General features: G+C 43.3%; 2 protein-coding genes across 6 annotated transcripts in view; both read left to right on the top strand.

Moving 5' to 3' along the window:
- The first annotated feature begins 21,390 nt into the window (after positions 1 to 21,390).
- LOC115116458 (metalloproteinase inhibitor 2-like) lies at positions 21,391 to 53,755 on the top strand. Its single transcript, XM_065010681.1, has 5 exons — positions 21,391 to 21,780; positions 49,600 to 49,700; positions 49,805 to 49,913; positions 51,165 to 51,289; positions 51,470 to 53,755. Exons 1-5 carry the CDS (start codon positions 21,651 to 21,653, stop codon positions 51,665 to 51,667), a joined length of 663 nt encoding a protein of 220 aa, XP_064866753.1. The 5' UTR covers positions 21,391 to 21,650; the 3' UTR covers positions 51,668 to 53,755.
- A 2,836-nt stretch (positions 53,756 to 56,591) lies between these two features.
- usp36 (ubiquitin specific peptidase 36) overlaps positions 56,592 to 72,089 on the top strand; it is a 36,573-nt gene continuing 21,075 nt past the window's right edge. For all 5 annotated transcript variants that reach the window (XM_065010675.1, XM_065010674.1, XM_065010673.1 and 2 more), the window contains exons 1-4: positions 56,592 to 56,716; positions 67,045 to 67,325; positions 67,624 to 67,845; positions 68,779 to 68,889. In XM_065010675.1, the coding sequence (XP_064866747.1) occupies positions 67,058 to 67,325; positions 67,624 to 67,845; positions 68,779 to 68,889 (601 nt within the window). In that variant the 5' untranslated portion in view covers positions 56,592 to 56,716; positions 67,045 to 67,057. The remainder of the gene's footprint in view (positions 56,717 to 67,044; positions 67,326 to 67,623; positions 67,846 to 68,778; positions 68,890 to 72,089) is intronic.

Below are 72,089 nucleotides of genomic sequence, written 5' to 3'. Positions count from 1 at the left end.
AAGGAGGTTGCAGGGGTCGTTTGTGAGAGAGGTCCGATACTACTCTTCACTGTGGGTGGTTCTCCTAAAGTATTTTCCTTGATTCCTTGTCTCCTCTTTCCCATCTCCTCAAAACTCTCCCTGTCTCATTCCCAAAACTTCTGAGGGAAAAGGAGAGCGTTGGTGGAGAAGACCTGAGGTGCCCTCTCCTTTAATGCTCTCCTTGATGTTTTGAGAAGGAGGCAAAGTGAGAGAACTCAAGGAATCGTGGAAAAAACCTTTGAGCCCTGTGTGACCAAGGCATCTGTCTATCAGTCTGGATTCCCTGTCTGACCAAGGCATCTTTCTACCAGTCTGGATTCCCTGTCTGACCAAGGCATCTTTCTACCAGTCTGGATTCCCTGTCTGACCAAGGCATCTTTCTACCAGTCTGGATTCCCTGTCTGACCAAGGCAACTTTCTACCAGTCTGGATTCCCTGTCTGACCAAGGCATCTTTCTACCAGTCTGGATTCCCTGTCTGACCAAGGCATCTTTCTACCAGTCTGGATTCCCTGTCTGACCAAGGCATCTTTCTACCAGTCTGGATTCCCTGTCTGACCAAGGCAACTTTCTACCAGTCTGGATTCCCTGTCTGACCAAGGCATCTTTCTACCAGTCTGGATTCCCTGTCTGACCAAGGCATCTTTCTACCAGTCTGGATTCCCTGTCTGATCAAGGCAACTTTCTACCAGTCTGGGTTCCTTGTCTGACCAAGGCATCTTTCTACCAGTCTGGATTCCCTGTCTGATCAAGGCCTCTTTCTGGCCTTATTATTTTATGTAATCTTTTTTTAACTAGCCAAGTCAGTTAAGAACAAATTCTTATTTTCAATGACGACCTAGGAACAGTGGGTTAACTGCCTTGTTCAGCGGCAGAACGACAGATTTTTACCTTGTCAGCTCAGTCAACCATTTGGTTACTGGCCCAACGCTCACTTGTCTACCTGCCGCCCCTATTCCAGTTTTCTCTAAGTCCAACACCACTGGCTGAAGTTCCTTTTTAGCTATGGTATCTAATCTTTTGTTTTTTAATAAGAGTTTTAAATTATGGTACAGTAGTTTTGGAAAATGTTGAAACATTTGCATATATATCTTAATTTCATCAAATAATATCAAAATGTATAACTGTTCTTTAGAATTATGAACATAACAATATCAACTATAATGTATGCTTGCACTTGAAGAAAGGCGTTTCAACATACAGTGATTATTATTTTTCCTTGATGACGGCTGGTGTTTCTCTGTATAGTACTTACCCTCCTCTAAAAGCCCTCATGAACCATGTCTATCTAGGTCTACTGTGTTTCTCTGTATAGTACTTACCCTCCTCTAAAAGCCCTCATGAACCATGTCTATCTAGGTCTACTGTGTTTCTCTGTATAGTACTTACCCTCCTCTAAAAGCCCTCATGAACCATGTCTATCTAGGTCTACTGTGTTTCTCTGTGTAGTACTTACCCTCCTCTAAAAGCCCTCATGAACCATGTCTATCTAGGTCTACTGTGTTTCTCTGTATAGTACTTACCCTCCTCTAAAAGCCCTCATGAACCATGTCTATCTAGGTCTACTGTGTTTCTCTGTATAGTACTTACCCTCCTCTTAAAGCCCTCATGAACCATGTCTATCTAGGTCTACTGTGTTTCTCTGTATAGTACTTACCCTCCTCTAAAAGCCCTCATGAACCATGTCTATCTAGGTCTACTGTGTTTCTCTGTATAGTACTTACCCTCCTCTTAAAGCCCTCATGAACCATGTCTATCTAGGTCTACTGTGTTTCTCTGTTTCTCTGTGTAGTACTTACCCTCCTCTAAAAGCCCTCATGAACCATGTCTATCTAGGTCTACTGTGTTTCTCTGTGTAGTACTTACCCTCCTCTAAAAGCCCTCATGAACCATGTCTATCTAGGTCTACTGTGTTTCTCTGTGTAGTACTTACCCTCCTCTAAAAGCCCTCATGAACCATGTCTATCTAGGTCTACTGTGTTTCTCTGTATAGTACTTACCCTCCTCTAAAAGCCCTCATGAACCATGTCTATCTAGGTCTACTGTGTTTCTCTGTATAGTACTTACCCTCCTCTAAAAGCCCTCATGAACCATGTCTATCTAGGTCTACTGTGTTTCTCTGTATAGTACTTACCCTCCTCTAAAAGCCCTCATGAACCATGTCTATCTAGGTCTACTGTGTTTCTCTGTATAGTACTTACCCTCCTCTAAAAGCCCTCATGAACCATGTCTATCTAGGTCTACTGTGTTTCTCTGTATAGTACTTACCCTCCTCTAAAAGCCCTCATGAACCATGTCTATCTAGGTCTACTGTGTTTCTCTGTGTAGTACTTACCCTCCTCTAAAAGCCCTCATGAACCATGTCTATCTAGGTCTACTGTGTTTCTGAACCATGTCTATCTAGGTCTACTGTGTTTCTCTGTACCCTCCTCTAAAAGCCCTCATGAACCATGTCTATCTAGTTCTACTGTGTTTCTCTGTGTAGTACTTACCCTCCTCTAAAAGCCCTCATGAACCATGTCTATCTAGGTCTACTGTGTTTCTCTGTATAGTACTTACCCTCCTCTAAAAGCCCTCATGAAATGTCTATCTAGGTCTACTGTGTTTCTCTGTATAGTACTTACCCTCCTCTTAAACCATGTCTATCTAGGTCTACTGTGTTTCTCTGTATAGTACTTACCCTCCTCTTAAAGCCCTCATGAACCATGTCTATCTAGGTCTACTGTGTTTCTCTGTATAGTACTTACCCTCCTCTAAAAGCCCTCATGAACCATGTCTATCTAGGTCTACTGTGTTTCTCTGTATAGTACTTACCCTCCTCTTAAAGCCCTCATGAACCATGTCTATCTAGGTCTACTGTGTTTCTCTGTATAGTACTTACCCTCCTCTAAAAGCCCTCATGAACCATGTCTATCTAGTTCTACTGTGGTTCTCTGTGTAGTACTTACCCTCCTCTAAAAGCCCTCATGAACCATGTCTATCTAGGTCTACTGTGTTTCTCTGTATAGTACTTACCCTCCTCTAAAAGCCCTCATGAACCATGTCTATCTAGGTCTACTGTGTTTCTCTGTGTAATACTTACCCTCCTCTAAAAGCCCTCATGAACCATGTCTATCTAGGTCTACTGTGTTTCTCTGTATAGTACTTACCCTCCTCTTAAAGCCCACATGAACCATGTCTATCTAGGTCTACTGTGTTTCTCTGTGTAGTACTTACCCTCCTCTAAAAGCCCTCATGAACCATGTCTATTATTCCTCCACTAGATGGGGTCATTCCTTCAATCATATTCAGTTGTAAATACTCCTTGTGGAGGCTGAAAAAGGAATTGGGTTAAAAAGTATGAGTTCCTCTTTGACCAAACTAGTCTCTGACACTATATGAGACCTTCAGTTTCTAGGAGCACATAATTATCACAGTACTGGATGCCTGGATACTCTAAAGGATTGGAACCATAGGAATATAACCACTAGAACAGACCTGTCAAATTTCCGTGGCCTGAGGGGCTTTTTCCATTCTAGTAATTATATTTCTATTATTGTAACCTTATCTACTCCAGCAGCTGTGATTCGTCCAGACTGACTGTGATCGCTGCAGGTCAAGCAAACATCTGTCAATATGACGTCAGTCATAGATGCTGTTCAGTGCTCCAGCAGGGTTGGTTAGCTCAGCATCACAGAGCAACTCTGATGTATATTTAACTGTCGTGGGAACAAAGTAGTACATCTGTTTATTACAGCACCAATGAATAAGGGTGGAGGCTTGACCACTTCACAGCATGTCTGTGAAGAGAGAGACAGACACACACAGAGAGAGAGAGAGAGAATAGCTCTGCTTTAACAGTATTGTTATAATGGGAAAAAAGTTGTTGTTTTTGTAGACATTCATGAAAACACTTATATTCAGAGGTTGGCAGTTTGAAAACGGGGTCATCATCTAGTTAGTATCTCTCTGTATTTCTATCAGTCACTGTCTTCTAGGTAGTATCTCTATTTCTATCAGTCACTGTCTTCTAGTTAGTATCTCTCTCTATTTCTATCAGTCACTGTCTTCTAGTTAGTATCTCTATTTCTATCAGTCACTGTCTTCTAGTTAGTATCTCTATTTCTATCAGTCACTGTCTCTTCTAGTTAGTATATCTCTCTATTTCTATCAGTCACTGTCTTCTAGTTAGTATCTCTCTATTTCTATCAGTCACTGTCCTCTAGTTAGTATCTCTCTCTCTATTTCTATCAGTCACTGTCTTCTAGTTAGTATATCTCTCTATTTCTATCAGTCACTGTCCTCTAGTTAGTATATCTCTCTATTTATATCAGTCACTGTCCTCTAGGTAGTATCTCTCTCTATTTCTATCAGTCACTGTCTTCTAGTTAGTATCTCTCTCTATTTCTATCAGTCACTGTCTTCTAGGTAGTATCTCTCTATTTCTATCAGTCACTGTCCTCTAGTTAGTATCTCTCTCTATTTCTCAGTCACTGTCCTCTAGTTAGTATCTCTCTGTATTTCTATCAGTCACTGTCCTCTAGTTAGTATATCTCTCTATTTCTATCAGTCACTGTCCTCTAGTTAGTATCTCTCTCTATTTCTATCAGTCACTGTCTTCTAGTTAGTATCTCTCTCTATTTCTATCAGTCACTGTCCTCAGGTTAGTATCTCTCTGTATTTCTATCAGTCACTGTCCTCTAGTTAGTATCTCTCTCTATTTCTATCAGTCACTGTCCTCAGGTTAGTATCTCTCTGTATTTCTATCAGTCACTGTCTTCTAGGTAGTATCTCTATTTCTATCAGTCACTGTCTTCTAGTTAGTTTCTCTCTCTATTTCTATCAGTCACTGTCTTCTAGTTAGTATCTCTATTTCTATCAGTCACTGTCTTCTAGTTAGTATCTCTCTCTATTTCTATCAGTCACTGTCTTCTAGTTAGTATCTCTATTTCTATCAGTCACTGTCTTCTAGTTAGTATCTCTATTTCTATCAGTCACTGTCTTCTAGTTAGTATCTCTCTATTTCTATCAGTCACTGTCTTCTAGTTAGTATCTCTCTCTATTTATATCAGTCACTGTCCTCTAGGTAGTATCTCTCTCTATTTCTATCAGTCACTGTCTTCTAGTTAGTATCTCTCTCTATTTCTATCAGTCACTGTCTTCTAGGTAGTATCTCTCTATTTCTATCAGTCACTGTCCTCTAGTTAGTATCTCTCTCTATTTCTCAGTCACTGTCCTCTAGTTAGTATCTCTCTCTATTTCTATCAGTCACTGTCCTCTAGTTAGTATCTCTCTGTATTTCTATCAGTCACTGTCCTCTAGTTAGTATATCTCTCTATTTCTGTCAGTCACTGTCCTCTAGTTAGTATATCTCTCTATTTATATCAGTCACTGTCCTCTAGTTAGTATCTCTCTCTATTTCTATCAGTCACTGTCCTCTAGTTAGTATCTCTCTGTATTTCTATCAGTCACTGTCCTCTAGTTAGTATATCTCTCAATTTATATCAGTCACTGTCCTCTAGTTAGTATATCTCTCTATTTCTATCAGTCACTGTCATCTCTCTATTTCTATCAGTCTGTATCTCTATTTCTCTAGTTAGTATATCTCTCTATTTCTGTCAGTCACTGTCCTCTAGTTAGTATCTCTCTCTATTTCTGTCAGTCACTGTCCTCTAGTTAGTATCTCTCTCTATTTCTGTCAGTCACTGTCTTCTAGTTAGTATATCTCTCTATTTCTGTCAGTCACTGTCTTCTAGGTAGTATCTCTATTTCTATCAGTCACTGTCTTCTAGTTAGTATCTCTCTCTATTTCTATCAGTCACTGTCTTCTAGTTAGTATCTCTATTTCTATCAGTCACTGTCTTCTAGTTAGTATCTCTATTTCTATCAGTCACTGTCTCTTCTAGTTAGTATATCTCTCTATTTCTATCAGTCACTGTCTTCTAGTTAGTATATCTCTCTATTTCTATCAGTCACTGTCTTCTAGGTAGTATCTCTATTTCTATCAGTCACTGTCTTCTAGTTAGTATCTCTCTCTATTTCTATCAGTCACTGTCTTCTAGTTAGTATCTCTATTTCTATCAGTCACTGTCTTCTAGTTAGTATCTCTATTTCTATCAGTCACTGTCTCTTCTAGTTAGTATATCTCTCTATTTCTATCAGTCACTGTCTTCTAGTTAGTATCTCTATTTCTATCAGTCACTGTCTTCTAGTTAGTATCTCTATTTCTATCAGTCACTGTCTCTTCTAGTTAGTATATCTCTCTATTTCTATCAGTCACTGTCTTCTAGTTAGTATCTCTCTATTTCTATCAGTCACTGTCCTCTAGTTAGTATCTCTCTCTATTTCTATCAGTCACTGTCTTCTAGTTAGTTATATCTCTCTATTTCTATCAGTCACTGTCCTCTAGTTAGTATATCTCTCTATTTATATCAGTCACTGTCCTCTAGGTAGTATCTCTCTCTATTTCTATCAGTCACTGTCTTCTAGTTAGTATCTCTCTATTTCTATCAGTCACTGTCTTCTATTTCTATCAGTCACTGTCTTCTAGGTTAGTATCTCTCTATTTCTATCAGTCACTGTCCTCTAGTTAGTATCTCTCTCTATTTCTATCAGTCACTGTCCTCTAGTTAGTATCTCTCTATTTCTATCAGTCACTGTCCTCTAGTTAGTATATCTCTCTATTTCTATCAGTCACTGTCCTCTAGTTAGTATCTCTCTCTATTTCTATCAGTCACTGTCTTCTAGTTAGTATCTCTCTATTTCTATCAGTCACTGTCCTCTAGGTTAGTATCTCTCTAGTTAGTATTTCTATCAGTCACTGTCCTCTAGTTAGTATCTCTCTCTATTTCTATCAGTCACTGTCCTCAGGTTAGTATCTGTCTCTGTATTTCTATCAGTCACTGTCTTCTAGGTAGTATCTCTATTTCTATCAGTCACTGTCTTCTAGTTAGTTTCTCTCTCTATTTCTATCAGTCACTGTCTTCTAGTTAGTATCTCTCTATTTCTATCAGTCACTGTCTTCTAGTCACTGTCTTCTAGTTAGTATATCTCTCTATTTCTATCAGTCACTGTCTTCTAGTTAGTATCTCTCTCTATTTCTATCAGTCACTGTCTTCTAGTTAGTATCTCTATTTCTATCAGTCACTGTCTTCTAGTTAGTATCTCTATTTCTATCAGTCACTGTCTTCTAGTTAGTATCTCTCTATTTCTATCAGTCACTGTCTTCTAGTTAGTATCTCTCTCTATTTATATCAGTCACTGTCCTCTAGGTAGTATCTCTCTCTATTTCTATCAGTCACTGTCTTCTAGTTAGTATCTCTCTCTATTTCTATCAGTCACTGTCTTCTAGGTAGTATCTCTCTATTTCTATCAGTCACTGTCCTCTAGTTAGTATCTCTCTCTATTTCTCAGTCACTGTCCTCTAGTTAGTATCTCTCTCTATTTCTATCAGTCACTGTCCTCTAGTTAGTATCTCTCTGTATTTCTATCAGTCACTGTCCTCTAGTTAGTATATCTCTCTATTTCTGTCAGTCACTGTCCTCTAGTTAGTATATCTCTCTATTTATATCAGTCACTGTCCTCTAGTTAGTATCTCTCTCTATTTCTATCAGTCACTGTCCTCTAGTTAGTATCTCTCTGTATTTCTATCAGTCACTGTCCTCTAGTTAGTATATCTCTCAATTTATATCAGTCACTGTCCTCTAGTTAGTATATCTCTCTATTTATATCAGTCACTGTCCTCTAGTTAGTATATCTCTCTATTTCTATCAGTCACTGTTCTCTAGTTAGTATATCTCTCTATTTCTGTCAGTCACTGTCCTCTAGTTAGTATCTCTCTCTATTTCTGTCAGTCACTGTCCTCTAGTTAGTATCTCTCTCTATTTCTGTCAGTCACTGTCTTCTAGTTAGTATATCTCTCTATTTCTGTCAGTCACTGTCTTCTAGTTAGTATATCTCTCTATTTCTATCAGTCACTGTCCTCTAGTTAGTATATCTCTCTATTTCTGTCAGTCACTGTCCTCTAGTTAGTATATCTCTCTATTTCTGTCAGTCACTGTCCTCTAGTTAGTATCTGTCTCTATTTCTGTCAGTCACTGTCCTCTAGTTAGTATCTCTCTCTATTTCTATCAGTCAGTATATCTCTCTATTTCTGTCAGTCACTGTCCTCTAGTTAGTATCTGTCTCTATTTCTGTCAGTCACTGTCCTCTAGTTAGTATCTCTCTGTATTTCTATCAGTCAGAAGTGTTCAATGACGTTACTTGACAACATGCAAGCCCCGACAGTCCCGGGCAGGCTGGCTCACCTCTTACAACACGTGTACTTACATCACTGACATGTAATTACATTTTACATTACACCCACTTTAATACATCTTATATTACACCCACTTTAATACATCTTATATTACACCCACTTTAATACATCTTATATTACACCCACTTTAATACATCTTATATTACACCCACTTTAATACATCTTATATTACAATACATCTTATATTACACCCACGTTATTACATCTTATATTACACCCGCGTTATCGAGAGTGAGTCACATAGAAACCTGAGGGGTGGGATTGTCTGGTAGAGGAATGGGCCGTGTGTCACGACTTCCGCCGAAGTTGGTTCCTCTCCTTGTTCGGACGGCGCTCGGCGTCGCCGGTCTTCCAGCCATCATCGATCCACTTTTCATTTTCCTTTTGTTTTGTCTCGTCTTCCCACACACCTGGTCTCATTTCCCTCATTACATGTTGTGTATTTAACCCTCTGTTCCCCCCATGTCTTTGTGTGGAATTGTTTATTGTAAGTGCATGTACACGTTTTCTCTGATGTGCGACGGGTTTTGTACCCATTTGTTTGTTGTTCTGGTTACCGGTGGTTTTATGAATCAAACTGCTCCGTTGATTACCCAGTTTGCTCTCCTGCGCCTGACTTCCTGCCGCCAGTTACGCACTCCCTTACACCATGTTCAGTTGACAAACGTTGTTGAATGCTGCACATAGAAATTCCATGAATAGAGCCTACTCTATTCCTTGTTCTACATGTCGGAGAGGCATGTTTGTTCTACATAACATATTTCTACCTAAAAGTTCCAAAACTTGTCCTGCTGAAAAAGGCCAATTTTTAAATATCATGCCCATTTCAAATCACCTAATATAAAAAAGGTAATCTTACTAAACTATCCCTTTAAGAGATCCTGTGTGTAATAATGAATTCCTCTAATCCATAATCCAGAAAGTAGACATGATGGTTTAGTCTGGGTAAGGCCGTGGAGTGCGTGAGCTGATAAGAACTATTATTATTACAGCTCATGTGTACAAACATCTGTCACATACTGTGCAGTGCATCTCTGTTGAAACATGCCGACTCTTTGAAGAAGAGGCGTTGTAAGACTGTTTTGATAGAAGTAATCCCATGTATTTTGTCTCTGGAGGAGGGAAATGCATTGCTGTGTCACAGCCCAGTGGCGTCTGGTTGAAAAGGCCAGACAGGTTTGAAATTCTGTGTTAGTATCACTGATGACATAATTCCACCTCACTCTCACAGTATTGCATAATACTGGTCATTTACTCGAACACTTACAATGCCTACACACACGTACAATCATAAATGACCCATACAGAGGGGTGGAATTGTCAGGGGGTGGATCGTATACAGAAAGAAGATTTAGGAGATAGTTCTTCACAGGTTAACTCTGCCCCCTGTATTCTACTGTATGAAATGTCAAGTCATTTTTCTCCCGGGAACACTTTCCCGGACGTGTCTGTGTCATATCCGGGGTCTGCCTGAGGAAATGAGTGTGTGCTTATAAAATCTCACAGTAAACTTCAATTTCGGAAAAGTTCCACCGTGAGTAAGTAGCTATGATTGTTACCTCACACACCTACGACAATTCCAAAACAACTCTCTTCTGTCTCCACAGTCTCTGTTTACTGTAGACGCACTGTTGAAATTCATGTGAATCATTGTGATTCATTGTGTGAACACGCAGTCACACCGTAGGCAGAGTGGTCCACTGTGGTGCATTGTGGTCCACTTGACCAGAATCCCTGATGTGAATCATATGCATTCAGACATTATGTCCAGGCCACAAGAGGACATTCTCAAGACATTTAAAGGGATATTCATATCTAACCACAGTTGTTCAGTTAAGCCTCATCATCGCCCCAAAGGAGGAGACACAACACAGATCCTACAGTGTTTCAGGGTGTCTTCAATACTAAGATATTAATAGATCTGCTGATGAATGGAAGACCATGGGAATTGTCCAGTGGGATCAAATGAAAGAGAGGAGGAACTGGGATTAAATGAAAGACAGCATGAATGGAAAGAGTTGGAGGAGTAAGAGGCCTGGGGGAAGGGGGTGAGGGGGCAGGGTCGTGGTCAGGTCACCATTGAGCCAAGTGTGTGTGCGCACACTTGTCTGTGTGTGTTGTGTGTGTTTTTTGTGAATGTATGTGTGCACACCTGTCGTTGTGTATGTGTCGTGTGCATGTGTGTGTGTGTGTGTGTGTCGGTATGTATGTGTATGTGCGCGGTGTGTATGTGAGCACGCGCGTGTGTGTGGTGGGGGGTGAGCAGAGGATGTGGGTCACTGACATGACTCCCACTAGTTCCCACAATGAGACCCTCTTTTTCGGTCTCACTGGGCAATTCCTTTGAGAGGGAGTATTTCTGTCCCTGCAAGTGTATAATTTGGGCTAGCGAGGTTGGACCATTCTCCCCAGCCTCACTGGGTATTTACAGTGTGCTGCATACGTTCAGAGGGGGGCTGCTTGCTTACATTGCACTTTGACAAATCCCACCTCATTGTGCAAATGAAAACCTTATGTCTGTCTATTTTCTAATGCAGACCAATCCACAGTCGTGGACAACAAACGCCTGTTGAAGTCAGTGAGACCTGCACTAGTTCTGTTTTAACAGCTTGTGTTAATCTCAGTCACCCCAGTGTTAATCTGCAAAATTGTATTATTCGCCTACCTCCTCATGCCTTTTGCACACATTGTATATAGACTGCCCATTTTTTTTTTTCTACTGTGTTATTGACTTGTTAATTGTTTACTCCATGTGTAACTCTGTTGTCTGTTCACACTGCTATGCTTTATCTTGGCCAGGTCGCAGTTGCAAATGAGAACTTGTTCTCAACTAGCCTACCTGGTTAAATAAAGGTGAAATAAAAAATAAAAATAAAATTGTCTCATTGAGGTCAAAGAAGAAGGGATACCTGCACTGTCTGCAGAGCAATGCAGTTGTATTAAATAAAGTAAAGGGACATAACACTCCAAAATCTAAGTTAGTCCGATGTTTTAGACCTTAAAAGTGGTCTTCTGATGTGATAGGCCTAATGTCCCAGAGAAGTACACACCATGCAGACAATATTACAGAACTATTGGTTTACAACTCAATTCAAGTCCATATTGATTTGAGTTATAAACAATTAGCAACTAAACTTCCATAGTGTCTTTGAATCACAATGACCACTTTCAGGACACCATAACTGACTTATTGGGAATCATATCTTGTCATATCAATGTTGTCACATTAATGTTCCCAGGAAATGATAGAAACGTTTACAATAATGTGTGCCAATAATCTTAACAGACTATTTGCACCCATTGTACAAACACATATGGCTAACACAGTACAATCTACAAGAGCAAACTCTCCCTCACTGAATCAAAGGTTATTCAAATAAAAAAGGTTTAGCCTCACTGTCCAAATACAAATGGAGAGCCCTTTATATTTGCAAAAAGTGCTCATCAGGATTTCTTCTTTGGTTAGCTAGCATCTGCCTCTTCATTTTATGCTGCTGTAGACCAATCATCAGTTACCTCTCCCACCAAACCCCCCCAACATCCTTGGCACGTTCTGACCCAGCTGCATCTTCTTGATGCAAGGTCATCACTGCCTAAAGGTCAGGTTCACTGTCCACCTCCAAGGAAAGCTGTCCCAATCCCCATTCTTTGATTGTGAAATGAAAGGCCTACACTGTCAGGGATTTCCTCCTCTTCTTCCGAAGAGGAGCGGCGAGAAGGATCGGAGGACCAATATGCGGCGTGGTAAGTGTCCATGGTTCTTTTAATACGTAAATGTACACATGAACACTACAAAACAATAAACATCGAAAACCTAAACAGTCCTATCTGGTGCAAAGACAGAGACAGGAACAAGGACAATCACCCACAAACACACAGTGAAACCCAGGCTACCTAAGTATGATTCTCAATCAGAGACAACTAATGACACCTGCCTCTGATTGAGAACCATACTAGGCCGAAACATAGAAATACCCCAAAACATAGAAAAACAAACATAGACTGCCCACCCAACTCACGCCCTGACCATACTAAATAATGACAAAACAAAGGAAATAAAGGTCAGAACGTGACATACACCCAGCTACCAAGCAGCTTGTGACCAGTAAAAGAGGAAATGGTCATTTGAACGTCTAACTCACCCTTACCATAACAGGATGATAAAGACGTCAATAGGCAGATGTAACGCATTAAGAGAAAGCTGGTTATGACATCCCAGTGCTTGATGGGAAGTGAACAGGGTGGAGCTGTGTTGTCTTAATGAGAAATGTCCTTTTGAAACAAAGATCTTAATGAAATGTGATATGATTCAGTTCTTAGTAGGTGGGGACTGACGTTTTTGGTTACAAAACATTTCTGTGAAAGGTAACCAAGGAGAGCAAACAATTTCCAATAGATTAGAACAGAAGGGAAAAGCTTCCATTCCCACTGAAAGGTGACCTGCAAACTTTACAAGATGTTCCAAAAATCTGCTATTTCAGTGTGTTTAAGGCAAACACTTATAGCCCACACAATCCAATATGTTATCATCTGTTTTTCAGACTGTAATTGTAATCTGATTACACATTTTTCGAAAGTAAACTAGGTTGATTACAGTTACTTCATTTGTTGTATCTGATTACGTAATCCCTGTTACATGTAATCCATTACTACCCAACCCTGGTGCTAATACACAATAGTCATTATAATTTAAAGATACACTATGGACGTTTAGTTGTTCATTGTTTATGTCATATTAATGATATATTTACCTTAAACATAAAGCGTTTATACCACTATCTGAAATGAATGGAAGAGATAAGCACCATTTCATTCCCCGATTTGCTGTGTTTATATTTTCCATTCATTTGGGGTTGGTACATGTCTGTATACAACCGATGGCATGGGAGGTGGACTCGTCTTTACCTTAGACTACTTTTGAGGTCTTATGTCCTTATAAAGTGCACTTGGCCTTTTCAACACAGTCAAGCTTCTTCACCAATGCCGTCCTGTTAGTAAATTGCAGAAAACTCATTGCTAATTTAGAAATTAGCATAAATGGGAGCTGGATGGTTTGTTTTGTTTGTTTCTTTGTTTGTTGTTGACATACATACAGTGGGGCAAAAAAAGTATTTAGTCAGCCACCAATTGTGCAAGTTCTCCCACTTAAAAAGATGAGAGAGGCCTGTAATTTTCATCATAGGTACACTTCAACTATGACAGACAAAATGAGAAAAAAAATCCAGAAAATCACATTATAGGATTTTTAATGAATTTATTTGCAAATTATGGTGGAAAATAAGTATTTGGACAATAACAAAAGTTTATCTCAATACTTTGTTATATACCCTTTGTTGGCAATGATAGAGGTCAAACGTTTTCTGTAAGTCTTCACAAGGTTTTCACACACTGTTGCTGGTATTTTGGCCCATTCCTCCATGCAGATCTCCTCTAGAGCAGTGATGTTTTGGGGCTGTTGCTGGGAAACATGGACTTTCAACTCCCTCCAAAGATTTTCTATGGGGTTGAGATCTGGAGACTGGCTAGGCCACTCCAGGACCTTGAAATGCTTCTTACGAAGCCACTCCTTTGTTGCCCGGGCGGTGGGTTTGGGATCATTGTCATGCTGAAAGACCCAGCCACGTTTCATCTTCAATGCCCTTGCTCATGGTAGGCTTTGTTACTTTGGTCCCAGCTCTCTGCAGGTCATTCACTAGGTCCCCCCATGTGGTTCTGGGATTTTTGCTCACTGTGCTTGTGATCATTTTGAACCCACGGGGTGAGATCTTGCGTGGAGCCCCATATCGAGGGAAATTATCAGTGGTCTTGTATGTCTCCCATTTCCTAATAATTGCACCCACAGTTGATTTCTTCAAACCAAGCTGCTTACCTATTGCAGATTCAGTCTTCCCAGCCTGGTGCAGGCCTACAATTTTGTTTCTGGTGTCCTTTGACAGCTCTTTGGTCTTGGCCATAGTGGAGTTTGGAGTGTGACTGTTTGAGGTTGTGGACAGGTGTCTTTTATACTGATAACAAGTTCAAACAGGTGCCATTAATACAGGTAACGAGTGGAGGACAGAGGAGCCTCTTAAAGAAGAAGTTACAGGTCTGTGAGAGCCAGAAATCTTGCTTGTTTGTAGGTGACCAAATACTTATTTTCCACCATAATTTGCAAATAAATTCATTAAATATCCAACAATGTGATTTTCTGGATTTTTTTTCTTCTCATTTTGTCTGTCATAGTTGAAGTTTACCTATGATGAAAATTACAGGCCTCTCTCATCTTTTTAAGTGGGAGAACTTGCACAATTGGTGGCTGACTAAATACTTTTTTGCCCCACTGTATGACTTCCTCGAACCAATGATACCAATCTTTAAAAGAATTCCTGGAATTCTTTCCCAGAAGAGGTGAGGAAATACTGCTGGAATATTCGGCAAACACAAACTCCCCACTCCTACACACGTACTGTATCACAGTAAGTGTCTAGACTATAGGATCAAGGCCCATATTCATAAATCATCTCAGAGAAGAAGTGCTGATCTAGTATCAGTTTTGTCTTTTTAGATGGTAGCGAAATAGCTTACAGAGACTGGGGGGGATCTGATCCTAGATCAGCATTCCTATGCTGAGACGTTGAATGAATGCTGGCCAAGGGCTGTACTGGAATGCGGGTAGAATTGCATTGTAAAAAATGTACAAATAAACTTCCATCGTTTTTTTCTAAATCACAATGACCACTTTCAGGACACACATGACCATAACTGATTTATTGGGAATCATATCTTGTCACATTAATGTTCCCAGGAAGTGAGAGAAAAGTTTACAATAATGTGTGTCAATACTGTTAACTGGCTATTCGCACCCACTGTACAAACATATATAACCAACACAACTAAATCTACATCAGCAAACTCTCCCTCACAGAATCATACGCTGTTCATGTACAAACAAACATTTTTGGCTTCACTGTCCAAATACATGTAGAGACCACAGTACACTTTCAGGAAGTTCTAATTAGGGCTAGACAGATAACTTGTATAAATGTAATCAATTACTGATCACACATTATATGACAATAAAAGTCACTGGTAACATAATCCATTGGATAACTCTAAATGAGGAACATAATGATTACATTTGAATTTCTTCTTTGGGTAGTCAGCATCTGCCTCGTCACTTTAAGCTGGTGTAGACCAATCCGTTTTCTATATACCTCTGCCCATATCAGGGTTCAGGCTAACACCCAGATGCAGGACGCAGATAGTAAAAGTCTCAGAGTTTATTATAGTTCAAAGGGCAGGCAAAGGGGTGTAATCCAAATCAGTCAGGCAGGTACAGGACGGCAGGCAGGATCAGGGTCAGGACAGGCAGGTACAGGACGGCAGGCAGGATCAGGGTCAGGACAGGCAGGTACAGGACGGCAGGCAGGATCAGGGTCAGGACAGGCAGGTACAGGACGGCAGGCAGGATCAGGGTCAGGACAGGCAGGTACAGGACGGCAGGCAGGATCAGGGTCAGGACAGGCAGGTACAGGACGGCAGGCAGGATCAGGGTCAGGACAGGCAGGTACAGGACGGCAGGCAGGATCAGGGTCAGGACAGGCAGGTACAGGACGGCAGGCAGGATCAGGACAGGCAGGTACAGGACGGCAGGCAGGATCAGGGTCAGGACAGGCAGGTACAGGACGGCAGGCAGGATCAGGGTCAGGACAGGCAGGTACAGGATGGCAGGCAGGATCAGGGTCAGGACAGGCAGGTACAGGACGGCAGGCAGGATCAGGGTCAGGACAGGCAGGTACAGGACGGCAGGCAGGATCAGGGTCAGGACAGGCAGGTACAGGACGGCAGGCAGGATCAGGGTCAGGACAGGCAGGTACAGGACGGCAGGCAGGATCAGGGTCAGGACAGGCAGAAAGGTCAGAACTGGGAAGGCTAAGAAAAACTAGAGCACAGGAAACACAGGAACACGCTGGTAGGACTTGACGGGACAAGACGAACTGGCAACAGACAAACATTAAACACAGGTATAAATACACAGGAGATAACGGGGACAAATGGGAGACACCTGGAGGGGGGTGGAGACAAGCACAAAACATGTGAAACAGATCAGGGTGTGTTAGTCCCCCCCTCTAGGGGCTTCACCTGGCGTCCCACCGGGGCTCATACCTGGTTGACCGGGGTGTGTTAGTACCCCCCCTCTAGGGGCTTCACCTGGCGTCCCACCGGGGCACATACCTGGTTTACCGGGGTGTGTTAGTACCCCCACTCTAGGGGCTTCACCTGGCGTCCCACCGGGGCTCATACCTGGTTGACCGGGGTGCCGGCAGCAGCACTCAGTGATGAGGGCTGGGTCCAGGATGTTCCTGGCTGGGACCCAGCACCTCTCCTCTGGGCCATAACCCTCCCAATCAACCAGGTACTGGAATCCCCTGCCCTGAGGTCGAACACTCAGGAGGAGCCTCACCATGTATGCCGGATGGCCGTCAATGAGATGGGGGGGAGAGGGGTGGGCCTGGAAACAGGAGACAAAGGCCTGTGAGACAGAGGTTTAATTCTAGATACATGGAAAGTGGGATGTTTACGGAGAGTGCGGGGCAACAGAAGATGAACAGCAGAGGGGCTAAGGACCTTAGAGATGGGGAAAGGTCCAATAAAACGGGGGGAAAGTTTGCGGGACTCCACCCGGAAGGACAGATCCCGAGTGGACAGCCATACCCTCTGCTAAAGACGGTAGCGAGGAGCAGGGGTCCGGTGGTGGTCTGCCTGTCGTCGATACCTGGAGGTGGTCTTGAGAAAAGTGGCCCGGGCTCTCTTCCAAGTACGGCAACAACGTTGGACAAACATCTGGAACGAACATCCGAGTTGCTGGCTCCAGGGGGTGGGATTGGTGGAGATGAGGAACTGAAGAGTCGTCTCCAGGTCCTGATTGGCTCGCTCCGACTGGCCGTTAGACTGGGGATGAAGGCTGCTGTTGACCCAATGCCTTCCAGAACCGGGACGAGAACTGAGGACCACGATTGGAGACCATGTCGACCGGCAGTCCATGAATCTGGAAGATGTGCTACATCGTGAGCTGGGCGGTCTCCTTAGCTGAGGGAAACAGAGGAAGGGGAATAAAATGGGCGGCTTTGGAAAGCCTGTCCACCACCGTACGGATGGATGTGTTGACATCTGATGGAGGGAGGCCCGTGATGAAGTCCAAGGATATATGGGACCAGGGGCAGTGAGGGACAGGGAGTGGTTGAAGGAGGCCAGCCGGAGCTTGCCGGGGGAAGCAAGCGTTCTATAACCCCGGACGAAACAACGGATTAAATCGTCAAACCCCAGGAAACATTCCAGCTGTACTCTAGATGTGCGTTGAGGCCAATACACCACTGCTCTCACCTTGTCAGGGTCCATCTGAATATTCCCTGCAGCGATGACATATCCTAGGAAGGAGAAGGTGGAGCGATGGAACTCATTTCTCCACCTTTCTCGAAAAGCTGCTTCTCCAGGAGACGCCTGGATAAATGAGGATGTTGTTGAGATAGACAAACACAAATCGGTTCAACATGTCTCGGAGCACATCATTGACCACAGCCTGGAACGGGAGCGGTGGTCAAACCGAACGGCATCACCAGGTACACGTAGTGTCCGCTAGCCGTGTTAAAGGCAATCTTCCATTTGTCTCCTTCCTGTATCCAAACCAGATGGTAGGTGTTCCGAAGGTCCAACTTGGAGAAGATGAGAGGCTCAAAAGCTGAGGAGATGAGTGGTAGCGGGTAACGTTTTTTAAGCGTAATGTCATTGAAGCCCCAGTAGTCGATACACGGACGCAGGAGAAGAACCCTGCGCCAGCGGGGGAGAAAGATGGATGCATAATCCCTGCAGTGAGAGAGTCCTCAATACACCCTTCCATCACTTTTGTCTCCGGACCCGACAGGGAATAAAGTCGCCCCCGAGGCATGCAGAGTTGAAAACCTCCCGTAAGTCCTGGTACTCAGAGGGAACGGTAGAGAGATCCAAGGTTTTTCCCAAGCCAGCAGGGAGACGTCCCGGAGCAGGCTGCGCCGACTTAAGACAATTCGCATGGCAAAATGGGCTCCAACCCCAACCACCCAACATCCTTGGCACGTTCTGACTCAGCTGCATCTTCTTGATGCAAGGTCATCACTGCCTAAAGGTCAGGTTCACTGTCCACCTCCAGGGAAGGCTGTCCCAATCCTCATTCTTTGATTGTGAAATGAAAGGCCTACACCCAGCTACCATGCAGCTTGTGACCAGTAAAAGAGGAAATGGTCATTTGAACGTCTAACTCACCCTTACCATAACAGGATGATAAAGACGTCAATAGGCAGATGTAACGCATTAAGAGAAAGCTGGTTATGACATCCCAGTGCTTGATGGGAAGTGAACAGGGTGGAGCTGTGTTGTCTAATGAGAAATGTCCTTTTGAAACAAAGATCTTAATGAAATGTGATATGATTCAGTTCTTAGTAGGTGGGGACTGACGTTTTTGGTTACAAAACGTTTCTGTGAAAAGCAATCAAGGAGAGCAGACAATTTCCTTTAGATTAGAACAGAAGGGAAAAGCTTCCATTCCCACTGAAAGGTGACCTCCAAACTTTCCAAGATTTTCCTCCTCCTTCTCCTTATTTTCCTCCTTCTTCTCCTCCTCCTCCTCCTTTCCCTCCTCCGCCTCCTCCTTCTTTCCACTTCCTTCTCCTTCTTTTCCTCCTCCTCCTTCTCATTTTCCTCCTCCTTTTCCTCCTCTTCCTCCTTCTCCTCCCACACCCAGTAGTGCCCATACAGTAGTTCCCTCTACTGCCCACGCCTACTTTCTAGAACTCTTAACACCAATACATCCAAAAGATGCATCCAGTTAGTCTTGATGATGAGAAGCCACCTTCCATGGCCAAACATTAGACTCTACTCCAGTGAAGTGCATCACTATGCCTGAGATGTAAACAAATCAACAACAGGGTGTATGAACTATGAATCACAATGGTGGAAGTATGGGATGGGCAGTGTGGGAAATCATTCCACTGATATAGTTTTCCTGTCCTAATGACCATGACCACAGATTATTTATTTGTGTCTAAAGCTGAAATTCTATGTTAACTATTGCTTCATAGTGAACTACTGAAGTACCACATATATTCTCGATCTCATGGGTGAGGCCTTTAGCCTTGATCCCAGATCTGTGTGTACTGTCAGAGTTGGCAATGGCAAGGCAGTACAAACATATATTTGGACTTGGCTGTGAAGCAAGTGTGTAGTTGCAACTGACTGGAAGACAGTTAATTTAGGAGGCTGGGAGCTGTCCTCTCTCTCTTTCTCTTTTTTATATGGGCATGGGGTAGCCGGCAGGCAGCACAGAGCTGTGGAAAAGCAACCAAGCAAAAATGTTCAATGCGCAAAAGAGTGGAAATATGGAACCCAGAGGAACAGCGGATGGGCGCCAAAGATGATGTCAGAGAGAGAGAGAGAGATGGAGAGTGAGATGTGAGTGACTCACGCTCCAACCACAACTCTCCTCTCTTCCTTATTCCTCCTTTCCCCTATTACAACACACCATTATCTCCATGTTATCCACACACACACACACACACACACACACACACACACACACACACCACTCCCAGGCCAGAAACAGCACATAACAGGGTCTGGAGGCCACAAACCCCAATTCTCCAAGTCCCCTCAACTTCCTGAGCTGGTGTTACAAGCAGCCAGTGGTGAATCAGTTTTTCCATTGTTGTGCCTGGGAGTAGGGGGATGCTAAATGCCTGAATATATCTGACTGTAGCATTATGTTTCATTCAGCAGGAAGCCAGGGAGCAGGGAAAGAAGCAGGGGTTTGGGTAGCTTACGTTAGGGGAATTGCCACCAGATTGAATCTATTACGTTTAATGGGATGATGTCATCCCTCCTCCCCCTACGCCTCTATTCTCTCTCTGTCTCTCTCTGTCTCTCTCTCTGTCTCTCGCTCTCTCTCTGTCTCTCTCTCTCTCTGTCTCTCTCTCTCTCTCTCTCTCTCTCTCTCTCTCGCTCTCTCGCTCTCTCTCGCTCTCTCGCTCTCTCTCTCGCTCTCTCGCTCTCTCTCTCGCTCTCTCTCTCTCTCTCTGTCTCTCTCTGGCTCTCTCTCGCTCTCTCTCTTTCTCTCTCTCTCTCTCTCTCTCTCTCTCTGTCTCTCTCTCTCTCTGTCTCTCTCTCTGTCTCTCTCTCTCTCTCTCTTTATTTCTTAATTAAATTAAATTCAAAGGGCTTTATGGGCATGGGAAACATATGTTTACATTGTCAAAGCAAGTGCTATAGATAATAAACAAATGTGAAATAATCAATCAAACATTAACAGTAAACAATACACTCACAAGTTTCAAAGGCATAGACACATTTCAAATGTCATATTATGGCTATGTACAGTTTTATAATGATCTGCAAATAGTACAAATAGTACAAAAGGGAAAATAAATCAAGATAAATATCTCTCTATCTCTCTCTTTCTCTCTGTGTACTGGTATTTCCTTGTGTGCTGTGATGTCTTGGGTTTCCTATTAGCTACTGAAATTGCTCCCAGACACACAATGTCCACATTACACTCACTATACAGGGCTGTGTTGTTACTCACTATACAGTAACAACACAGGGCTGTGGAAGCACACTGAGAGATATTTGAACTTGGGAAAAAGTACAGCAAAGTTGGCCATCGGTTGTTGATAAATGCTTATAGAAAATCACATGACAAGAGCAGGCGCTATTTTAAAAGGTTGTAGACATCAGATAGTACATGTTTGGAATTAGTGACTTGTTATTTAGGAGTAGCCTAGGCCTAAATCCAACCTTTACTCAAGTCACATATTTAGATAATGCCATGAGGATACATAAGGTATGGAAACTGAGACTTCATAGCCTACATATAAAGATATACATAATGTCGGCTAGACTCTTAGACACATTATGTAAGCCTAGCCTGTTGATGAAAAGCAACCTCATTGTTACTAGAGCTCATTCAACATGAATCTGCTGTTTTATAGAATGCTCAGCCTGCCTACCACTGGTTTGGTCCTGACTGGGGGAGGAGCTCACAGCCCACCATAAAAGGCAAGGAAAACACATTTCTAGGTGTCTGTCAGTCTGGAACAGTCTAGAAGGGAAAGGGAAATGTTCTAGTGTAGTTTACATGTCACACTTTCATTAGTGCGATCCTTTTGTGATATTTGGCGAAACAATCGACTTCACGACCTGAAAAGCTTGGGACTGAATATATATTTGTGTTTCTGTTCTTTAGCTGCCGTGGGGTAAACATTTTCCCTCCACGCGATAGATAGATAGATTTTTCCATACAGTCGACAGTAGAATAATTCGTTTCCAAAATGACTTGGTCCATAAGCAGTTGTTTCATTACTCTGGTCGTTCTGTTCCTCTGGCGGGTGGAAGACATCGCAGAAGCTTGCAGTTGCTCCCCTGCGCATCCTCAACAGGCTTTTTGCAATGCAGACGTCGGTAAGCAATTTTGGCAACATTTGTTTCTCTTCACATGTTGATAGATATGCTACTACATTGTATCAAGATAGGCTACTACACATTTTTGCGCATCATACAGAATTGTCTGTGGTCGTTGTAACTTTGTATAATTTTCATGCCATGCTCATTAGGCCTATATTTACGTATTCTCACACAATTATTTGCATAATTAAGTATGCAACAGTAAAACGGGCTACAGCCAGGGTTCTCAACCCGTGTTCCTGGATAGCTGCCCTCCTGTAGGTTTTCTACACCAAGTGTTCTATGTTGCTATAGGCCTACAGTATGCCTTCAGATTCATTGTTATTTGTCCAAAAGCTAAATGATATACACCAAAATGTAAAGTGAATATTTTCCTACATTTAGCCCAAGGCACTCAGTTGTAGTGTAGACTTCTTGGTGTAGACTATTATGAAAATCAAATAATAGTGGTAGGTTATATCAATCATCTTTGACAGTTAATTTGTTTCACTATTTAAGATGGATGGCCTGCTTTATTTACAACATACTGGGAATACAAGAGGGAATGGTGATGGGTGGACCTCTCTCTCACACCACACACACACACACACACACACACACACACACACGTACACACACAGCACTTTATATACAACATACTGGGAATACAAGAGGGAATGGTGATGGGTGGACCTCTCTCACACACACACACACACACACACACACACACACACACACACACACACACACACACACACACACACACACACGTACACACACAGCACTTTATATACAACATACTGGGAATACAAGAGGGAATGGTGATGGGTGGACCTCTCTCTCACACCACACACACACACCACACACACACACACCACACACACACACACAGCACTTTATTTACAACATACTGGGAATACAAGAGGGAATGGTGATGGGTGGACCTCTCTCTCACACACACACACACACACACACACACACACACACACACACACACACACACACACACACACACACACACACACACACACACACACAGCAATTTATATACAACATACTGGGAATACAAGAGGGAATGGTGATGGGTGGACCTCTCTCTCACACCACACACACGTACACACACACCACACACACGTACACACACACCACACACACACACACCACACACACGTACACACACAGCACTTTATATACAACATACTGGGAATACAAGAGGGAATGGTGATGGGTGGACCTCTCTCTCACACCACACACACGTACACACACACACACACCACACACACGTACACACACACAGCACTTTATATACAACATACTGGGAATACAAGAGGGAATGGTGATGGGTGGACCTCTCTCTCACACCACACACACACACACACACACACACACACACACACACACACACACACACACACACACACACACACACACAGCACTTTATATACAACATACTGGGAATACAAGAGGGAATGGTGATGGGTGGACCTCTCTCTCACACCACACACACACACACACACACACACACACACACACACACACACACACACACAGCACTTTATATACAACATACTGGGAATACAAGAGGGAATGGTGATGGGTGGACCTCTCTCTCACACCACACACACACACACACACACACACACACACACACAGCACTTTATATACAACATACTGGGAATACAAGAGGGAATGGTGATGGGTGGACCTCTCTCTCACACCACACACACACACACACACACACACACACACACACACACACACACACACACACACACAGCACTTTATATACAACATACTGGGAATACAAGAGGGAATGGTGATGGGTGGACCTCTCTCTCACACCACACACACACACACACACACACCACACACACGTACACACACAGCACTTTATATACAACATACTGGGAATACAAGAGGGAATGGTGATGGGTGGACCTCTCTCTCACACACACACACACACACACAGCACTTTATTTACAACATACTGGGAATACAAGAGGGAATGGTGATGGGTGGACCTCTCTCTCACACCACACACACACACACACACACGTACACACACACACACACACACACACACACACACACGTACACACACAGCACTTTATTTACAACATACTGGGAATACAAGAGGGAATGGTGATGGGTGGACCTCTCTCTCACACCACACACACGTACACACACACACACACACACACACACACACCACACACAGCACTTTATATACAACATACTGGGAACACAAGAGGGAATGGTGATGGGTGGATCTCTCTCTCACACCACACACACGTACACACACAGCACTTTATATACAACATACTGGGAATACAAGAGGGAATGGTGATGGGTGGACCTCTCTCTCACACCACACACACGTACACACACAGCACTTTGCTTACAACATACTGGGAACACAAGAGGGAATGGTGATGGGTGGACCTCTCTCTCACACCACACACACGTACACACACAGCACTTTGCTTCAAAACAAATGTTCAATTCAACATGAAATTATCCAATACTTCACATACTTTACATTTTACAGAGAGAACCCATCAACCCCCCCTCTCTCTCTCCTTTTTCTTTTTCCTGTCCCACTGATGCTCTAGAGTAGTCTTATATCAGCAGCTACTGTACCAGACACTGTGCCCTCTATAGAGTAGTCTTATATCAGCAGCTACTGTACCAGACACTGTGCCCTCTATAGAGTAGTCTTATAGCAGCAGCTACTGTACCAGACGCTGTGCCCTCTATAGAGTAGTCTTATAGCAGCAGCTACTGTACCAGCCACTGTGCCCTCTATAGAGTAGTCTTATAGCAGCAGCTACTGTACCAGACACTGTGCCCTCTATAGAGTAGTCTTATATCAGCAGCTACTGTACCAGACACTGTGCCCTCTATAGAGTAGTCTTATATCAGCAGCTACTGTACCAGACACTGTGCCCTCTATAGAGTAGTCTTATATCAGCAGCTACTGTACCAGACACTGTGCCCTCTATAGAGTAGTCTTATAGCAGCAGCTACTGTACCAGACACTGTGCCCTCTATAGAGTAGTCTTATATCAGCAGCTACTGTACCAGACACTGTGCCCTCTATAGAGTAGTCTTATAGCAGCAGCTACTGTACCAGACACTGTGCCCTCTATAGAGTAGTCTTATATCAGCAGCTACTGTACCAGACACTGTGCCCTCTATAGAGTAGTCTTATAGCAGCAGCTACTGTACCAGACACTGTGCCCTCTATAGAGTAGTCTTATATCAGCAGCTACTGTACCAGACACTGTACCCTCTATAGAGTAGTCTTATATCAGCAGCTACTGTACCAGACACTGTACCCTCTATAGAGTAGTCTTATATCAGCAGCTATTGTACCAGACACTGTGCCCTCTATATAGTAGTCTTATATCAGCAGCTACTGTGCCCTCTATAGAGTAGTCTTATAGCAGCAGCTACTGTACCAGACACTGTGCCCTCTATAGAGTAGTCGTATAGCAGCAGCTACTGTACCAGACACTGTGCCCTCTATAGAGTAGTCTTATATCAGCAGCTACTGTACCAGCCACTGTACCCTCTATAGAGTAGTCTTATAGCAGCAGCTACTGTACCAGATACTGTGCCCTCTATAGAGTAGTCGTATAGCAGCAGCTACTGTACCCTCTATAGAGTAGTCTTATATCAGCAGCTACTGTACCAGACACTGTGCCCTCTATAGAGTAGTCTTATATCAGCAGCTACTGTACCAGACACTGTGCCCTCTATAGAGTAGTCTTATATCAGCAGCTACTGTACCAGACACTGTGCCCTCTATAGAGTAGTCTTATAGCAGCAGCTACTGTACCAGACACTGTACCCTCTATAGAGTAGTCTTATAGCAGCAGCTACTGTACCAGCCACTCTACCCTCTATAGAGTAGTCTTATATCAGCAGCTACTGTACCAGACACTGTACCCTCTATAGATTTACATTACATTTACATTTAAGTCATTTAGCAGACGCTCTTATCCAGAGCGACTTACAAATTGGTGCTTTCACCTTATGACATCCAGTGGAACAGCCACTTTACAATAGTGCATCTAAGTCTTTTAAGGGGGGGAGGATTACTTTATCCTATCCTAGGTATTCCTTAAAGAGGTGGGGTTTCAGGTGTCTCCGGAAGGTGGTGATTGACTCCGCTGTCCTGGCGTCGTGAGGGAGTTTGTTCCACCATTGGGGGGCCAGAGCAGCGAACAGTTTTGACTGGGCTGAGCGGGAACTGTACTTCCTCAGTGGTAGGGAGGCGAGCAGGCCAGAGGTGGATGAACGCAGTGCCCTTGTTTGGGTGTAGGGCCTGATCAGAGCCTGGAGGTACTGAGTTGCCGTTCCCCTCACAGCTCCATAGGCAAGCACCATGGTCTTGTAGCGGATGCGAGCTTCAACTGGAAGCCAGTGGAGAGAGCGGTGGAGCGGGGTGACGTGAGAGAACTTGGGAAGGTTGAACACCAGACGGGCTGCGGCATTCTGGATGAGTTGTAGGGGTTTAATGGCACAGGCAGGGAGCCCAGCCAACAGCGAGTTGCAGTAATCCAGACGGGAGATGACAAGTGCCTGGATTAGGACCTGCGCCGCTTCCTGTGTGAGGCAGGGTCGTACTCTGCGGATGTTGTAGAGCATGAACCTACAGGAACGGGCCACCGCCTTGATGTTAGTTGAGAACGACAGGGTGTTGTCCAGGATCACGCCAAGGTTCTTAGCGCTCTGGGAGGAGGACACGATGGAGTTGTCAACCGTGATGGCGAGATCATGGAACGGGCAGTCCTTCCCGGGAGGAGAGCAGCTCCGTCTTGCCGAGGTTCAGCTTGAGGTGGTGATCCGTCATCCACACTGATATGTCTGCCAGACATGCAGAGATGCGATTCGCCACCTGGTCATCAGAGGGGGGAAAGGAGAAGATGAATTGTGTGTCGTCTGCATAGCAATGATAGGAGAGACCATGTGAGGTTATGACCGAGCCAAGTGACTTGGTGTATAGCGAGAATAGGAGAGGGCCTAGAACAGAGCCCTGGGGGACACCAGTGGTGAGAGCGCGTGGTGAGGAGACAGATTCTCGCCACGCCACCTGGTAGGAGCGACCTGTCAGGTAGGACGCAATCAAGCATGGGCCGCGCCGGAGATGCCCAACTCGGAGAGGGTGGAGAGGAGGATCTGATGGTTCACAGTATCGAAGGCAGCCGATAGGTCTAGAAGGATGAGAGCAGAGGAGAGAGAGTTAGCTTTAGCAGTGCGGAGCGCCTCCGTGATACAGAGAAGAGCAGTCTCAGTTGAATGACTAGTCTTGAAACCTGACTGATTTGGATCAAGAAGGTCATTCTGAGAGAGATAGCGGGAGAGCTGGCCAAGGACGGCACGTTCAAGAGTTTTGGAGAGAAAAGAAAGAAGGGATACTGGTCTGTAGTTGTTGACATCGGAGGGATCGAGTGTAGGTTTTTTCAGAAGGGTGCAACTCTCGCTCTCTTGAAGACGGAAGGGACGTAGCCAGCGGTCAGGGATGAGTTGATGAGCGAGGTGAAGTAAGGGAGAAGGTCACCGGAAATGGTCTGGAGAAGAGAGGAGGGGATAGGGTCAAGCGGGCAGGTTGTTGGGCGGCCGGCCGTCACAAGACGCGAGATTTCATCTGGAGAGAGAGGGGAGAAAGAGGTCAGAGCACAGGGTAGGGCAGTGTGAGCAGAACCAGCGGTGTCGTTTGACTTAGCAAACGAGGATCGGATGTCGTCGACCTTCTTTTCAAAATGGTTGACGAAGTCATCTGCAGAGAGGGAGGAGGGGGGGAGGAGGATTCAGGAGGGAGGAGAAGGTTGCAAAGAGCTTCCTAGGGTTAGAGGCAGATGCTTGGAATTTAGAGTGGTAGAAAGTGGCTTTAGCAGCAGAGAGAGAAGAGGAAAATGTAGAGAGGAGGGAGTGAAAGGATGTCAGGTCCGCAGGGAGACGAGTTTTCCTCCATTTCCGCTCGGCTGCCCGGAGCCCTGTTCTGTGAGCTCGCAATGAGTCGTCGAGCCACGGAGCGGGAGGGGAGGACCGAGCCGGCCTGGAGGATAGGGGACATAGAGAGTCAAAGGATGCAGAAAGGGAGGAGATGAGGGTTGAGGAGGCAGAATCAGGAGATAGGTTGGAGAAGGTTTGAGCAGAGGGAAGAGATGATAGGATGGAAGAGGAGAGAGTAGCGGGGGAGAGAGAGCGAAGGTTGGGACGGCGCGATACCATCCGAGTAGGGACAGTGTGGGAAGTGTTGGATGAGAGCGAGAGGGAAAAGGATACAAGGTAGTGGTCGGAGACTTGGAGGGGAGTTGCAATGAGGTTAGTGGAAGAACAGCATCTAGTAAAGATGAGGTCGAGCGTATTTCCTGCCTTGTGAGTAGGGGGAAGGTGAGAGGGTGAGGTCAAAGAGGAGAGGAGTGGAAAGAAGGAGGCAGAGAGGAATGAGTCAAAGGTAGACGTGGGGAGGTTAAAGTCGCCCAGAACTGTGAGAGGTGAGCCGTCCTCAGGAAAGGAGCTTATCAAGGCATCAAGCTCATTGATGAACTCTCCGAGGGAACCTGGAGGGCGATAAATGATAAGGATGTTAAGCTTGAAAGGGCTGGTAACTGTGACAGCATGGAATTCAAAGGATGCGATAGACAGATGGGTAAGGGGAGAAAGAGAGAATGACCACTTGGGAGAGATGAGGATCCCGGTGCCACCACCCCGCTGACCAGAAGCTCTCGGGGTGTGCGAGAACACGTGGGCAGACGAAGAGAGAGCAGTAGGAGTAGCAGTGTTGTCTGTGGTGATCCATGTTTCCGTCAGTGCCAAGAAGTCGAGGGACTGGAGGGAGGCATAGGCTGAGATGAACTCTGCCTTGTTGGCCGCAGATCGGCAGTTCCAGAGGCTACCGGAGACCTGGAACTCCACGTGGGTTGTGCGCGCTGGGACCACCAGATTAGGGTGGCCGCGGCCACGCGGTGTGGAGCGTTTGTATGGTCTGTGCAGAGAGGAGAGAACAGGGATAGACAGACACATAGTTGACAGGCTACACAAGAGGCTACGCTAATGCAAAGGGGATTGGAATGACAAGTGGACTACACGTCTCGAGTGTTCAGAAAGTTAAGCTTACGTAGCAAGAATCTTATTGACTAAAATGATTAAAATGATACAGTACTGCTGAAGTAGGCTAGCTGGCAGAGGCTGCGTTGTTGACTATGTAGGCTAGCTGGCAGTGTCTGCGTTGTTGACACTACACTAATCAAGTCGTTCCGTTGAGTGTAATAGTTCCTACTGTGCTACTGTGCTGCTATTCGGGGCTAGCTGGCTAGCTAGCAGTGTTGATTACGTTACGTTGCGTTAAAAGAACGACAATAGCTGGCTAGCTAACCTAGGAAATCGCTCAAGACTACACAATTATCTTTGATACACAGACGGCTATGTAGCTAGCTATGTAGCTAGCTACGATCAAACAAATCAAGCCGTTGTACTGTAATGAAATGAAATGAAAAATGTGATACTACCTGTGGAGCAGCGAAATGCGACCGGATTGTTGAGTGCGGAAGTTCTGTTCGGTAGACGTTGGCTAGCTGTTGGCTAGCTAGGAGTGTCTCCTACGTTAAGGACGACAAATAGCTGGCTAGCTAACCTCGGTAAATTAAGATAATCACTCTAAAACTACACACTCTAACTACACAATTATCTTGGATACGAAGACAGCAAAGACAACTATGTAGCTAGCTAACACTACACTAATCAAGTCGTTCAGTTGAGTGTAATAGTTGTGCTGCTAATCGGTAGACGGTGGACTAGCTAACGGTGGACGTTAGCTAGCTGGCTAGCTGCAGGGCAGTGTAGACTGTGTTAGGACGATGAAATACGATAATTACGCAATTATCTATGATACAAAGACGGCTATGTAGCTAGCTAAGAAGAAATTGCTAAGATTAGACAAATCAAACCGTTGCTAATCGGTAGACGGTGGAATAGCTAACGGAGTATAGAGTAGTCTTATAGCAGCAGCTACTGTACCAGACGCTGTGCCCTCTATAGAGTAGTCTTATAGCAGCAGCTACTGTACCAGCCACTGTGCCCTCTATAGAGTAGTCTTATAGCAGCAGCTACTGTACCAGACGCTGTGCCCTCTATAGAGTAGTCTTATAGCAGCAGCTACTGTACCAGCCACTGTGCCCTCTATAGAGTAGTCTTATAGCAGCAGCTACTGTACCAGACACTGTGCCCTCTATAGAGTAGTCTTATAGCAGCAGCTACTGTACCAGCCACTGTGCCCTCTATAGAGTAGTCTTATAGCAGCAGCTACTGTACCCTCTATAGAGTAGTCTTATAGCAGCAGCTACTGTACCAGACACTGTGCCCTCTATAGAGTAGTCTTATAGCAGCAGCTACTGTACCAGACACTGTGCCCTCTATAGAGTAGTCTTATATCAGCAGCTACTGTACCCTCTATAGAGTAGTCTTATAGCAGCAGCTACTGTACCAGACACTGTGCCCTCTATAGAGTAGTCTTATAGCAGCAGCTACTGTACCCTCTATAGAGTAGTCTTATAGCAGCAGCTACTGTACCAGACACTGTGCCCTCTATAGAGTAGTCTTATATCAGCAGCTACTGTACCAGACACTGTGCCCTCTATAGAGTAGTCTTATATCAGCAGCTACTGTACCAGCCACTGTGCCCTCTTATATCAGCAGCTACTGTACCAGACACTGTGCCCTCTATAGAGTAGTCTTATATCAGCAGCTACTGTACCAGACACTGTACACTCTATATAGTAGTCGTATAGCAGCAGCTACTGTACCAGACACTGTGCCCTCTATAGAGTAGTCTTATATCAGCAGCTACTGTACCAGACACTGTGCCCTCTATAGAGTAGTCTTATATCAGCAGCTACTGTACCAGACACTGTGCCCTCTATAGAGTAGTCTTATATCAGCAGCTACTGTACCAGACACTGTGCCCTCTATAGAGTAGTCTTATAGCAGCAGCTACTGTACCAGACACTGTGCCCTCTATAGAGTAGTCTTATATCAGCAGCTACTGTACCAGACACTGTGCCCTCTATAGAGTAGTCTTATAGCAGCAGCTACTGTACCAGACACTGTGCCCTCTATAGAGTAGTCTTATATCAGCAGCTACTGTACCCTCTATAGAGTAGTCTTATATCAGCAGCTACTGTACCCTCTATAGAGTAGTCTTATATCAGCAGCTACTGTACCAGACACTGTGCCCTCTATAGAGTAGTCTTATAGCAGCAGCTACTGTACCCTCTATAGAGTAGTCGTATAGCAGCAGCTACTGTAGCAGACACTGTGCCCTCTATAGAGTAGTCTTATATCAGCAGCTACTGTACCAGACACTGTGCCCTCTATAGAGTAGTCTTATAGCAGCAGCTACTGTGCCCTCTATAGAGTCGTCTTATAGCAGCAGCTACTGTACCCTCTATAGAGTAGTCTTATAGCAGCAGCTACTGTGCCCTCTATAGAGTAGTCTTATATCAGCAGCTACTGTGCCCTCTATAGAGTAGTCTTATAGCAGCAGCTTCTGTACCAGACACTGTGCCCTCTATAGAGTAGTCGTATAGCAGCAGCTTCTGTACCAGACACTGTGCCCTCTATAGAGTAGTCGTATAGCAGCAGCTACTGTACCAGACGCTGTGCCCTCTATAGAGTAGTCTTATATCAGCAGCTACTGTACCAGACACTGTGCCCTCTATAGAGTAGTCTTATAGCAGCAGCTACTGTACCAGACACTGTGCCCTCTATAGAGTAGTCTTATAGCAGCAGCTACTGTACCAGACACTGTGCCCTCTATAGAGTAGTCTTATAGCAGCAGCTACTGTACCAGACACTGTACCCTCTATAGAGCAGTCTTATATCAGCAGCTACTGTACCAGACACTGTACACTCTATATAGTAGTCGTATAGCAGCAGCTACTGTACCAGACACTGTGCCCTCTATAGAGTAGTCTTATATCAGCAGCTACTGTACCAGACACTGTGCCCTCTATAGAGTAGTCTTATATCAGCAGCTACTGTACCAGACACTGTGCCCTCTATAGAGTAGTCTTATATCAGCAGCTACTGTACCAGACACTGTGCCCTCTATAGAGTAGTCTTATAGCAGCAGCTACTGTACCAGACACTGTGCCCTCTATAGAGTAGTCTTATATCAGCAGCTACTGTACCAGACACTGTGCCCTCTATAGAGTAGTCTTATAGCAGCAGCTACTGTACCAGACACTGTGCCCTCTATAGAGTAGTCTTATATCAGCAGCTACTGTACCCTCTATAGAGTAGTCTTATATCAGCAGCTACTGTACCCTCTATAGAGTAGTCTTATATCAGCAGCTACTGTACCAGACACTGTGCCCTCTATAGAGTAGTCTTATAGCAGCAGCTACTGTACCCTCTATAGAGTAGTCGTATAGCAGCAGCTACTGTAGCAGACACTGTGCCCTCTATAGAGTAGTCTTATATCAGCAGCTACTGTACCAGACACTGTGCCCTCTATAGAGTAGTCTTATAGCAGCAGCTACTGTGCCCTCTATAGAGTCGTCTTATAGCAGCAGCTACTGTACCCTCTATAGAGTAGTCTTATAGCAGCAGCTACTGTGCCCTCTATAGAGTAGTCTTATATCAGCAGCTACTGTGCCCTCTATAGAGTAGTCTTATAGCAGCAGCTTCTGTACCAGACACTGTGCCCTCTATAGAGTAGTCGTATAGCAGCAGCTTCTGTACCAGACACTGTGCCCTCTATAGAGTAGTCGTATAGCAGCAGCTACTGTACCAGACACTGTGCCCTCTATAGAGTAGTCTTATATCAGCAGCTACTGTACCAGACACTGTGCCCTCTATAGAGTAGTCTTATAGCAGCAGCTACTGTACCAGACACTGTGCCCTCTATAGAGTAGTCTTATAGCAGCAGCTACTGTACCAGACACTGTGCCCTCTATAGAGTAGTCTTATAGCAGCAGCTACTGTACCAGACACTGTACCCTCTATAGAGCAGTCTTATATCAGCAGCTACTGTACCAGACACTGTACACTCTATATAGTAGTCGTATAGCAGCAGCTACTGTACCAGACACTGTGCCCTCTATAGAGTAGTCTTATATCAGCAGCTACTGTACCAGACACTGTGCCCTCTATAGAGTAGTCTTATATCAGCAGCTACTGTACCAGACACTGTGCCCTCTATAGAGTAGTCTTATATCAGCAGCTACTGTACCAGACACTGTGCCCTCTATAGAGTAGTCTTATAGCAGCAGCTACTGTACCAGACACTGTGCCCTCTATAGAGTAGTCTTATATCAGCAGCTACTGTACCAGACACTGTGCCCTCTATAGAGTAGTCTTATAGCAGCAGCTACTGTACCAGACACTGTGCCCTCTATAGAGTAGTCTTATATCAGCAGCTACTGTACCCTCTATAGAGTAGTCTTATATCAGCAGCTACTGTACCCTCTATAGAGTAGTCTTATATCAGCAGCTACTGTACCAGACACTGTGCCCTCTATAGAGTAGTCTTATAGCAGCAGCTACTGTACCCTCTATAGAGTAGTCGTATAGCAGCAGCTACTGTACCAGACACTGTGCCCTCTATAGAGTAGTCTTATATCAGCAGCTACTGTACCAGACACTGTGCCCTCTATAGAGTAGTCTTATAGCAGCAGCTACTGTGCCCTCTATAGAGTAGTCTTATAGCAGCAGCTACTGTACCCTCTATAGAGTAGTCTTATAGCAGCAGCTACTGTGCCCTCTATAGAGTAGTCTTATATCAGCAGCTACTGTGCCCTCTATAGAGTAGTCTTATAGCAGCAGCTTCTGTACCAGACACTGTGCCCTCTATAGAGTAGTCTTATAGCAGCAGCTTCTGTACCAGACACTGTGCCCTCTATAGAGTAGTCGTATAGCAGCAGCTACTGTACCAGACGCTGTGCCCTCTATAGAGTAGTCTTATATCAGCAGCTACTGTACCAGACACTGTGCCCTCTATAGAGTAGTCTTATAGCAGCAGCTACTGTACCAGACACTGTGCCCTCTATAGAGTAGTCTTATAGCAGCAGCTACTGTACCAGACACTGTACCCTCTATAGAGCAGTCTTATAGCAGCAGCTTCTGTACCAGACACTGTGCCCTCTATAGAGTAGTCGTATAGCAGCAGCTTCTGTACCAGACACTCAGACCCATGTTCTTCTCCAGATCATTTAAATCACCTTGGGGTCACATGGAGGGAGATATTCTGAAACACAACCAGCTAAGAATATTCCAGCGTCTGTCCTTGTGAAATAAACACAGGATAGTTGTTCATTCTGTGGAATGTGACTGACCTATGCCTGGCTCATAGTGGATTTAACAAGGTCAACATATGATTGAAATGTATCCATTTAAAATCATCTGTTCTTTCAAAGGTGCTGTCATTGCTGTTGTGATGTTAACATCCATACAGGCAGATACAAAGCAGATAGAAATAAACAAAGCTTGTGTACTGCATTGTGGGTAAATACTGTTTGTTGTGAGCTCTACTATGGATGGTTCTCTGGCCAGATCCTTGCATTGGTCATCAAAGTGTACCATGAACAGGCAAGATGTTGGCAGTCGAGTAGCACAATCCACTGTGTTGTGACTGAGAACTGTTATTCTGGGACCTTCTACTCTATCAAATCAAATCACATTTTATTGGTCACATACACATGTTTAGCAGATGTTATTGCGGGTGTAGCGAAATGCTTGTGTTCCCAGCTCCAACAGTGCAATAATATCTAACAATTCACAACAATACACACAGATCTAAAGGTAAAAGAGTGAAATTAAGAACTCTAGAACCCTGGACGGGTTCTACCCTGGTCCAGCCCAAACCACCAGAACAACAACTACAGATGATAGATGCCTTCCACTGCAGCCACTATTACTACTGTATAGTTACTACTGCTAGCCTGTGTGGCAAATGGAATCTGGGAAACATGGGCTTTGGTGTGAGGTCCAGGCAGCGTCGCTCACGTTCATTAGGCCACCGTAGAGAAACGTTGTGTAACGGAAAAAGAAAATGAGCGTTTCTTATTTGACAAGTTTAGGTAGTAGACCTTCCTCCCCATTTCAGACAGTTTTCTTCAGTTTCATGACTTGTGAACACAACCCAGTGCCCTCTTAGAGAAAAGGTTTCCAAAAGGTTTCTTCAGTTTCATGACTTGTGAACACAACCCAGTGCCCTCTTAGAGAAAAGGATTCCAAAAGGTGTCTTCGGTTGTCCACATAGGGGAACCCTTTTTGGTTCCAGGTTGAACCCTTTTGGGTTCCATGTAAAACTCTCTGTTTGAAGGGTTCTATTTGGAACCCAAAAAGGTTCTACCTGCAACCAAAAGGGGTTCTTTAAATGGTTCTCCTATGGGGACAGCCGAAGAACCCTTTTAGGTTCTAGATAGCACTTTTCTTTTTCTAAGAATGTACTACAGCATCCACGTCCGGCCTGATGGCTAATGACTGTATATGTTCTTTAAAGAACCAGGGAATCCCACTACTTCTACTGTATTTTAATCAATTCCACTCACACATTGCTCATCCTAATATTCCTTTTACTTTTAGATCTGTGTGTATTGTTGTGAATTGTTAGATACTACTGCACGGTTGGAGCTGGGAACACAAGCATTTCAGTACACCCGCAATAACATCTGCTAAACATGTGTCTGCGACCAATAAAATAGTATTTGATCAAATTGTATTTGATTTAGTCATATTAGGCCAAACCTTTGGTTTCCCCTGACGAGGATCTGTTTCTGGGCCTCTTTCTCTTCTGATTTGATCAGGTACAGACCACTGCCTGTTTGGGTTACTTGCCTTTACAGAACTAACTTATGCTAACGAGAATCTCTAAACAGTGACCGGCTTGTCTTGATGTTTAAATACAGTTTTTAGGGACTTTCTTCATGGTTGTGAGCTGGCTCAGCCTGTGGTGTGTATATATACAGCAGTTTACTTATTCTACTTATTCCACCGTTTCTCTGCTATAGGTTGCAATGGCTCGTAGAGTTTCACGTTTTAATAGCATGTGCACAAGGACAGTGAAATGCCTTTCTTGCGAGCTCTAAACCCAACAATGCAGTATTCAGTATCAATGTAGTACTAAAAATAACAGGGTAGAACAGAAACACACTGAAATAAGATGAACATGAGAAAGTAAGAAGCTGCAGTACAGTATATACAGGGTCAGTTCCAATACCATATGTCCAATGTGCAGGGATACTGGAGTGATAGAGGTAGATATGTATAGGGGTCAGGTGACTAGGCATCAGGATGTATGATAAAACAGAGTAGCAGCAGCATAAATTATGTGTGTGTGTGTAGTCAGTATAAATATGTGTTTATGTTATGTGTGTGTTGGAGTGTCGGTGTGAGTGAGTTTGTAGAGTGCCATACCAAGCAGTGATGCAGCCAGTCAAGATGCTCTCGATGGTGCCGCTGGATACTTTTTTGAGGATTTGAGGGCCCATACCAAACTTTTTCAACCTCCTGAGGGGGAAGAGGTCCTGTCACTCCTTCTTCATGACTGTGCGCGTGCGTGTGTGGACCATTTTAAGTTCTTAGTGATTTGGACATCGAGGAACATGAAGTTCTTGACCCGCTCCACTGCAGCCCCGTTGATGTGGATGGGGGCGTGCTCGGCCCCCTGTTTCCAGTAGTCCACAATCAGCTCCTTGGTCTTACCAACATTGAGGAAAAGGCTGTTGTCCTGGCACCACACCGCCAAGGTCACTGACCTTCTCCTTGTAGGCTGTCTCATCGTCGCTGGTGGTCAGGCCTACCACCGTCGGCTTGTCATCAAACTTGATGATGGTGTTGGAGTCGGGCACGGCCACGCAGTCGTGGGTGAACAGAGAGTACAAGAGAGGACTAAGCACACACCCCTGTGGGGCCTCTGTGTTGAGGGGCAGGGTAACGGAGGTGATGTTGCCTACCCTCATTACCTGGGTTCGAACCATCAGGAAGTCCAGGATCCAGTTGCAGAGGGAGGTGTTCAGTCCCAGGGTCCTAAGCTTGGTGACGGGAATGGTGGTAGTCAATGAACAGCATTCTCACATACAGTACCAATCAAAACGTTTGGACACATCTACTCATTCAATAATTTTTCTTTGTTTGTACTATTTTCTATTATTATGTCAAGAGTGTGCAAAGCTGTCATCTCGACCTCGGAGAGCGAGATCCCCCAGTCCTCTGGGGCCTCACGCATGGTGTGGTTATTGTCGAAGCGTGTGTTAAATGCGTTGAGTTAGTCTGGTAGAGAGGCATAGTTGGGCAGATCACTCCTGGGTCCTAATTTGTAATCTGTAATGGACTGTAGCCCCTGGGCTCCCGAGTCTAGCGGTCTAAGGCACTGCATCTCAGTGCAAGAGGCATCATTACAGTCTCTGGTTCAAATCCAGGCTGTATCACATCCAGTCGTGATTGGGAGTCCCATAGGGAGGCACACAATTGGCCCAGCGTTGTCTGGGTTTAGCCAGGGTAGGCCGTCGTTGTAAATAAGAATTGGTTCTTAAATGACTTGCTTAGTTAAATTAAGGTTAAATACAAAATAAATACAAAATATGCGAGGGGCGTAGAACCTGTGTAATATGATTCCACTTTATTCCTATGTTGTCCTTTTGCTCGTTTGATGTAGAAACACAATCCTGTTTATGAGATTAGTGCAGCAGAATAAGGTTTAGGTTTAAGGTCAAAAGTACTTTCATTTCATTGACTCTAAAAGGCTGTGAATCAGGGTTGGAGTCAATCCTATTTCCATTCAGTCAAATCAAAAGTAAACTGAAATTCCAATTTGAGGAAGATTAGTGCTTGTAGTTTACTTCCTGAATTGACTGGATTGAAACGGAATTGACCCCAACTATGCAGTGAAATGCACAAACCATGGTCAGAATGGGCTATTTTACTGTCGACAGTTTCTAGTATGTGAACACTGGACACTGGTTGCTTTGCTATTTGCACAACGATGCCTTGAAGTTGGCAACGTGGTGACATTGCAATGGCCTTGTCATCCCGTCTGATGGAAATGAGGAAATCGAGGGCCAGTGAAGAGCACGACCAAGCATCTGAACCTGTTGAGAAAGTGTCTGGCACACACTGCCTTTTAAAACCCAGCTGTGTAAACCCATAACCTCTGGAAGGACTTTTCATCTCTGGAAATTCCTTGGTCGATTTTCACCAGTGAAAACCAGACAATATTCTTTGTCATTTTCCTGATGCCATTAACGGGCTAAGCTATGTTGAAGGGGTATTTTTATACACAAACCATTGTAATGAAATAAATCCTTGGCCTGCTTCAGAGTTGACCTCATTTGGCCTGGTGCACTAGTTTGGTGCTGGTCCCTGTCTTCAGGATACATCGCATTTCTTAACGCAAGAGGTTCAATTTGGGACCTCCTGCCCTCTCAGTAGAGGTGACTGGCATGAATGACACTCTGTCAACCTAGTTTCCGTGTGGTCCATTGTAGGTTGGTGTGGTGGGGTGGACGGCGGCTTCGGTCACTTTCTTTAAAGGAGCTTCAGTATTTGTCTTCTACTGGACAGAGGACAGTAGGGGGAGTAGGAAAGATGGGAAGCGAGTGTGTCGCACAGGGCTGGGAATTGCCAGGGACGTCGTGATACAATATTATCACCATACTTAGGTGCCGATACGATATGTTTTGCGATTTTCACAATTCTGTATGTATTACAATTCGATACTGTGGTTTTATTGTGTTTTGATGCTCCAAAAATATTGCTCACCATTTGTCTTCTGCAGAGGGACAAGAGAGAGCCGTAAGAAAACAAGGTTTGGTCAGTCATGGAAATAAAAGTGCTGAAAACACTGGTGTTTTGGTGCAAGTACAGCCAACTAGCGCAAAAATAATATTGCGATATAGTCAAAACGATACGATATATCATAAAAAAATGGTATCCCGGTATGTAACTGTATCGACCCGGCCCATCACTAATGTGCAGGTGACATTTAAACCCATGCTGACACTGGTAGGTGTATGTTCTGTAGCTAGACCACTAATGCCACTTGGTACCTTTTGATGTCTTTAGGTAGAGGTGGACAGTCAATTCCAGGGGTGGAGTATTTCATTGTCTGTCTGACATGTACTGAAGCGTATGACCTTGATATCCTGTTCGCTCCTTGTGGACTACTGTGATAACAACTCCATGTACTGAAGCGTATGACCTTGATATCCTGTTCGCTCCTTGTGGACTACTGTGATAACAACTCCATGTACTGAAGCGTATGACCTTGATATCCTGTTCGCTCCTTGTGGACTACTGTGATAACAACTCCATGTACTGAAGCGTATGACCTTGATATCCTGTTCGCTCCTTGTGGACTACTGCGATAACAACTCCATGTACTGAAGCGTATGACCTTGATATCCTGTTCGCTCCTTGTGGACTACTGCGATAACAACTCCATGTACTGAAGCGTATGACCTTGATATCCTGTTCGCTCCTTGTGGACTACTGCGATAACAACTCCATGTACTGAAGCGTATGACCTTGATATCCTGTTCGCTCCTTGTGGACTACTGCGATAACAACTCCATGTACTGAAGCGTATGACCTTGATATCCTGTTCGCTCCTTGTGGACTACTGCGATAACAACTCCATGTACTGAAGCGTATGACCTTGATATCCTGTTCGCTCCTTGTGGACTACTGTGATAACAACTCCATGTACTGAAGCGTATGACCTTGATATCCTGTTCGCTCCTTGTGGACTACTGTGATAACAACTCCATGTACTGAAGCGTATGACCTTGATATCCTGTTCGCTCCTTGTGGACTACTGCGATAACAACGATATTTGAACTTGCAACCTTTCGGTTACTAGTCCAACGCTCTAACCACTAGGCTACCCTGCCGCCCCAGTTCGCTCCTTGTGGACTACTGTGATAACAACGCCATGTACTGAAGCGTATGACCTTGATATCCTGTTCGCGCCTTGTGGACTACTGCGATAACAACGCCATGTACTGAATATACTGGAAGTCTTCTTCTAATTGGCATCTCCAGACAGTTTATTCAATCATGAGAAGGGATTGACCAGAAGCAAATCCATTTCCATCCACATCAATGTAAATCCTCCCGTCGGGGCTGACCGGTTACGGAGCCCTTCGATGCCACTCGGCGATCAGATGTTATGTCAGTCATGCATTTGACCAAGCAGTCCACTGCCTCGTATTGCTTCTAGTTGGAGGGGTGTGTACCTATGGAGACATTTTGGGAAAAGGAATGCAAACCTTTTGGCATCTGAAAAAAGTAGGCTGACTGGTTTCTGCTCTGAAGACAGGCCCTGCTGCAAGCTGTGTCAACAGACGATACCATTAAAACCACATCCTTTTCTGTCCAAAGCAAAATCTGCGCCAGCTTTGACATCACAACAGCTCCTTATGTACTCAGGGTTTGGCTGGGCTGTTTGTTTATCACGTGGATAGGTTGGCTAACGATTGTTCATTCTACTAAGTGAGATGATATTTCCATGCTTTTGAAGTCTTGAGCGGATAGCTAACGCAGACGAGTGCTTGAATTGGGACAGTGTTCATCAGGCTTACCAGCACTTTACCAGAATTTAACTGCCTGAGTATCGACACCTCTAGGTTAGTCGCTGTAAAACATGAATACCGGAAATTAAAGCGGACCGGCACCTTTTCATTCTACTTCAAGCACTGATACAGTGTGTCCTATGTAGTATGGTAAGACAGGACGGATGAGGACTGATACAGTCTGTCCTATGTAGTATGGTAAGACAGGACGGTTTAGGACTGATACAGTCTGTCTTGTGTAGTATGGTAAGACAGGACGGATGAGGACGGATACAGTCTGTCCTGTGCAGTATGGTAAGACAGGACGGTTTAGGACTGATACAGTGTGTCCTATGTAGTATGGTAAGACAGGACGGATGAGGACTGATACAGTCTGTCCTGTGTAGTATGGTAAGACAGGACGGATGAGGACTGATACAGTCTGTCCTGTGTAGTATGGTAAGACAGGACGGTTTAGGACTGATACAGTCTGTCCTGTGTAGTATGGTAAGACAGGACGGATGAGGACGGATACAGTCTGTCCTGTGCAGTATGGTAAGACAGGACGGATGAGGACTGATGCAGTCTGTCCTGTGTAGTATGGTAAGACAGAATGGATGAGGACTGATACAGTCTGTCCTGTGTAGTATGTTAAGACAGGACGGTTGAGGACTGATACAGTCTGTCCTGTGTAGTATGGTAAGACAGGACGGTTTAGGACTGATACAGTCTGTCCTGTGTAGTATGGTAAGACAGGATGGATGAGGACTGATGCAGTCTGTCCTGTGTAGTATGTTAAGACAGGACGGATGAGGTCTGATGCAGTCTGTCCTGTGCAGTATGGTAAGACAGGATGGATGAGGACTGATACAATCTGTCCTGTGTAGTATGGTAAGACAGGACGGTTTAGGACTGATACAGTCTGTCCTGTGTAGTATGGTAAGACAGGACGGTTTAGGACTGATACAGTCTGTCCTGTGTAGTATGGTAAGACAGGACGGTTGAGGACTGATGCAGTCTGTCCTGTGTAGTATGGTAAGACAGGACGGATGAGGTCTCATGCAGTCTGTCCTGTGCAGTATGATAAGACAGGACGGTTGAGGGTCTTTTGCAGCACTACAACATGAGCAGCTATACTTGACGTTTCAGAGAAATGTACCATAAACCAGATTTATGGGTTTATATTTCAGTTAGTGAAGAGGTGTGATGACATGCAACACACAATTCAGGACAGTTCCTGTTGAGTTTATGGACAACCATTAGATTTCATTCCTAGTAGATTCTTCAAAATGATTGAGGGACACAATGGGGAACACTTGACGTGAGAGCTAATTGTTTGGTTTGAGTGGATTGATGAATTTGGCATTGCTGCGGAGGGAGCAAGCTCAGTTGGTAGAGCATGGCGATTGCAACATCAGGATAGTGGGTTCGATTATCAGAACCACCCATACGTATTAAATGTATGGGTACATGACTGAGTCGCTTTGGATAAAAGCATCTGCTAAATGGTATACTGTATATGGAATAAGGATTAGATTGGATAAAAACATCTGCTAAATGGTATACTCTATATGGAATAAGGATTGGATTGGATAAAATAGTCTGCTAAATGGAATACTGTATATGGAATGAGATTAGATTGGATAAAAGCATCTGCTAAATGGTATACTGTATATGGAATGAGCTTTAGACTGGATAAAGGCTTCTGCTAAATGGTATACTGTATATGTAATAAGGATTAGATTGGATAAAAGCATCTGCTAAATGGTATACTGTATATGGAATGAGGATTAGATTGGATAAAATAGTCTGCTAAATGGAATACTGTATATGGAATGAGGATTAGATTGGATAAAAGAGTCTGCTAAATGGTATACTGTATATGGAATAAGGATTAGATTGGATAAAAGAGTCTGCTAAATGGTATATTGTATATGGAATAAGGATTAGATTGGATAAAAGCGTCTGCTAAATGGTATACTGTATATGGAATAAGGATTAGATTGGATAAAATAGTCTGCTAAATGGTATACTGTATATGGAATAAGGATTAGATTGGATAAAATAGTCTGCTAAATGGTATACTGTATATGGAATGAGGATTAGATTGGATAAAAGAGTCTGCTAAATGGTATACTGTATATGGAATAAGGATTAGATTGGATAAAAGAGTCTGCTAAATGGTATACTGTATATGGAATGAGGATTAGATTGGATAAAAGAGTCTGCTAAATGGTATACTGTATATGGAATAAGGATTAGATTGGATAAAGGCATCTGCTAAATGGTATACTGTATATGGAATGAGGATTAGATTGGATAAAAGAGTCTGCTAAATGGTATACTGTATATGGAATGAGGATTAGATTGGATAAAAACATCTGCTAAATGGTATACTGTATATGGAATGAGGATTAGATTGGATAAAAGAGTCTGCTAAATGGTATACTGTATATGGAATAAGGATTAGATTGGATAAAGTCATCTGCTAAATGGTATACTGTATATGGAATGAAGATTAGATTGGATAAAAGAGTCTGCTAAATGGTATACTGTATATGGAATGAAGATTAGATTGGATAAAAGCATCTGCTAAATGGTAATTTACTGTCTTTATTTTGATTTGACCTAATCATTTTAGCTCCTAGTGGAGCAAAGAGCCTCAACAGTGTATCTCCAGCAAACCCAGTTCAGATCAGTTTCCTTAACGTCATTCCAGGTGAATCCTAGTTCCTACCCTCTTCATCCCTTCTTCATTGGTTCTTCTCAATGTCTTCCTCGATGTCCAACCCTGTGGATCCCACTGAAGTGCCTGTCTTGTTAGTCTTTAGAGGGCAGGAATAGAGAGCAGAAATAGAGAGCAGGAATAGAGCGCAGGAATAGAGGGCAGGAATAGAGAGCAGGAGTTGTCGGCCACTGGCTGAACCAGAACCCTTCTCCTCTACAATTAAATGACATGCATGGACATTTTCCCATCTGCATATTGTTCTAAAATGTTTGCTGATGACCAAGCAAGTGTCCCAACTAGTCTGTTTGTTGCTTGTGAAAGAAAGTACACTCTGTTCCACAACCACTCCTGATCTTGTTGCAGCCTGCCAGATAATTATTCTTGTCTTTTCACAGCCTTTGGTTATCTTGTTTCCAGTAAACATTGGCATTTCCTATAATGATTTTATCTATGGTCAACTGTTTTCAGGTAACATTGGCATTTCCTATAATGATTTTATCTATGGTCAACTGTTTTCAGGCAACATTGTCATTTCCTACAATGATTTTATCTTGAGACCGAGCGCAAATCAACTGGTGTGCAACTGTGGTTAGAAATGAACACACACCACACACTCCATGTTAGTCATAATCATCATTCAGTGGACTCTCCCAGGTTTCACCTCTGCACGGTGGAGTTGTATAGTAGTCTGGGAAAGTTACTAGGATGAGTAGTTTAGCCTTCCCATAGATTACAAATGAACTTGAAATGGAAAGTGTTTTGGAAATGCTGTTTTACAATGTAACACTGAATGGGTAACTGGAATCTTAAAACAAATGTCAGATTTTTCCAGAGGCATAATTGAGTGCTCCCTTTGTGTTCCTTTTTTTGAATGATTGTCTCACAATTTTAATCAAGGAGTTCTAACTTTTTAATGACTTGTAAAATGTTTAATTGACAGTCAACAATGAATATGATTATAAACCCGTAACCGTATTGTAAAGTGTTACCCTTTAACTCAGTGTAGGGGGACAGTCAGAGTGAACAAGGAGTTGATTTATGATGAGCCACTTCCTGGTAAATCTACACTCCTTGAACATCTGTCAACAGGCTTTATCAAGGCCTTGTTTAAGTCCTATTTTTTTGAGTGCACTTTTCAGTGTCCATCCATACTGTGCTGCCTGTACCCCCCTTCCAGCATGGTGGTACCTCATTTCGGCTCCCCTTGGGGGCCAGGCAGAGCGTGGTGTTTGTTGACTACACAGTGTACACTGTTGTTATGGCACAGGGCCAATGAGAGCAGACTGTAACATGCATCACATCTCTCATCCAATTACACTGATGTAGTGTGTCAACCAAACACAGCCTCAAATGGCCCCAAGGGACACATACAACCACTGTGAGACGTCCAATAGCAGCCCCACTGTTCCAGCAGCTCTACAGTGTAATGAATCTGATGGCTACTGGTAACCATCCGGTCATTCAGACAGGAGGTGTGTTTTTATCCCCACTGTTCCAGCAGCTCTACAGTGTAATGAATCTGATGGCTACTGGTAACCATCCGGTCATTCAGACAGGAGGTGTGTTTTTATCCCCACTGTTCCAGCAGCTCTACAGTGTAATGAATCTGATGGCTACTGGTAACCATCCGGTCATTCAGACAGGAGGTGTGTTTTTATCCCCACTGTTCCAGCAGCTCTACAGTGTAATGAATCTGATGGCTACTGGTAACCATCCGGTCATTCAGACAGGAGGTGTGTTTTTATCCCCACTGTTCCAGCAGCTCTACAGTGTAATGAATCTGATGGCTACTGGTAACCATCCGGTCATTCAGACAGGAGGTGTGTTTTTATCCCCACTGTTAGACATACATGTGGCAGCTAGAGGTTAAACCATTTGGATTTAAACCTGAGGAAGATTAAATGTATTAGTTTGTTTCTGGACTTTCTCAGTTAATTCTTCGTAGGTTTGGTGATTGGAAAATCGGATGGTGTTAGGAGTTGAAATGGGGAAATGGTAGGACTCATGATCTGCTCAGGTTCAATGGAGAGGGACATTACATGTCACGATCCAATCATGTTAGTGTATTTTCAAAAGGAAATACCAAAATGACAAAATGGCAAAAAGATATTACATGAGGAGAGTACTGTATTAGCCATGTACACAGAACCCAGCTCTCATTTCCAAGAGCAGACTAGTTTCACAGTGCATTTCAGACCGACAGCATTGTTCACCAATCCAAGTGACGCAACACAACTGTGTCACTCCACAGTCCAGTCAGTTGATATATCCTTGCTTGGTGCCTTTGGAACATTCCACCTGACTTACTTTACCATCGGAGGGAAGCAGAAGTGTCCGGTGTCTGATTCCTGCTCAGCCAGTGAGGATCGTTTCTGCACACCGGTCAAGGGGATGACCACCAATCCCCCTGGAGGAGCAGGAGGGTTTCCCTACACTGGTTGTCCATGGGGCTGTAACACTAGCAGCTGTGTGTTTCAGAATGGCAGAGTGTGGAACACAGGGGGAAAGAGGGAGTGTGTGTGAGTCGATCCTTCTGCAAGGATCACTCAGTGCAGTACTGTGGGGTCCCCTGGGCATGTTTGGTGTTGTGTGTGTGTGTGTGGCCTCAGAGAAAAGGTGCTCTGTGCTTCCGTCTGAGGCTGTCTGTAGACTATAGTGAGACTGTTTGTAGACTATAGTGAGACTGTGCAGACAGTTGTGTAAAGTACATAAGTAAAAATACTTTAAAGTAATACTTATGTAGTTTTCTTTGTTGTCTGTACTTTACTTTACTATTTATATTTCTGACTACTTTAACTTTTATTTCACTACATTCCTAAAGAAAATAATGTACTTTTTACTCAAGTAGTGTTTTACTTGGCGACTTTCACTTTTACTTGAGTCATTTTCTTTTAAGGTATCTTTACTTTTACTCAAGTATGACAATTTGGTACTTTTCCCACTACTGTGTGTAGACTATAGTGAGACTGTGTATAGACCTTACCCACTGGGCCCAGACGTCAATTCAATCTCTATTCCACGTTGGTTCAATGTCATTTAATTGGAAGGACGAGGAAACCATGTTGATTCAAACAGTGTGTGCCCAGTGGTTAGAGTCTGTATGACTGCGAGAGCTGCCCTCTCAGAGCTGTTCTGATGCACACAGCAAACCATGCAGCCTGGGTAGAGTTTAGTGCTTTTTCCTGACTATGAACTTGATCTTAGTTGACTTCTCCCTCTCTGTCGATCCTGTTGGCTTCTCTCTTGCGCGCTGTCTCTCTCTCTCCCCCTGTCTCTCTCTCTCCCCCTGTCTCTCTCTTCCCCATGTCTCTCTCTCTTCCCCTGTCTCTCTCTCCCCCTGTCTCTCTCTCCCCCTGTCTCTCTCTTCCCATGTCTCTCTCTCCCCCTGTCTCTCTCTCCCCCTGTCTCTCTCTCTCCCCCTGTCTCTCTCTCTCTCCCCCTGTCTCTCTCTCCCCTGTCTCTCTCTTCCCCATGTCTCTCTCTCCCCCTGTCTCTCTCTCCCCCTGTCTCTCTCTTCCCCTGTCTCTCTCTCCCTGTCTCTCTCTTCCCCATGTCTCTCTCTCCCCCTGTCTCTCTCTTCCCCATGTCTCTCTCTCCCCCTGTCTCTCTCTCCCCCTGTCTCTCTCTTCCCCTGTCTCTCTCTCCCCCTGTCTCTCTCCTCTCTCTCTGAATGTCCCTGCTAGCATATGGTATTGGTATTGCTGGCCTGTCTCTTTCTAAACACATGAAATGGTGATGAGGATGATTCCACAACTGCAGAATGATTGCAATTCCTGCCACTCCTTAACTCTGTTTCCCTGCCTGGAGATATTCTACATTCCTCCATCACTCTCAACATCCTATCTCCTAGTATTCTCTCTCTCTCTCTCTCTCTCTCTCTCTCTCTCTCGTTCTCTTTTCTCCCTCCCTCTCCGTTCTCCCTGTCAACAGTTTGACTCTGTAAAACCTTAAAAGGAAATGTTATTCTCGGTCCGTATTGTAATCCAATTAAGGCACATGCTTCATAGTTCTTAGACAAACGTATAAATTCCCTAAAAGACTGTTCTTAGCCGTACCTGCGGTCGCCACCTTGGGGAATTGGACGACTGAACTCAAAGTAAACATCTGTTTGACATTAGTCTCCAGTCTGATTCACAGCTGAATGCAGCTAGGGCTGGACTGCACTGAGGTGAACCTCATCTTTCATTCATAGCAGCGTTTTCCACACTGCCCTTTGTTTGTTGCTAGGCAGTGGTACAGTTGTGGTTTTAAAAACCAATAGAAGAGATGTTCATATTAAAGGGATATTACACTCTAAAGTCAAAGTTTGTCAGATGTATTTATTTTTTATCTCAAAAGTGATCTTGTGTTGAGGAAAGTCCACGTCTCAGGCTATATATTGTGTAGATCCATAAATACACATCCCAGGCTATATATTGTGTCGATCCATAAATACACATCCTAGGCTATATATTGTGTAGATCCATAAATACACATCCCAGGCTATGTATTGTGTAGATCCATAAATACACATCCCAGGCTATATATTGTGTAGATCCATAAATACACATCCCAGGCTATATATTGTGTAGATCCACAAATACACATCCCAGGCTATATATTGTGTAGATCCATAAATACACGTATATACATATATCATTTCCGTATTTGTGGTGCTTATCTTTTCAATGTATTTTTGGTTGAGGCGTAGTTGGCTCTGCCGAACCGATTGCAGGGGATGTGGAGCCATCTTAAGGTCTGTAAACCTCTGGAAAACTCTGACAACGGAGTGTAGTGTCCCCTTTAAGTAGCTGGTACAGCTATTAGAAAAACCCCATCTACTGTAATTTCATTGGATCAGGATGTCTGCAAAACAAAAACAAACTGTAATTCCAGTGATAAAGCAACAAGTACATCTATGTGGTGTACTGGTCCTAATGATGATAGACAGTTGTGGAATAGAGGGAACTTTAACATCGTTACAGAGGAAGTTCATCTGTTTGGCAAGGACCATGTTTTTCCACTCCAATCTTTCTGCCTATTTCTTCCTTCCTTGTCCAACAACAAATCCTTTAAAAATCTCCTGAATCAGACTGAAATGAGGAGAAAGAAGAAAAGAGAGGCTGGTTTGTGTCGCTGTCAGCACCTTGTACCCAGACTGATGGGCGGAGGGCTCGGGAGGAGGGGCCTGGGCCCGACAGTGTGTGACAACGTCTAGTGTGTGACTGATTTCTTGTGCGCATGCGTGCATTCTGGTTAAATTTTCCAAAAGATTGCTGACTAGCTTCCTCAGAGCAGGCCAGGCACATTCCTCTCTCAGATTACAGCTGATGAAACGCTCATGTGCCTCAGTCTTCCTACCAGCACCTGGTTGGCACCTGAACCATCTGCAGACCAGACAGGGCAGCATAGTTAAACCAGGTGTGTTGAATTAAAAGCAGGGCAGCATAGTTAAACCAGTTGTGTTGAATTAAAGACAGGGCAGCATAGTTAAACCAGGTGTGTTGAATTAAATGCAGGGCAGCATAGTTAAACCAGTTGTGTTGAATTAAAGACAGGGCAGCATAGTTAAACCAGTTGTGTTGAATTAAAAGCAGGGCAGCATAGTTAAACCAGGCGTGTTGAATTAAAAGCAGGGCAGCATAGTTAAACCAGGCGTGTTGAATTAAAGGCAGGGCAGCATAGTTAAACCAGGTGTGTTGAATTAGGCAGGGCAGCATAATTAAACCAGGTGTGTTGAATTAAAGGCAGGGCAGCATAGTTAAACCAGGTGTGATGAATTAAAGACAGGGCAGCATAGTTAAACCAGGTGTGTTGAATTAAAGACAGGGCAGCATAGTTAAACCAGGTGTGTTGAATTAAAGGCAGGGCAGCATAGTTAAACCAGGTGTGTTGAATTAAATGCAGGGCAGCATAGTTAAACCAGGTGTGTTGAATTGAAGACAGGGCAGCATAGTTAAACCAGGTGTGTTGAATTAAAGGCAGGGCAGCATAGTTAAACCAGGTGTGTTGAATTAAAGACAGGGCAGCATAGTTAAACCAGGTGTGTTGAATTAAAGACAGGGCAGCATAGTTAAACCAGGTGTGTTGAATTAAAGACAGGGCAGCATAGTTAAACCAGGTGTGTTGAATTAAAGGCAGGGCAGCATAGTTAAACCAGGTGTGTTGAATTAAATGCAGGGCAGCATAGTTAAACCAGGTGTGTTGAATTAAAGATAGGGCAGCATAGTTAAACCAGGTGTGTTGAATTAAAGACAGGGCAGCATAGTTAAACCAGGTGTGTTGAATTAAAGGAGAAGCAAACGACCAGAGCGAGGAATCTAGGACCAGGAGGGGAAACAGACTTTCATCTGTTTGGGAGCAAAACCTCGCCAATATGTTACACCCAAACAGTCTACACTTATGCACAGTCTGAAAGGACGGTAAACACGTGGGTCTATAAAGCATTTTACTGTTGTTCTCTTCCATCCCATAACACCCTTAAACCATCAGTGTCTGACTGACCAGTAAAACGGAAATAGATTATTTCAGTAGAGTTAAAACATGTCTCCCTCTCTTCCGCTCTTCTAGTGATCAGGGCCAAGGTGGTTGGAAAGAAAGTGGTTGAGGCTGGTAATGACGTCTATGGCAACACCATCAAGAGGATCAAGTACGACATCAAACAGATCAAGGTATGATCAGACTTTTTATTAAGTGCTTTCTGCAGTCAGTGAAGTTCAGACCTGCATATGGACATGTTTGATAGGTCCTTCGTTCTCTCCTTGTGATTGGATAGATGTTCAAAGGTCCTGACCGGGATATCGACGCCATCTTCACTGCACCCTCCTCAGCCGTTTGTGGCGTTACTCTGGAAACCAACGGCAACAAGGAGTATCTCTTCACAGGTGCGGTTCTCACTATGTTACCAAGATCTATTGCCAGCACTGGTTCAACTACCAAGAAATGCTTACAGCATTATGACCATCCCACTGACCATCCTACTGACCATCCTACTGACCAATCCCACTGACCATCCTACTGACCATCCTACTGACCATCCCACTGACCATCCTACTGACCATCCTACTGACCATCCCACTGACCATCCCACTGACCATCCTACTGACCATCCTACTGACCAACCTACTGACCAATCCCACTGACCATCCCACTGACCATCCTACTGACCATCCTACTGACCATCCCACTGACCATCCTACTGACCATCCTACTGACCATCCTACTGACCATCCCACTGACCATCCTACTGACCATCCTACTGACCATCCTACTGACCATCCCACTGACCATCCCACTGACCATCCTACTGACCATCCCACTGACCATCCTACTGACCATCCCACTGACCATCCTACTGACCATCCTACTGACCATCCTACTGACCATCCCACTGACCATCCCACTGACCATCCTACTGACTGACCATCCCACTGACCATCCTACTGACTGCATCCTACTGACCATCCCACTGACCATCCTACTGACCATCCCACTGACCATGCTACTGACCATCCCACTGACCATCCCACTGACTGCATGCTGTATGAGAAAACAAGTGCTTTAGAACAATACATTTTGGTACAACTTCAGGTTTTAATTTATAATAACGTTTTTTTAAATAAATGTTTGTTTTTAAATTAAGGATGTATACCCATTGATTCTTGAAGAATATAGCTTGTATATTAGTAATGTCTTTAGTTCAACTGTTGTACCCCATCAGAACCCAAAATACAAGCTTGTTTTAATTTTTTAATCACATGCATGGTCAGTGTTTGCATCCATAGCTCTGTCTATGAATTTGAGGGTGGCTACGTTTCTTCAGCCCTTCCCTCAGCTTGTTACCAAAACCGTGGCGGGGTGTCTGCTTTGTTATTGTTGGAACTGCAGATTTCTAAATGAATAATGACAAATGTTATACATGCTTATGAATGAACCATTTTATAATTCTTATAAATGTTTATAAATATTGAAATATGAATTGATTTGAAGTATTTATGTACACTAGTTATAAATAGTTTCTGAATGCTTATTCAAGTTATTATAAAGTGTTACCCACTCGAAGAGTTCCAGTGTTCCTGTCTGTATCAGTATGTTTTCTCTATGGGACATAGACTCACTATCTCCTCTGTCTACAGGTAAGCTGGAGACGGATGGAACCATGCATGTAACACTGTGTGACTTTATTGAGTCTTGGGAGGCCATGAGTGCCACACAAAAGAAGAGTTTGACTCAACGCTATGAGAGTGGCTGCAAGTGCAAGGTGTGTGTGGGTGTGTTTGATGGGAATTATAGGAATATTACAGTACACCAGTTTTGTTCAATATTTACACAGCACATTTTCTTAAAAAGATGACTCTGGTCACATTGGCAAACGCTAGAGAATTGGGGTAATGATCAGTCGGTGATCTGGGTCTTTCTCTCTTTCTGCTCCGATCCACAGATCATCCGTTGCACTTCCATCCCCTGTACGATCAGCGCCCCAGAGGAGTGTCTGTGGACGGACTGGGTGATGGAAAAGAGCCACAGCGGTCCCCAGGCCCAACACTTTGCCTGTATCAATAGGAGCGATGGGTCCTGTGCCTGGTACAGGGGGATAGCACCACCCAAGAAGGAGTTCCTGGATATTGAAGACCCCTAAACTCTTCAGGCCATCCACTCACTATTCAGAGTGACTAAAGATGTCTGCAATTAATACATGGAAAAAACAAAAGTACGCAAAGCTACGAATCCAAATAATTATGATTAAATGAATCAGTGAAGTAGTTAATAACAATGAATTACATGACCCATATTGACTTGTCCAGTTGTCCAGTTGTGATGTCACATAGAGAGGTCAGGTGACAGGTTGCAGGAAATAGTCCGTATGCAAGAGAGCAACAATCTGGAGAAAACAGCACTTTCTGACCCCCTCACCGCTCTAAAAGCGCTTACTGGTCACTTCTTGTACAAGTGCAATGAAAATAAACTACAAATCAAATATAGAGCTTCAAGTATTAATTGATCTTGTGCCGTTCATTTGTCGCTCGCTTTTAAACTGGAACCAAAGCTGTTATTGAAACCCAAAAGGGTGATATCAAAGTGTTGTTGGCCGATGTGGTCGTGTTTCTAAATAGAACATTATTCCTAAAGAATACCATCCTAAAGCCTGGGGCATGTTCAGCTGGGCACAATATTGTAGAACGTTCAGATCGTATGTTATATACATGAAGAACAAACATGTTTCTGTGACATAAAGGAAGGAATCATGTAAGCTCTATTCATGGCATTTCTATCTGCAACATTCAACCTTTGCCTACAACATTCAACACTAGCCTCCTGAACGTAGCCCTGAAGTAGTTTAGGTCGAAACCAGGGCTTCAGTTTTGTAATGTCATTGACCAAATTAAACATGACTCAGATGCAGTGGAGGCTAGTGGGAGGAGCTATAGGAGGATGGGCTCATTATAATAGCTGAAATTGAATAAATTGAACGAGTCAAACATCTGGTTTGATACCGTTCCATTTATTCCATTCCAGCCATGACAATGAGCCCGTCCTCCTATAGCTCCTCCCACCAGCCTCCGCTGCTCAGATTCTTTCTTCCTTGCTTCATAAGTCTGATAATATTATTCTTGGTGTATATTCTTCGGTGGGATAAATATTCTGTTCATTTTAATGTACTAGACAGGAGTGGTCTAAAAAAATAGGTGCTGTGTCGTATAACTAGAAGTGCTTCATCATTCCTATTATAATATTAACTGGCTTATCTAAGGTCTTACTATGGACAAAACCCTTTGTTGATTTCTCTGCAACGGAGACTGTAAACCTGGCTGCTATGTTTATATACCTACACTGCACATGCCACACAGTACAGTCTGAAAACAAGGTCATTGAATCTTCCATTTTTTTGTTATGTACGTATTTTATATTTGTTTAGTTCTGGTATCATTATAATATTTTGCTTTGGTTGTTTTGTATCTTGGTGTAATGCCTCTGTGTAAGAACATATTTCATTAGAAAAATTGGGAGACTCGTTATACCTTTTTGCAAATTACATGTGTTCTTTGTAAAAAAACACAAACTTTTTTGTGTGTGAATATTCTCTAATTGTGATTGGAGTAAAGGAATATGTTTGGCACAGTTTTCTGTTCACTTGACAGTACACGTAGTTACTTCACAAAACAGATCAGACCCATATTGTAGCATGCCATAATCTCCACTGAAGACTTGTATTAGCTCCCCAAGCTATTGCCAAGGTTTTAGCTTAGCGGGCTAACATAGTCTTGTGGTGCATTGGACACCTGGGTTTGAACCCAGCCTGTCAGAGTAGCTTGTTGGTTATCGGTGCTCTGCTTCACCATGACCCGTCCTCTACAAGAGGTTCATCTACAATTACAGTTGTATTACTTCAGTAAAAACTGAACACAATGTTGTACTGCTATAATAACTTATCAATCATTTGTCGACAAGACAGGGATACTGTATCATATAACTCCAAACTTGTATATCCACGTAAAAAAACATGAAATTCTCCTGTAATGTACATGGTATCAATTCTGTATTAGTAAGTGTCTCTTTATGTAATACTAGCAGAAAAGTAGAATGAAATTGGACGACTCGTGCTAGATCCACATGAGACTGTGGAGAAGCAACTGATTTTTTTGCATGCATATGACTCCTTGTGTCATTGGGACTGTATGGTATCTTCAGACATTGGACAGACGATACAAATAAAAATTTAGATATACATCTGATGTGTTTATTTACTTATTCAGCAATTGTGCAGCAGAATTTATATGACACAATATTTCACCCATTATTATAATAATTATTATTATGCCCATATTTGAGTTGTTCGTCATGCTGAATTTTTACGGTGGTACAATGGCTCCTCCTGCTGACAGATCTATGTGCCTGCCCGTGTTGACTGTATTTGATTACAGAGTGCCCTCCTCTGGAATACACTGGAAATGTACCATTAGTACTACATTCCACATGAACAAAGTGGTCAAAATCACGGGATGGAATAAACTGTAGTGTGGGGGTCATTAATTTTTATGTGACAGTTCAAGGCTATGTTAGATTCAAAAGTGCACCTTCTTAATTGAGGGCATCTCTTATTTGAGATTGCATGTGCATAATAAGTGATTCATATTCTTATATAAAAAAAAACATTTAATTGGGGGGGTATGATACATTTATTGAGAAATTAAAAACAAGAAATACATAATAACATGCCATAATTCATGTTGTTACATAACAGCCAAGCACTGTGTTTTCAATTATATCAATCAATGAAATCCTCTGGATTTCCAGCACGTTACCACAGATAGAACAATGAGCCGTATGTTTCACCGGATGTATGAATCTGAGGCATCCGTTTGGCGTTTCCACTCACCACCAAATATGATGATGAGAGGAAGCCCAGTGGCCGGCAGTGGGACAAGATGGAGCGAGATGGATTTTGGGCGGCTCTGAGCACTTGTTGGCTGCTTTTCCTTCACTTTGCAGTCCAACTCATCCCAAACCATCTCAATTGGGTTGAAGTCGGGTGATTGTGGAGGCCAGGTCATCTGATGAAGCACTCCATTACTCTCCTCCTTGGTCAAATAGTCCTTACACAGCCTGGAGGGATGTTGTGTCATTGTTCTGTTGAAAAACAAATGATAGTCCCACTAAGCCCAAACCAGATGGGATGGCGTATCGCTGCAGAATGCTGTGGTAGCCATGCTGATTAAGGGTGAATTCTAAATAAATCACAGACGGTGTCACCAGCAAAGCACCCCCACACCACCACACCTCCTCCTTCATAGTGGGAACCACACATGCAGAGATCATTTCACCTACGCTGCATCTCACAAATACACAGCGGTTGGAAACAAAAATCTCAAATTTGGACACATCAGACCAAAGGACAAATTTCCACCAGTCTAATGTCCATTGCTTGTGTTTCTTGGCCCAATTAAGTCTCTTCTTATTATTAGTGTTGGTTTCTTTGCAGCAATTCGACCATGAAGGCCTGATTCACGCAGTCTCCTCTGAACAGTTGATGTTGAGATGTGTCTGTTACTTGAACTCTGAAGCATTTATTTGGGCTGTAATTTCTGAGGCTGGTAACTCTAAAGAACATATCCTCTGCAGCAGAGGTAACTCTGGGTCTTCCTTTCCTGTGGCGGTCCTCAGTTTCATCATAGCGCTTGAAGGTTTTTGCGATTGACTGATCTTCATGTCTGTTGTTTCTCTTTGCTTATTTGAGCTGTTCTTGCCATAATATAGACTTACCAAATATGGCTATCTTCTGTATACAATCCCTATCTACCATTCCAGTGTTTAATTGCTATATTGTAATTACTTTGCCACCATGGCCTATTTATTTCCTTAATTTACCTCATTTGCACTCACTGTATATAGACTTTTTGTTTTCTTTTGTTCTACTGTATTATTGACTGTATGTTTTGTTTATTCCATGTGTAACTCTGTGTTGTTGTATGTGTCGAATTGCTACGCTTTATCTTGGCCAGATCGCAGTTGCAAATCAGAACTTGTTCTCAACTAGCCTACCTGGTTAAATAAAGGTGAAATAAATCAAATTCAAATAAAATCTTGTCACAACACAACTGATTGGCTTAAGAAGGAAATCAATTCCACAAATTAACTTTTAAGAAGACATACCTATTAATTGAAATGCATTCCAGGTGACTACATCATGAAGCTGGTTGAGAGAATGCCAAGAGTGTGCAAAGCTGTCATCAAGGCAAAGGGTTGTTACTTTGAAGAATCTCAAATATAAAATATATTTTGATTTGTTTAACACTTTTTTGGTTACTACATGATTCCATGTGTGTTATTTCATAGTTTTGATGTCTTCATTATCATTCTACAATGTAGAAAATATAAAAATAAAGAAAAAACCTTGAATGAGTAGGTGTGTCCAAACTTTTGACTGGTAGGTATATACTAGGCAGTGTCAAAGGAAGGCCCAAAAATGTGTCAAAGACCTCCAGTCACCCAAGTCATAGACTGTTCTCTTTACTACCGCACGGCAAGAGGTACCGGAGCACCAAGTCTAGGTCCAAAAGGCTCCTTAACAGCTTCTACCCCCAAGCCATAAGACTGCTGAACAATTAACCAAATGGTCACCCAGACTATTTACATTGACCCCCAACACACACACACACACACACACACACACACACACACACACACACACACACACACACACACACACACCGTTTTTACACTGCGGCTACTTGCTGTTTATTATCTATGCATAGTCACTACCCCTACCTACATGTACAAATTAACTTGACTAACCTGTGTCCCCACATTGACTCGGTACCGGAACCCCCTGCATAGGGCCTCGTTATTGTTATTTTATTGGGTTACTTTTTATTGAATGTTTTACTTGAGTTTTTTAGTAAATATTTTCCTAAATCTATTTATTAAACTGCATTGTTGGTTATGGGCTTGTAAGTAAGCATTTCACGGTAAGGTCTACACAGGATGTATTCGGCGCATGTGACAAATATAATTTGATTTGATTTGCTAACCTGCATTTTCATTGGCTTCACAAATCTGTCAGTCATGCTTGCCCACACCCTCTCAGAATGCAGCATGGGGGAAATAATGTAACACAATTAAGGAACTGTAGCCAGGCAGAGTGTCTTTATCGCCAAACAGTCGTCGTTTTCGGATGATTGAATTTAAGGTGAGTGTTACTCATGATATTTCAGAATGATCAGTCTATCGATCTGTTTTTATAAGGACTAAACATCTGACGGATATTGTGAGGAGGTTGGGGGGTAGCTAGCTAACCACATTGCAGCATCGAGACGCCACGTTAGTCGTTAGCAAAGTTGCTAACCAGAAAGCTAGCAGTAAACAGTTAGCTTGCTGATGTTACGTGGTTATTTTTGTTAGCTAGCTAGTTACCCATTCAGTGTCAGTTTTCACTTGTTACAAATAGATACATGTAACGAATAACGTTAACTATTCTCCTTCATCTAAAGCATGTTTGTTTATCGGCTAGCGTAGTAACTAAAGTTACGTGTTTCCGACTCGGATGCTAGCTAACGTTTGCCTCTCCGTGACCCACAGTACTCCGCGTGGAGACATTTTGACCAGACCAGGTTCGACTAGCGACGATAGAAAAGCTAATTACATTGCATTGGTCAAGCTGGCTAGCTAAATAGCAAGTTAGATACACAGATAAGTACATATTGAACGAGGCCCCATAACAATTAAATAAAGATAATGTCACAGAAATGGCAATGTATTTGGCTCGCTTTGCAGATTAGTTAACGTTTGATGGCTAAGCTCGCTAGAATGTCTATCTAACCTGACTTTCTAGCTACTGACTTACTATGTAACGTTAGTAGTTACTACAGCCAACATGGCTGGCTAGTTAACTTGCTCTGTCTGTAAAATCTTTGCTAGCGACTTCGTCGCCGTGTCTTATTTAGCGAACTAACAATCTACAAACACATGTTAACTTTACAGTAGATGCCCGGAAGCTAGTGAACTATGGTATCGTTGTACTTATTAAGGGGCAGAGCGCGAGCTAGTAAACAGTATATTACTGGAATAGCTAGGTTAACTTGCTAGCTACACTTCACAATCCCGTGCATACTTTTTTTGTAAACACTGGTCGAGTCTCAGTCAGGGAAGTTGGCTAGTTTCCCGACAGAAGTTAAGTGTTTGAAAATGTCCATGTCCAGCAATGGGACTCGCTGGGTTTATAGCCGATGTTAAGACTTCAGATTCAGCATCTTCCATGCTGAACCTCCTAGTCCAAACATATGGACGATTTGGCCTTATCAGAAGCCGGTTTGTAATACTAACAGTTAGCTATTTGTGGCAAGTAGCTAATGCTGGGCATACACCACACGACTAATACAATCGTAACAAATTGGATGTGCTCACATTTACATGTCTCCTTGTCCCAAATCTTTAATTCCATCCATCTTCAACCCCAGGACTGTGGTGCTCACATTACACAATGGTTCCTTAGTTGATCCCCCTGCGTTTCTATTGTGGTAGGGAAAAATGCTGAGACGCTAACGTTGAGCAGCTTTGTTAGTGTTGAGATAATGTGCACATTATTATGTGCAGAAACATCCCAGAAGACATGGGTGCACAGAATATGGATAATAATAAATTACATTTTTTGTTTTTGTCATGGTAGGACGCAATGTAATATTGGTGGAGTTTGTTTTGCATGGCCCGGTGCCCCGGGTGAGTGGAGATTTCACTTAAAGACCCTTGGAATCTTCTTAAATGGGCAAACTTTGCTAAGCTGGAACACCTGACCATGTAAAATGAACCCTTCCATTGAAAAGGGACCACCAATCAGTTTTCCATCACCTTGGTCCACACGGTGCGGGTTGTTGTTGCGTTCCACTTCTCCATCATTGTTTAGGTCTCACATGCTGAGTGCTCATTGGGCATGGACTGCTGCCAATAGCCAATCACATCATAGTACTGCTCATACTACAAGATGGCAAAATCGCGTGGTGTATGTTCGGCATAACCAGTCTCGTTGTTGTGGGTTATTGCCGTGCATACACTACACGATCTTTGACACTTTTTTTTGCCATCCCAGACACATTTTCATGTTTGAGATGAAATCCCATGAACTTGGGCTAGGATCAGGTCATTGGGACTCGTGTAGTTTGAGCGGGTCAAGGACACACTGATTTTGGCTGTTCCGTTCTTCAGACCCCCGGTGGGATGTAATATTTGGGCACATTTTGGTTGTATCTTGTAGTATGAGGATGGATACGATGCGATTGGGCACAGCATGTGAGACCCAAACAATTTTTTAATTTTTTTTTTTACCTTTATTTAACTAGGCAAGTCAGTTAAGAACAAATTCTTATTTTCAATGACGGCCTAGGAACAGTGGGTTAACTGCCTGTTCAGGGGCAGAACGACAGATTTGTACCTTGTCAGCTCGGGGATTTGATCTTGCAACCTTTCGGTTACTAGTCCAACACTCTAACCACTAGGCTACCCTGCCGCCCCAACAATGACGGCAAAGATGAAACCAACAGCTACCACAGCCACAAATTGAAAATTGTCCGTATTGTAAAAATTCTGAACAATAGAAGAATAGTAGTAGTAGGGTTTAATATCAGATTTTAAGATGAGAAGTTGTGGAAATGGGCAGGATTTACCCATAATTATGACAGATTGGTAGAGCTGTGGAGAGAATGCAGCTGCTTAAATGTTATGTTTTCACCTCCAAATCCCAACCATTTGAGGGTCTGTATTTTGCCCCTCAGTCTCTTTTTCTGATGTTTTTTGCTAGGGTTTTGTGTAAATTCGTCAAAGTTAGCTTATAACAGCAAACCTTTTTTGTGGGATACATGTAAGGAAATTGTAGTATAGTGACATATTTTGGTTAAACTATGCCCAATTCAATGGAATTGCAACCCTCTGCATTGCGTTCTTCCATCACATGTACAGCTGATTCTGAAGATCTTGCACACTAATGAGATTCAATTGAACCCACACTACTATGCTGTCTGAGCCAAGGACTACATGCTTTCTGTTAAGTTTTGATTACAATACTGGGTGGGGTGAATATATTTTATGACATACATCATTTTTAAAAAACTAGTAAATTGTAGCCTACAGCAAAGTGTTAAAATCATTTCTAACTTGTGAATAATTTCTGCTTGTTAGTTTTAACTTGCTTGAGTCTACTGAGTGTTAATTCACCTGTTTCAATACATGTTTCATTTTAAAACATTTATCTTACAAAGGAGTTTAATCTAAATGCTTAAATAGTTATCTGTACATGGAATTGTATTAGTTTTTTTAAAATTCCTTTTTCTAATCTTTACAAGAAAATGCCACGGGCCCTATCTGATGTTTGGAGACATTTCACTGCAGCTAATGTAGAAGGAAAAGCGGTGCACATTTGCAAATACTGTGCCAAATCATATGTAAAGAATGCAACAAAGATGCAGAATCATCTGGCCAAGTGCCTTAAGTTCCCTCAGCGCTCACAATAAGCAACCTCTGACAAAGGTCCCTCTACTTCTATTTGAGGTGAAAATGATGAATCAGACACCTTATCAATAGCAACAGCTCATGGGCCTCCTGGAATCAGAAGTTTTTTTTGACTCATTGGAGGAACTTAGTCAGAGAAATGCTGATGAATTTCTTGCTCGAGCTGTGCATGCAACTAGTTCAACTCTGATGCTCACAGGCAATGTGTATTGGAAGAGATTCCTGAATGTTCTTCGCCCAGCATACACCCCTCCAACCAGACTACTTATCTACTCATTTGCTGGATGCAGAGTTCAAGTGAAGGTCAAGCAAATCATAGAGAAAGCAGACTGGATTGCAATCATCTCTGATTGGTAGTCAAATGTTTGTGGGCAAGGAATAATTAACTACATCTCCACTCCTCAACCAGTATTCTACAAGAGCACAGACACACGGGACAACAGACACACTGGTCTCAACATTGCAGATCAGCTTAAGTCAGTCATCAATGGCCTTGGACCACAGAAGGTATTTTCACTGTTGACAGACAATGAAGGCTGCTTGGTCTAAAGTGGAGTACTCTTCCCCTCACATCACACCCTTTGGCTGTGCTGCTCATGCATTAAATCTGCTCATCAAGGACATCATGGCACTGAAAACAATGGATACACTCTACAATAGAGCCAATGAAGTGGTTAGGTATGTAAAGGGTCATCCAGTTATATCAGCAATCTACCTCACCAAGCAAAGTGAGAAGAATAAGAGCAGCACCTTGAAGCTGCCCAGCAACACCTGTTGGTTGGGGTGGTGGTGTCATTATGTTTGACAGTCTCTCCAAGAAATAGCCATATCAGTCTGCCGATATGGACAGCCCCGTCAAGAGGATCATCCTGGGTTATGTATTTTGGGAGAGAGTGGTAAGCAGCCGGAAACCTATAGCAGTAGACATTGCCCGGATTGAGGGAGACAAGGCCATCCTGTCTGATGTTCACTCTGCTTGCAGATGTAAGAGAATAAATCCGTACTGCCCTGCCCACTTCACTGTTGCTCCAAGCAGAGAAAACTGCAGTTCTGAAATACATCAAGAAGCGTGAAGACTTCTGCCTGAAGCCCATACATGGAGCAGTGTACATGTTTGACCCCAAGTATGCTTGCAAGAGCATCCTGTTTGGTGCAGAGATCAACAAGGCCTATGGTGTCATCACTACTGTGTCTCGCCAACGTGGCCTACACTTCCAAGCAAGTGCTTTGGGATGGAGATGGAAACCTGGCACAACTACCATTTATCTCATCAGCCACCGGGTGGAAGGGACTTTGTGGATCTGAGGCTCTTTCCCCTGTTGCCTCCATCATCCTCCAAATCCCAATAACATCAGCTGCCTCAGAGCGCAACTGGTCCTTGTCTGGGAACACACACACCAAAGCACACAACAAGCTGACCAATACAGGGGTTGAAAATTTGTTGCCATCTGGGCAAATGTGAGACTTTTTGAGCCTGACAGCGAGCCATCCTCAACAGGGTTGGAAAGTGAAGGTGAGGCCTGAGAGTTTGATGTTCAAGAGGTGGACATTGAGGAGGTCCAGGGAGAAGACATGGAAGCCTGAGAGGAAGACAACCAAAGCGTTAGTTTCTAGACTATCATTTTACAGATTTATGTTGAAAATGTTTCTGGGAGATGCGATGGATCATTGGTGATCATTCAATATTCCCTTTTGTTTTTCAGTGAAATCCTTCTGTGTGAAGAGTCAACTCATTTAAAGTTCAATTCATAACTAAATTGTTTAAAAATTATATATATTGGTAGGATTTAATAATTTACAATGGTCTGTCTACTTATAAGGTGTATGTTTGTCTCCATGTGATATGGTAAATATATCCAAAGGGGAAGTATCCAATTAAAAAAAACATATATATTTAAATTATATTAATATTAGTTTGCATATATTTCTGTTAATTCCCACAAAGTTTCCACCTCTGAATATTCCCCAAACTGTGCAACCCTATATTTAGCAAATAATAATGTGCACACTTATAAAGGCAGAAGCTTGCTGTTTGCATGTCGGCATTTTTTTGTTTGCAAACCATAATGGAAAAATACTTTAAATTTTTTTTTATCCGATTGCCACCACAACTTTATTAATTCACTTGATCGATTTTACATCTCTCTGAAAGATGATCTATTACCTCTGCAAACGGACTCTGTGTGAATATGGATCATGGGATGCTCGTGTCTCCACCCTACCAACGGGAGTCGTTGACCCAAAGGCAGGTGACACGCTTGGGTCCAAAATATTCCCATAGAAATGCCTTGGGTGTATTTTGGCGAAAGTGAGACCTCTCACTTCACCTCTTCCTCTCTGATATGGCCTGGGGCTGCCCCCCCCCCTCCTCATGAATGATGTCATTACTGGTTAAAGAGCGAGCACACACTTTTATAAAATAAGTTACTTCTATGCAGATGTTGTTTATCACTACAATAAAATGAGTCCCAATTGGCAAACAATCTGTTTCCCTTCCATCTGTAGCCCTGTGAAATCAGCCAAAACAAGCTCAACTCAATGCATTCTCTCACTCCTATTCAATATGCATTCCCCTGTATTGTGAATAGGCTACATCTTGATTTTTACCAGTTTGTCAATATATTTACCATTGAAATAAATGAAGTCAAAGTCAAAATGATTGTATACTTGATTTAATTAATGCATGCATGGATGTCTCTGAAAAATGTTGATGTGAAAAAGTTCAAATGTGTTTATTGCACTCTGGATGCCTAGTGATTGAAGTAGCTGAGTTTCTGTCTGGAAGTGCCATTCTGTGACTTAGGCTAATATGCCTTTTGTTGCCGTGGTATCATTTTGGTATTGACTATTGTGATACTAATCCTGGTATCAGTATCTAAGTAAAAAGCCTAAAGTTTTCTTGATTGTGATGTCATTAAAACAGTATGTAGTGTCGTGGGTCCACAGTATCTCTGACAGTGGCATAACGTTCTGTGTGGTAGCCTCGCCTATATGGTCCAATGGTTGGGTAGAACAGCACCCCTATAGAAAGGGTTTGGTGAATAAACTGAAAATCCCTGTAGGTGGTCCACCCATTACATCTCACTGTGGGCTGTGTGATTGTTAATTCTATCAGTAGCAGCACATGAAGGTTAGTCTGCCCTTGTGCGTGTGATGCTGCATGTGCAGCCCCCCTGCTCTCCTCCCTCAGCTACGTCACTGCCAGATCTAATGATGAGTCAGGCTCCCCTCCCTTTTCTCTGTCAAGTGTGGGTTTGAACAGAACACTGCTCTGTGACTGGTCCATCCTGTGTCTGTGTGCTGTTGACCAAGAGCTGTTCCCTCTCCCCGGTGCGTTTCAACCACTCAATGGCAGCATGCTAGTGCATCACTAACATATAGCACTATAGTTTGCTGGTCGTACATCAAGTTGACGCAAGGTTTGTGTAGCAGTCCTTTGTTTACTCTAAGCGTGCTGGGTTTTTAACAGCTCACCATATCTTTGAGTTAATGGAATGAAGCCTATTCAATCATTCTCACCCTGACTATTCCAGCTAGCCTATTTGTAGTAGACTTAAAACACAACATTTATTTATATATATAATATATATCTTTATTTCACTAGGCAAGTCAGAACAAATTATTATTTACAATGACGGCCTACTGGGGAACAGTGGGTTAACTGCCTTGTTCAGGAGCAGAACGACAGAAAATGATACATTTTTTTTTACCTTGTCAGCTCGAGGATTCGATTCAGCAACCTTTCGGTTACTGGCCCAACGCTCTAACTACTAGGCTACCTGCTGACCTAGTCTTGCCTATATAGTGGGGCAAAAAAGTGTTTAGTCAGCCACCAATTGTGCAAGTTCTCCCACTTAAAAAGATGAGGCCTGTAATTTTCATCATAGGTACACTTCAACTATGACAGACGAAATTAGAAGAAAAAAAATCCAGAAAATCACATTGTAGGATTTTTCAAATGAATTTATTTGCAAATTATGGTGGAAAATAAGTATTTGGTCACCTACAAACAAGTAAGATTTCTGGCTCTCACAGACCTGTAACTTCTTCTTTAAGAGGCTCCTCTGTCCTCCACTCGTTACCTGTATCAATGGCACCTGTTTGAACTTGTTACCAGTATAAAAGACACCTGTCCACAACTTCAAACAGTCACACTCCAAACTCCATTATGGCCCAGACCAAAGAGCTGTCAAAGGACACCAGAAACAAAATTGTAGAACTGCACCAGGCTGGGAAGACTGAATCTGCAATAGGTAAGCAGCTTGGTTTGAAGAAATCAACTGTGGGAGCAATTATTAGGAAATGGAAGACATTCAAGACCACTGATAATCTCCCTCGATCTGGGGCTCCACGCAAGATCTCACCCCGTGGGGTCAAAATGATCACAAGAACGGTGAGCAAAAATCCCAGAACCACAATTTTACCAATTTTTGGTAAAAACTCAACTCGTCGTGTTTGGAGGACAAAGAATGCTGAGTTGCATCCAAAGAACACCATACCTACTGTGAAGCATGGGGGTGGAAACATCATGCTTTGGGGCTGTTTTTCTGCAAAGGGACCAGGACGACTGATTCGTGTAAAGGAAAGAATGAATGGGGCCATGTATTGTGAGATTTTGAGTGAAAACCTCCTTCCATCAGCAAGGGCATTGAAGATGAAACATGGCTGGGTCTTTCAGGATGACAATGATCCCAAACACACCGCCTGGGCAACGAAGGAGTGACTTCGTAAGAAGCATTTCAAGGTCCTGGAGTGGCCTAGCCAGTCTCCAGATCTCAACCCCATAGAAAATCTTTGGAGGGAGTTGAAAGTCCGTGTTGCCCAGCAACAGCCCCAAAACATCACTGCTCTAGAGGAGATCTGCATGAAGGAATGGGCCAAAATACCAGCAACAGTGTGTGAAAACCTTACAGAAAACGTTTGACCTCTGTCATTGCCAACAAAGGGTATATAACAAAGTATTGAGAAGTATTTGGTCAATAACAAAAGTTTATTTTCCACCATAATTTGCAAATAAATTCATAAAAAATCCTAGAATGTTATTTTCTGGATTTGTTTTTCTCATTTTGTCTGTCATAGTTGAAGTGTACCTATGATGAAAATTACAGGCCTCTCTCGTCTTTTTAAGTGGGAGACTTTGCACAATTGGTGGCTGACTAAGTACTTTTTTGCCCCACTGTGACAGTAGGTATAGATATGAGATATGCCATAGACTTATTTTATCCAAAGCAACTTAGTCATCCATGTGTAGATTTTCCTCCTGGGAGTCGACCCCACTATCCTGGCGTTTTTAAGAGCCATGCATTACCAACTGAGCTACAGAGGACCAGTATCTAGCCTATATCACTACTCAGTCCCATATTAAGCACACAAGTGATGTGTAGCTTTTCTCTGTAGCTTTTCTTAGAGCATAACCAACCTGGCCTGTATTCAGAAACATCTGACTAAGAGTGCTGATCTAGGATCAGCTTCCCACTGTCTTATGTATTCATATTCACTAGAATATCTGAAAGGCAAACTTATTTGAGATCAACACTCCTCTAACGCTTTATGAAATTGGGCCCCGAGGTGAAAAAAGAATCAACGGTTACAACTGAATGAATAAAACAATTATAACACAGATTGCACTTGGAATAACTGAAGGCATTCTGAGGACGTGTACAAACAGCATGACTGTCACCACACCAGTCTTTCCTTTGTTGTGACAGTAGGCTGTTGGGTGGTTGCTGGTTGGTATGGCAATGACTTGATTGATGTAGGAATAGACCAAACATGAGTATCTGACCTGGTAGACCGCAGTTGTGCTTGTGTCAAGTCTCTCTCCCCGCTATGCACGAGCATGAACACACACATGATGCCCACCTCCACTATCTTGCATAACAACTGAGACAGCTGCCAAGTCCCAGCCTGACTCCTCATATACTCAGTCCTCTTGCCATAATATGCTGCTGCTCACATAATATGCCGCTCTCTCGCCGAAAAGCACTAGTTCCATGCTTACAGCCCGGGTTGCCAGTTTACAATCCGGGTTTACAGTCTGGGTTGCCAGTTTACAATCCGGGTTTACAGCCCGGGTTGCCAGTTTACAGTCTGGGTTTACAGCCCGGGTTGCCAGTTTACAATCCGGGTTTACAGTCTGGGTTGCCAGTTTACAATCCGGGTTTACAGTCTGGGTTGCCAGTTTACAATCTGGGTTTACAGCCCGGGTTGCCAGTTTACAATCCGGGTTTACAGTCTGGGTTGCCAGTTTACAGTCTGGGTTTACAGCCCGGGTTGCCAGTTTACAATCCGGGTTTACAGTCTGGGTTGCCAGTTTACAATCCGGGTTTACAGCCCGGGTTGCCAGTTTACAGTCTGGGTTTACAGCCCGGGTTGCCAGTTTACAATCCGGGTTTACAGTCTGGGTTGCCAGTTTACAATCCGGGTTTACAGTCTGGGTTGCCAGTTTACAATCCGGGTTTACAGTCTGGGTTGCCAGTTTACAATCCGGGTTTACAGTCTGGGTTGCCAGTTTACAATCCGGGTTTACAGTCTGGGTTGCCAGTTTACAATCCGGGTTTACAGTCTGGGTTGCCAGTTTACAGTCTGGGTTTATAGTCTGGGTTGCCAGTTTACAGTCCGGGTTTACAGTCTGGGTTTATAGTCTGGGTTGCCAGTTTACAGTCTGGGTTACCAGTTTACAGTCCGGCTTTACAGTCTGGGTTGCCAGATTAGGAATCACTGACAGGAAATAGACATTCACTGCTACAGTAGCCTCTCTCTCTGAGGGAACGATGACGTTGCAGTGCTGTACTGGGGAATATTTATTTTAGCCTCGATTTAATTGACTAGTCTCAAACTGGCCTTACTGTGTGTAATTGTTGTGATTTTGTTTTATCTATACTGTAGGCTTGTGTGGATTATGTCTTCATAAGTTTTTCTGTGTTCTACTTGTCAGTGCCATTTCACCAGGTCAAATTCCTTGGTACATGTAAGCAAAGGTGATTCTGATTCCTGAATCCCACCCTGTCTCATCCACAGTGATGCTCAAACGATGCCTATAGTGGACAAGCTCAAGGAGGCCCTGAAGCCCGGCCGGAAGGACTCCTCGGCGGGGGACGATAGCGACCTCAATAAGCTGCTGGCCTCCTCGGCCAAGAAGGTCCTGCTGCAGAAGATTGAGTTTGAGCCGGCCAGCAAAGGCTTCTCCTATCAGCTGGACACTCTCAAGACCAAATATGTGATCCTCAACCCCCGCGGCAGTGAGGGGGCCACGTCGGGTCAGAGGGCCAGCACAGAGCCCGCTCAGATCAAGAGGCAAGGTAAGGCCGTTGACTGAGAAATGTACCCTCTCTGAGCCATTCAAGAGGTTTGTTAAATCTAGTTTTCACTGCCACAGAATTAACACACGTCGATATTCTTAATCACCCCCACTGTCTTAACCTTTTTGGTGGAATTGAAGAACAGCTCAATTCACCGTGAGTGTTTCTCTATACTGGGTTTTTGGTGACGTGATCGAGTTTGGCTGAATTGTTGAGTTTGTCTGCTGAACTATTCTCAATGGCTTTTCTGAATTATCCATGCAATTTCTGTAATTAATCTCACTCCTCCATCCACCAGTTTCAGACAACCAGTGTGGGGGCCAGAGTGATGGGATCCCCGCCCCACAGAAGATGCTCTTCCCTGGGAACAGACTCTCCATGCGTTGGGAGCGTGTCTACCGGGTGGGAGCCGGCCTCCACAACCTGGGCAACACCTGCTTCCTTAACTCCACTGTGCAGTGTCTCACCTACACACCGCCCCTGGCAAACTATCTCCTCTCCAAGGAGCACAGTCGTGCCTGTGAGTAGTTCAGTTGACCTCTGGTTACATACATTTTTGAATGGCACAATATAGGCGTTGTAGTGCAAAAACATTAAATGGGTCAATACAAATCTTTTGCTTCTAGTTTTTGAGACTAAACAGGTCCCCTAAATGGACAAACATACATTTACATTTAAGTCATTTAGCAGACGCTCTTATCCAGAGCGACTTACAACATATTGTCTAGAAATGACCTCAAAGGTTGGATGGAAAGGGGCACATGTCCAACAGCTCTACTCCCATGAGTAAAAGGGGATGCCTAGTCAGTTGTACAACTGAATGCATTCAACTGAAATGTTTCTGAAAGCATATTGTTTTCTTAAAAACAATTGTTTTGTGTGCATTCACAATATAAGAAATTGATTCATATTATGTCATAAGCCAAACAGCCAACATCTGACACACACAATAAGCAACGAACATATGTTTAAGAAAACTGTTGTGCTGGAAGGCAAATGACTTCCTCAGTTTGTTGGTGTAATGATGGTAACTTGACTTGGCCAGTCTGTTGGGGTAATGACGGTGACTTGGCCAGTCTGGTGGGGGTAATGACGGTGACTTGGCCAGTCTGGTGGGGGTAATGACGGTGACTTGGCCAGTCTGGTGGGGGTAATGACGGTGACTTGGCCAGTCTGGTGGGGGTAATGACGGTGACTTGGCCAGTCTGGTGGGGGTAATGACGGTGACTTGGCCAGTCTGGTGGGGGTAATGACGGTGACTTGGCCAGTCTGGTGGGGGTAATGACGGTGACTTGGCCAGTCTGGTGGGGGTAATGACGGTGACTTGGCCAGTCTGGTGGGGGTAATGACGGTGACTTGGCCAGTCTGGTGGGGGTAATGACGGTGACTTGGCCAGTCTGGTGGGGGTAATGACGGTGACTTAACCTCATTATTCTATTCCTGTGCATTTCAGGTCACCAGTCGGGTTTCTGTATGATTTGTATAATGCAGAACCACATCATCCAAGCCTTTGCCAACACAGGAAATGCCATCAAGCCTGTCTCCTTCATCCGAGACCTAAAAAGTAAGTAGTGTGCTTCTTGTTTAGCTGTTTTCCATCTATTGAGTTGGCGTTGGTTTTTCAGAGTTGTAAGTGGATGCTTGTTTCTAGCAGCATTGCAGTTTTTGTTGTCCTGCAAGGTACATGATATTGATTGGCTGTTATATTCTTGATTTCAGTTTAGTTTCAGAAACACTAACCAGGTTTCCAACCGTCTCTTTTGAGATTAAAGTACGTCGGGGGGGAGAACAAATGTCCCAACGGGCCAGATGGAAACAGCAAATGTCACTAAACAAAATACGCTAGACACGGTGGGGATGGTTTTATGTCTAAGATGAATTATGTGAGTAATGGAAATGCTTTCATGTGCCAATATTGCTATAATAACATCATATTGGAGTCACATGATGACATTTTGTGTAGTCTTCCCACTACAACTCAGGAAACCGTAGTTTACTACAGATGAAATAAGTGATGAACTTCACAGGGTGGTGAAAGTACAAGGTGTTGAGCTTGATCCTCCTTTCCAACAAATATCCAGGGTCTTATTCTGGTCATGATCGATGCTTGACTGCCGTTAGACAAATAAAAATGATCTCTCTCTCTAGTCATAATAATCATCATGTAGGCTATACCCTCACTGTATCTATGACTGTGAGCTGTTGTCTAGTGCTCATGTGCCAAGACCAGAGTGGGCTCACTCAGTATGTGTATATGTATCAATTAGTGACAACCGTCAGTAGAGTGAAATATGCGATGGAAACCCATTTAACTCTTATTTATTTGGTACAGTTGAAGTTGGAAGTTTACATACACTTAGGTTGGAGCCATTAACTCCTTTTTCAACCACTCCACAAATTTCTTGTTAACAAACTATAGTTTTAGCAAGTCTGTTAGGACATCTACTTTGCATGACACAAGTCATTTTCCCAACAATTGTTTACAGATTATTGAATTTATAATTCAAAGTATCACAATTCCAGTGTGTTAGAAGTTTACATACACTAAGTTGACTGTGCCTTTAACCTCTTACGTCGACCCGACATGCATGTGTCCCATCTAGCCATCTGGAAATGCAAATGCCCTACGCTAAATGCTAATAGCACTCGTTAAAACTCAAACGTTCATTAAAACACACATGCAGGGTACTGAATTAAAGCTATACTCGTTGTGAATCCAGCCAACAGGTCAGATTTTTAAAATGCTTTTCGGCGAAAGCATGAGAAGCTATTATCTGATAGCATGCAACACCCCAAAATACCCGAAGGGGACGTAAACAAAATAATTAGCATAGCCGGCGCTACACACAACGCAGAAATAAAATATAAAACATTCATTACCTTTGACGATCTTCTTTGTTGGCACTCCTAGATGTCCCATAAACATCACTATTGGGTCTTTTTTTCGATTAAATCGGTCCATATATACCCTAAATATCGATCTATGAAGAGTGTGTGATCAAGGAAAAAACACCGTTTTAAAACGCAACATCATTTTTTAAAATTAAAGTCGACGATAAACTTTCACAAAACACTTCGAAATACTTTTGTAATCCAACTTTAGGTATTAGTAAACGTTAATAATCTATCAAATTGATCACGGGGCGATGTGTATTCAATAGCTCCACGTCTTGAAATCATGGTCGGAAATTTCTCATCCAAAACATCCTGTCGGAGACCGGAAGGAATGGGCTCTCTCTCACTCGTTTGACCAAGAAACAAAGCCCAGGCAATTGACAAGACTGGCGACATCGTGTGGAAGCTGTAGGACTTGCAATCTCAGCCCCATTTAATTTGCTTTCCAATAGACAATACATGCAAGTGGCGCATTGATATATTTTCCAGTTTTCGGTGATCAGTTTTTCTTGCGCTTTTTGATGAAACACACGTTATGTTATAGTCACAGCCGTGATTTAACCAGTTTTAGAAACGTCAGTGTTTTCTATCCACACATACTAATCATATGCATATACTATATTCCTGGCATGAGTAGTAGGACGCTGAAATGTTGCGCGATTTTTAACAGAATGTTCGAAAAAAGTAGGGGGTGGACTTAACCTGTTAACTTCTTGCGTCGAGCCATCCCGGATCCGGGATCGTGACTACAGCCTCAAGCCCATTACCATAATGCAACGTTAACTATTCATGAAAATCGCAAATGAAATGAAATCAATATGCTAGCTCTCAAGCTTAGCCTTTTGTTAACAACACTGTCATCTCAGATTTTTTTCCAAATTAACTCCATAATATCGAAACATGGCAAACCGATGTTTAGAATCAATCCTCAAGGTGTTTTTCACATATCTATCGACGATAAATCCTTCGTGGCAGTTGACTTTCTCTTCTGAAGAAATAGAACGCGCATGGACCTACAGATTACGCAATAATTTCGACACAGGACACCGGGCGGACACCGGGCGGACACCGGGCGGACACCGGGCGGACACCGGGCGGGCGGACACCTGGTAAATGTAGTCTCTTATGGTCAATCTTCCAATGATATGCCTACAAATACGTCACAATGCTGCAGACACCTTGGAGAAATGACACAAAGGGCAGGCTCATTCCTGGCGCATTCACAGCCATATAAGGAGACATTGGAACACAGCGCCTTCAGAATCTGGGGCATTTCCTGTATGAAACTTCATCTTGGTTTCGCCTGTAGCATTAGTTCTGGGGCACTCACAGATAATATCTTTGCAGTTTTGTAAACGTCAGAGTTTTTTCCTTTCCAAAGCTTTCAATTACATGCATAGTCGAGCATCTTTTCGTGACAAAATATCTTGTTTAAAACGGGAACGTTTTTTTATCCAAAAAATTAAAAGAGCGCCCCCTATCTCGAAGAAGTTAAACAGCTTGGAGAATTCCAGAAAATTATGTTATGGCTTTAGAAGCTTCTGATAGGCTAATTGACATCATTTGAGTCAATTGGAGGTGTACCTGTGGATGTCTTTCAAAGCCTACCTTCAAACGTAATGCCTCTTTGCTTGACATCATGGGAAAATCAAAAGAAATCAGCCAAGACCTTCAGCCAAAAATATTGATTCATCTTTGGGAGCAATTTCCAAATGCCTGAAGGTACCACATTCATCTGTACAAACAATAGTACGCAAGTATGAACACCATGGGACCACGCGGCAGGGTAGCCTAGTGGTTAGAACGTTGGACTAGTAACCGAAAGGTTGCAAGTTCGAATCCCCGAGCTGACAAGGTACAAATCTGTCA

This window comes from Oncorhynchus nerka, linkage group LG26, assembly GCF_034236695.1.
Source record: "Oncorhynchus nerka isolate Pitt River linkage group LG26, Oner_Uvic_2.0, whole genome shotgun sequence".
NCBI classification, from domain to species: Eukaryota; Metazoa; Chordata; class Actinopteri; order Salmoniformes; family Salmonidae; genus Oncorhynchus; species Oncorhynchus nerka.
This window is presented reverse-complemented; position numbering and strand designations above follow the sequence as displayed.

Excerpts from the sequence above, each read along its gene's own strand:
- LOC115116458 (XM_065010681.1), top strand. The coding sequence starts at position 21,651 with ATGACTTGGTCCATAAGCAGTTGTTTCATTACTCTGGTCGTTCTGTTC. Across the intron at positions 21,781-49,599 it reads TTTTTGCAATGCAGACGTCG|TGATCAGGGCCAAGGTGGTT; the intron begins GTAAGCAATTTT and ends CCGCTCTTCTAG. Across the intron at positions 49,914-51,164 it reads CAAGGAGTATCTCTTCACAG|GTAAGCTGGAGACGGATGGA; the intron begins GTGCGGTTCTCA and ends CTCTGTCTACAG.